The following is a 72,089-nucleotide window of genomic DNA, read 5'->3' as shown; positions in this document are numbered from 1 at the left end:
TAGTAAACGAGTCGAGTTCGAGCCAGATTTCGAACTCGAGATTTTTATCGAGTCGAGCTCGAGCCCTGACAGTACTCGGCTCGTTGAGCTCGCGAACATGTTCGGATTCAATTATTCACGGACATGTTTGCGAGCCTATTCATGAACCTTCAGTCGAACCTTCAATCGAGTTAGTGCATGAGTATTAAACGAGTCAAACTCGAGCTCGAGTAATATATTAGTTAAAAAAATTAATTTATAATGAATTCGAGCTCGAACATCACATATACAAACATCTAACGAGCCGACCTCGAGATCAAGCTCGAATTTGACATTATCAAGCATCACTCGAGCCGAGCTCAAGCTTGGTAAGTGGGTGATGAGCCGAGCACGATCAACAAGATACAATTTCGAATCGAACTCGAGCCGAGCTCGAACACCTGAATATTTAAACGAGCCAAGCTCGAGCCTACTAGTATTCAGCTAGGCTTGGCTCGTTTACAGCCTAAGCATAACTATTAATTTTGTTTTCGCAATTTAATTAATAATGGATTAATATAAATGTTATTATATGAAAACTACTAACTGATTATCGAAATTAAATTATACGCGACATGTCCCAGTAGCAATAAATAAAATAATAGGTTGTGCAGTCCTACTAATCTTTATATATAATCAGGGGCGGCACTAGTTACAGTTTTAAAACTAGCGTGGCATATCTCACTAAAATAACATTATTTTAGTAAAATATACCACGTTATTTTTCATTTACAAATAAAAAATTTAATTTGTTATTGAGAAAAATTTTATTTGCATCTAAAGAAAGTCTTATTTAATTTATAAAAAAAGTTATTATATTTATTTACAAATAAAAATTCTTAAAATCTTATTTGTTCTTAAATTTTTTATTTGATTTACATTTAAATAAAGTCTAGTTTACGAATAAAATTTCAAATCTTATTTGATTTTACAAAAAGTTTTACTTATGTTTAAGCAAAGTCTCATTTATAAATAAAATATCTTAAAGTCTTATTTGCTTTAAATAAAAGTCTTATTTAATTTTATGAAAAAATTTATTTACGTTTAAACATTTTATTTAATGTTAATAAAATCTTATTTGCTTTTATGAAAAGTATCATAATTTTTTGTAAAAAAATTAAAACAATTAAATAAAAACACATTAATTTAGAATTGAACTTATTATCTCTAGGTCTAAAAAACAACATTTTATCCATTGGGCCACAAATCCTTTATTGATTATTATTATAAATTTTATTTATAAAGTAAAAGAGATAAATTATAAAAAAAAATGTACACCCTACATTTTAATGAAAAGTTGTTTAAAGTATTGATAGTAGAGAAAAAAAAAATTCACATTAAGGGTATTATTAAGTAAATTGTTGGTAAATAGTGTAAGTTACAAGGCTAAAATTATGAAACTTGTGTATGGGGTAATATCTAAAAATAGAATGTGCATAAATTTGAGAGACATACAAAAAATGAAAGATATGCATAAATATAAGGATATATGGGGTACTGAAAAGTACAAAAAGCTTTTATTGATTATTATTGTTATTATTGACTTTATTTATAAAGTGAAAAGATAAATTGTAAAAAAAAAATACACACGCACTGAAATAGCACGAATAGGGTTCGAACCCAAATTCAATGGAAAATAGACATCACAACGTATTTATTGCACCACAACTCCATTCGTCCCGTGAAGCTTAAGCAGTATTCTTTTTTGGGTTGTCCCGTGAAGCTTGAACATTTTTCTTATATGACAAAAGTTTTTTCCTTTATTCACTTTTTTTACTTTTTTACCACCACAGTTAATACACAAAATACTAACTCCTTAAAACCCGTATCGAAAAGAAATTGCTCAAGTTTTGCGGGACGGATGGGGTATTATTGTTCTATCTGTTGTTTCACGCGATCGATCTCAGGTATGAGGCCAGATACATGCAAGAATTTGTGTTTTTTCAATTATACCTCCTCCGTCTCACTTATCTTGACACATTTGCTTTGGACACGGAAATTAAGAAAAAAAGGGTTAAGAATGTAAAGTGGGTAGAGATCACTTATTTTATGTGTGTGGAGATGAGTATGACCTCATACTATTTTTAAAAATTATCAATATAAATGGGACAAATTAAAAATGAAAGTATGTCAATCTAAATGGGACGGAGCGAGTAATATTTGAAAATGAATACATAATAAACTCATTTAATCAATATAATAATAATTATCCCTCTGCATCACTGTAAATGATATGACAGTATTTCGGGAAAAATGTAGTAAGACTTATGGGACAAATTATGATGTCAATCTAAATGGGACGGAGCGAGTAATATTTGAAAACGAATACATAATAAACTCATTTAATCAATATAATAATAATTATCCCTCTGCATCACTGTAAATGATATGACAGTATTTCGGGAAAAATGTAGTAAGACTTATGGGACAAATTATGATGTCAATCTAAATGGGACGGAGCGAGTAATATTTGAAAACGAATACATAATAAACTCATTTAATCAATATAATACTCCCTCCGTCCGCCAAGATTATGGCAAATTGCTTGGGCACGGTATTTAATAAAATTAATGATGATTTTGATGTAGTGGAGGAAGGGTCCCACCACTTTATAAGATGTGTGGTTGTGATTGAATTTAGAGTGGGTTTTTTGTAAATAAATAGTGTTTGTAAGGATAAAATATAAAAGTAAATGGTGGGACCATTGCCATAAAAGGAAAGTGACATAATCTTGGCGGACGCCCGATATAGTAATTGTGTCATAATCTTGGCGGACGGAGGGAGTAATAATTATCCCTCTGCATCACTGTAAATGATATGACAGTATTTCGGGAAAAATGTAGTAAGACTTATGGGACAAATTATGCCCCTGAACTATTAAACATTTGTTTCTTAACTTTTGGGTTATTTCCTGCAATAACTCTTTTTCACATGTACTTTTAACCAATTAGGTACGTTTTCACTCAAACTAGTACTCATTTTGCACTTTTAAATATTCTGGTTAGGCTATGAATATCAGTATATGGCATATGCTAAGCAATTTACAATATTGATAGTATATTTTTTCCTTTTGGTTCTGCGCGATATCTCATATTGAAAAGTAAGGTACAATATATAGACCACTCTATAGACTACTCTCTCCGTCCCATAGAGCATGACTCAATTTTTTTCGACACAAAAATTAAGAAATTGATATTTTATGTGTTAAGTGTGGTAGGTGAAAAAGTAAAAATGTGAATAAGAGATAAATTTTTTGTCATTTTTAGAAACGTGTCATGCTTCGTGGAACAGACCAAAAAGAAAACTGTGTCATGATTCGTGACGGAGGGAGTATAATATATCACTACTATTGTTTAGATCATTTATCAATTATTGCGCGAAATTAAGCTCAATTTTCATTGTTTATACGATTTTTGGAAACATAGCAATATTAACATCATCATCTATTAATTTCTTGTAAAGTTAACACTTTAAAACTTTGTCAATGAAGCATAGTTAAGTGACAAATCTAAGGCATCCAAAAACTCTCATTTGTGAGAGGTTTTGGGTTCAATTTCGTCTGCGTGCGTGTAGTTTTTTGACTTTTTTGTGGTAGTATTCCCACTTTTGCGTGGATAGTGGTTCTGCTTGCGTGTTTTGTGTGAATAATGTTTCCACCTTTGTGTGGGTAGTGGTTCCGCTTGCGTGCAATTATTTTTTTCACCTTTATGTGATGTAGAGGTTCTCTTACATACGAATTATTTATTTAATTATATATTAAATATTTTTTTAAATTCTAAACAAAAAATCTTTGATTATAAAAAAATAACGTGGCATATCTCACTAAAATCGATATCTCCAAAGTATGGATATACGGTCTCGATGTTTTTGGTTCAGGGTTAGCTAGTATTATTGCAACAAATTGAATGATTATGATATTATTAAAATATTGTTATTGTCCAAGCCCTGAACACATTTTGACGATTGTTGGAAGATTTTCCTATTTATATTTTGATTAAATTTTATAATTTTTTTATGTATTTTTAATATAAAAATATAATTTCATTCGTCTATTCTTAAAACTGTAACTAATTTTATTTGTAAATGCATGAGACTATTGTTTAAATGTAAATATGTTTTATAAAATTAAATAAGAATATTCTTAAGAGGCAAATAAGATTTTTCTCAATAGCAAATAATATCTTTTATTCTTTTTTCTTTTTGAATGAAACCGATATATGTTATTAGGAAAGGTCTCTGCAAAACAGCTCCATGAGCCAACCTGAGAAGACAGACTCCCAGCACATAGCACCATTATAAGAAATAGCAAACTTAGCTAAAGAATGAGCTACAATACTAGCTTCTCTTCGAACATGGCGAAAGTCGGCCACGCAGTACACCCTCGCATGCGCAAACACCTCACAAAGATCTGCACACAGCGTCTCCGAGCTGATCTTATCATTATGAGCTACGTGAATCGCTAGGAGCGAGTCGGAATATAACAAAATTGGACTCAACTCCCGCTGAAGACAGTGACCAATGCCCAGCAGCATAGCTTGAAGCTCACTCATGAGGGAGGTAGCAGTATGCCCGATTGGTTGAATATCTTTTATTCGTATATGAGACTTTTGTTTGAATATAAATAATACTCCATCCGTCCTTGAAATAAGTTCCTCTTTGGGGACGGCACGGGTTTTAAGGAAAAGTGATAAAGTATATTGATAGTGGAGAAAAATGTGTTATAATTAGTATTGAGAGTGGTGAAAAGCTGGCACGGGTTTTAAGGAAAAGTGATAAAGTATATTGATAGTGGAGAAAAATGTGTTATAATTAGTATTGAGAGTGGTGAAAAGCTGAAAAAATGTTATAATTAGTATTGAGAGTGGTGAAAAAGTGAAAAGTAAGAATAAATAAAGTACTAGTGGTGGGGCCGGTACTTGTCCAAAAATGGAAAAAAAGAAAGAGGACCTTGTTTGGGGGACGTTCCAAAAAGAAAAAAGATGAACTTATTTCAGGGACGGAGGGAGTAGTATTTTTTATAAAATCAAATAAGACTTTTGTTAGGAGCAAATAAGATTTTTCTTTATAGTAAATAAGACTTTAAAACTTTTTATTTGTAAATAAGATTTTTGCTTGAAAGCCAATAATATTTTTCTTAAGAGCAAATAAGACTTTTTTTAATAGGAAACACGACTTTATGAGTTTTTATTCGAAAATGAGATTTTTGTTGTTAAATACAAATAAACACTTCTTATAAAATGAAATAAGACTTTTATATTAGTAGCAAAAAAGACTTTAAGTCTTTTTATTCGTAAAGGATACATTTTTATGTTAAGATTTAAAAATCTTATTGTAGACCAGAAAGAATAAATTAAATGATATTATTGTGTTCGATCAACCTAAAATAATAATATCAAATTAACAGGCAAAAAATATTTACTATTGAAATTTCACTGAGAAAATTAATTAATTCACATCTAATCATGCTTCCAGAAATGTGACAAGAGTCTAACTAATGTGGCAATATCCACAAACTATATTATGTGGATTCCTTGTGATATTCCAATTCCATCTGAAAATGACTCCCGTCACTAATATAAAGAAATTAATATAATGGCAAGAGGAAATAAAATATTAAATAGCCCTATTATATGTAGGTTTATTAATCCCATTACCATCACACTAGTCAAATCAGAAATGTAGTAGTATTAAATTTTTCCTACAATGAACTAATACATTTTTAAATTGATCGTGGTTTATGTGATGTGATTGGCATGCATGATATACAAATTATTAAAATATTTCCTATAAGTTGAATTATTGACTCAAAATGATAGGATCCACGTACTATTTTTTATTTTAACCCATTACTAATCACAAAGCGGAAATCTTCAAGACGGGAAGTGATATCTTAGAATTATAATGTTAAATTTTTGTCTGGATACAGTCATTTTCATACATTTTTTTACGTGAAATAATATACGAACTATATATACATAATATATATACATACATATTAATATAACATAAATAATAGTTTAATTATTAAGTGCTCACCATCTCGTGAGCTCTCACAGCAACAGACTTCGAGCCACCCCGATGTTTGCTTATTCCAGTGCCAGGTCCATCTGGCTCAGACAATCTAGCCTTGCTTGCATCCCAATATGTGCATAATGTCTTCCATTGATCATCACATATGTAACCCGGCTTCCCTTGATCATCGAGTTTCCTACATGCCCTGATCTCATATAGAAAGTCAGAAAACTTGCTACCCGCCTTTTTTTCCCAAAGCCGGCATACCTCATCCACCCATCTCTCATCCCATGAGTAGTATTTCTATTAAAACATATATACGTCAAATTGAGCAATCATGCAATTTCTATTAAATGTAATATCATGTAGTGAATATATGCAAAAAGTGCTTACCCGAAACTACTCAAAATGTAGATTCTTGACTTCGTCTGGAGTAGCCTTCCAATTGATACCTGTCGAATTTGAAATCCTCTTAAAAGATTTGCCAATTACCTTGGAGAAGTCCTTGTGCAATGCTAACTCCCTGTTAATTAGAATTACAAATAAAACAACAAAATAATTTTCAACTTAATATATTAAAAATTATAAACAGTGACAAACCCTTCAGGCGTCCTCGAAAGAGGTATCCTTCCGTCATTGTTTGAGAGTGCATCAGATACTATCTGCTCTAACTCTACATCTGAAGTCGATGCTTGCAATGTCGATGATGCACGGGATGATGCTACACGGGATGATGCTGCACTGCTAGAATCTCCACGACGGCGACGATGGGATCTAGTACTCATATCTGTTCATAAACGATCATATACCCACTGCAGTTGCTAGAAAGGCATGATGAAGCCTCAGTTGTTATGTCATAAAAAGTCTCAGACGATGCAGAAAATGCAGGAGTTGCTACTGGCTTGCTGCTGGTTTTCAGTTTCTTGCCATTGGAGATGTAGATACTTTTTGAACGTTTCTTCTGCACTATCTGCAAAAAAGTAAAGAAGCATTGCCTGAGAGTTGAGATCCAAATTGAATGTGCTCTTTAGCTACCAGTGTTAAAGACTAGGGCTGGTAAATCGGTGTCGGTTTTTCGGTTAAAATCGTAACCGAACCGAGAAAAATCGGTTATCGATAATCGATTTTTCTCGGTTCGGTTTGATTATCGGTTAGTGTATATCTAGTTAATCGGTTTAACTGGTCGGTTAATGATAAACATGCATTTTTACCTCTTGGTGTGAGGATTTTTTATGCTTAGTTGTGAGGATTTTGTGTGTTTGATGGTCTATTTGAGCTTATATTCGTTTATGGTCAAGAACTTGTTACTTGCTTGTGTTTGAATGAATTTTCAGAAATAATGAAGCAGGATTTGGAAGAATTGGATGAAATACAAGTTGTAGTTCATCTCGAGAGGAGTTCGTGAGCGCAAACGGATCATAAATCAGAGTTTGGACGACAGAGAACGAGCCAAAACAAAATCGCTGCGCAAAGCTGTCAGGAGTTCTGTTTCGTCACGCGGGCCAGCCATGCGGCCGCGCGACGTGGCCGCGCGAGTCGCCGTATTTCCGCCCAAAAATCGTTTTTTTTAGCGATTTTGGGTATTTTTGAGAGCTACAAGACCTAGGCATATAAATACTCCCCAAGAACTTATTCTCTGAACCTTTTTTGGCGCCGTTGCCGGGGATGTTAATAAAAAACTTGTTCGCTATTTTATTAACACGCCGCAAGTGTACGGGTGCAATTGTGTACAGTAGCAAGCAAGGTCGTATTCCACAGAGACTGAATTAACCAATTCCTATCCTAAATTATTCTACTCTATCTGGACAAACGAAAATGAGAGTTTTTGTAGTAAAGAACAAAATAAATAAACAACAGGAAAGAAAATAAAGCAAGCTGTGAAACAGAGAAACAGATAAGAGAAGATTTCCCAAGGCAAATGTTTCAACAGATTCTCCTAGCTAACATGTTCAATTCAATTAATAAGACGATTCCTAAGACAATCTCTAAGCTAGTCCATACCCACTCCCGTGGCATACAAACCGTTGATTACATGCAAGGCTACCATCCCTGGATCGCACTTCTAACATGTAACTCCTAAAAGCTCATAGGATATTAACGCCCTCACAAATATCAATTCCCTTTAGAATTAAATATATGTGTTTTATGTTCTTAGTTCAGGTAATAATTATCATCTCCCGATCTCAAATTAAAACCTATGATTATGCTAAATTGGTGGTCAATCAATAAAGCAAACAATTATAACAAGAACATAGAAAGGAAAACAGTCTCAAATAATTGAATCAAACAGTTATAAATTCAAATCATGTCTACTCCCTAAACCCTGGGAAAAGGGATTCTAGCCACACATAGACATATGAACTAGAATACAATTCTCAATAAAACAAATAAACGTCCAACAAGAAAAACCGTAGTAAAATTGAGAATCTTCAGTTCTTGCTCTCGCTCCGTTCTCCGTCTCTCTCAGCTCTCAGGAAAAGTAAAATATGATAAAAGATGATAAAAGCTTGATAAAAAGGTTCAGAGAATAAGTTCTTGGGGAGTATTTATATGCCCTAGGTCTTGTAGCTCTCAAAAATACCCAAAATCGCTAAAAAAAACGATTTTTGGGCGGAAATACGGCGACTCGCGCGGCCACGTCGCGCGGCCGCATGGCTGGCCCGCGTGACGAAACAGAACTCCTGACAGCTTTGCGCAGCAATTTTGTTTTGGCTCGTTCTCTCTCGTCCAAACTCTGATTTATGATCCGTTTGCGCTCACGAACTCCTCTCGAGACGAACTACAACTTGTATTTCATCCAATTCTTCCAAATTCTGCTTCATTATTTCTGAAAATTCATTCAAACACAAGCAAGTAACAAGTTCTTGACCATAAACGAATATAAGCTCAAATAGACCATCAAACACACAAAATCCTCACAACTAAGCATCAAAAATGACACACCGAGAGGTAAAAATGCATGTTTATCAACCCCCGAAACTTGAACTATTGTCCGTCCTCGGACAAAACAAAGATGAACCAAGAATGAATCAACAAGAGCGCAGAGAAAAGTAGATAACATTGTGGCTTCAGATTTGTCAACAAAATTACCAACATGCATTTGTATCTCCAATCATCAAGATATCACACTCATGACAAACTTCAAATTGTGGTCTCAATGACTTGCAATCCTCACCAAAAAGATAAAGAAAATAAAAACTCTCAACTCTCAAGTGTATCAATCAAAGATATGGACGTGTTTACACTCAGTTCAAGCAAAACAAGTACTCAACCATAAGCTTGTCAATCGTCTCCACCACTTAATGTGTGCTCTTATAACCAAGATCAAAAAGGTCTTCATTAAGGGTTGTAATGTAGGCTCTTTGGTAAGGTGGGATATATTTGGCTGAGTGACTAAAAGATACTCCTCAATGTAGCTCGATCACCAACCTTATAACATTCTTAATCCATACCATCTTCCACCTCATAAAACCAGATTTTTCAATACGAGAAACCATCACAACACAACAATTATTTCTCATGATATTATGACTTTCTAAAGCATCCTATGTACCCATTTTTTTCAATTTTCTCACTTTTCTTTTCTTTTTTTCTTTTTTTCTTTTTTTTTTCTCTTTTTTTCAACGACTTGTAGGGTACTAAGATTTTTTCCAATCAAGAACAAAATTCATAATTCATAATCACACATCTCCACAACGCCAACTACCCCACATCAACAATCTCCAAGTTCCCACCTACGACTAAACCAAATAAAAAGGAAAAAAGGCTCAAAGGGGTGAACTAGGATCATATAAAGATATAGGACAAATATGGGATAAATAGGCTAGCAAAGATGGCCTTCTATCATCTCAAAGTTATTAAGCACACTATGTGACCTCGAGGGAGAAACCAAGACAAGTTCTAGTGAGAAACATGCATGCTCGAACAATCACTCAAGAATAAGAAATAAGACTGTAAAAATAATGACAGTTAAGGCTCAAATCTCACAGCTTATTTCATTGATTGCAAACACATAGAGACCATGCTTATCATTCATCATTCATGCTCAATCTCAACAATATTGACACAAACGCATGCAATTTCACAAGTTTTAAACAGAAATCATCATAAGCCAATTATCCAAACAATCTCTACACTACTCACATCATCATCAAGGTAACATCACAGAGAAACTACCAAGGCAAGACTAAAACAAACTCAACGACAAAACAAAAACAACCAAAATAAAAAGTGCACCCACAAAGACACATCCCCCCAAACTTATTCACCACCAAGGAGAATAAGTTTGAAAAGGAATTGTGGGGTACAAAAACAAACAAGCAAACAAAAAGAAACGAACTAACCAAGAATGGGTTGCCTCCCAATAAGCGCTATTTTTAACGTCGTTAGCTCGACGATCCAGTAGGTATAGGTGGCGGCCACTTTTCATCAAATTTGAGTACATCATCTGTTTCGAACCAATGATAAGGTGGTTTTCCAACCTTCAAAATATCTTGAAAACTATGGCCATCTTACGAACAATCAAAAGTACTACTACACTCCAAAAAGTGTTCATCAGATGAATCAAAATTAAAATCAAAAGATGGAGTTAGATAAAAGCTAAAGAGACAAGCCTTCAATGATTTCCCTTGGTCGATGCAAGTGTCGACTACATTTAGGACATTGCGCTCTTCAACACTTTTAAAATTTTCATCCTTCAAGCTCATCTCAACTTTCAGAACTTCTTGCTCTTCTTCCATCGCTTGAGGCTCTTCATATGATGTATCACTTTCGAGCTCAATGGTCATACACTGCTCTTTTGGACTCACCACGGTATTGCTTGAGAATTGGCCCGACTGTTGGAGTTTGTTGACGGCGGTGGCTATTTGTCCCAATTGGTTCTCGAATATCTTCATTTGAGTCCCCACAGCAACGGCATTGGACTCTAGCTTTTCCATCCTCTCGTCGGACTTGGAGATAAATTTCATCAGCAGCTCTTCCAAATTAGGCTTCTTCTCCTCATTGATGACTCTATTGGTGACAGAGAAGCCTGGTGGAGCCTGAAGCGCGTTATTCAAATTCCCATAAGCCAAATTGGGATGTGGACGCCCTCCATGATAAAACTGTTGTCCACTATTGTATCCACCATGTTGCCCATGCTGAAAGTTCCCATAGTTCCTGCCATTGATGTAGTTGGCGTCTTCTACACCTGTTGGGATCTCTACAGCCGGCTCAGGATTTCCAACAGTCATAGCATTGATCTTCGAGTTCATCTCTACCAGCTGAGTCAAAATCAACGCCATAGGGTCCGAACTGGATGTAGCAGCAACTTTCCTCAAGTGAACTCTCTCGGATGGCCATTGATAGCTCGTCGTCCCCATGCTATCAAAAATCTCCATAGCTGCTCATGCACTACCTGGAAAACTCCAGAACCAAAAATAAGAACTAAAAGAAAAATAAAGAACAAAAAATAAATAAATCCAGATTAGTCTCAAACAATCTACAGATAGTACTGATAAAAATCAGTCCCCGGCAACGGCGCCAAAAAACTTGTTCGCTATTTTATTAACACGCCGCAAGTGTACGGGTGCAATTGTGTACAGTAGCAAGTAAGGTCGTATTCCACAGAGACTGAATTAACCAATTCCTATCCTAAATTATTCTACTCTATCTGGACAAACGAAAATGAGAGTTTTTGTAGTAAAGAACAAAATAAATAAACAACAGGAAAGAAAATAAAGCAAGCTGTGAAACAGAGAAACAGATAAGAGAAGATTTCCCAAGGCAAAGGTTTCAACAGATTCTCCTAGCTAACATGTTCAATTCAATTAATAAGACGATTCCTAAGACAATCTCTAAGCTAGTCCATACCCACTCCCGTGGCATACAAACCATTGATTACATGCAAGGCTACCATCCCTGGATCGCACTTCTAACATGTAACTCCTAAAAGCTCATAGGATTAACGCCCTCACAAATATCAATTCCCTTTAGAATTAAATATATGTGTTCTATGTTCTTAGTTCAGGTAATAATTATCATCTCCCGATCTCAAATTAAAACCTATGATTATGCTAAATTGGTGGCCAATCAATAAAGCAAACAATTATAACAAGAACATAGAAAGGAAAACAGTCTCAAATAATTGAATCAAACAGTTATAAATTCAAATCATGTCTACTCCCTAAACCCTGGGAAAAGGGATTCTAGCCACACATAGACATATGAACTAGAATACAATTCTCAATAAAACAAATAAACGTCCAACAAGAAAAACCGTAGTAAAATTGAGAATCTTCAGTTCTTGCTCTCGCTCCGTTCTCCGTCTCTCTCAGCTCTCAGGAAAAGTAAAATATGATAAAAGATGATAAAAGCTTGATAAAAAGGTTCAGAGAATAAGTTCTTGGGGAGTATTTATATGCCCTAGGTCTTGTAGCTCTCAAAAATACCCAAAATCGCTAAAAAAAACGATTTTTGGGCGGAAATACGGCGACTCGCGCGGCCACGTCGCGCGGCCGCATGGCTGGCCCGCGTGACGAAACAGAACTCCTGACAGCTTTGCGCAGCGATTTTGTTTTGGCTCGTTCTCTCTCGTCCAAACTCCGATTTATGATCCGTTTGCGCTCACGAACTCCTCTCGAGACGAACTACAACTTGTAGTTCATCTAATTCTTCCAAATTCTGCTTCATTATTTCTGAAAATTCATTCAAACACAAGCAAGTAACAAGTTCTTGACCATAAACGAATATAAGCTCAAATAGACCATCAAACACACAAAATCCTCACAACTAAGCATCAAAAATGACACACCAAGAGGTAAAAATGCATGTTTATCAGTTAACCGGTTAAACCGATTAACCGGTTAAATATATTAAATTAATTAAATAATTTATATTTTATCTATAAATTTGATAAACCCCATTAATTTATCTATGAATCTGTGCGCCCCATTAATCTATTAACTAACCCTAAAAAGGCAAAAAGTAAGCCTTAAGAGTTGAGACCCATCAGATGGGTTTAATAGATGGATTCGTCCCCATTAATTTCTGGAAACAGCCCCTACCGTATCTCTCCCCTTCCTTTTCCGGCGGCCCTTGCCGGTTCTCGACGTCTCCGGTGCAGCGAGGATGGTGCCTCTCTTCCCCCCTCCTTTCTATATTCTCTATTTCCCCAATTCCTCAAATTAAAGCTACCTAGGGTTCTCTATAAATTTTCCCTTTCAATTCCACTTCTCCGGTGAACTCTGTCGCCGCCGCTGCTACCGCCTAAACGTCTTTGTGCCTCAGGTAAGCCTCTCAAGTTCTCAACCTCTCGCTGTCTCTCTTTTTCCCTCTCTGCCTCTCAACCTCTCTCTGTCTATCTATCTATCTATCTCTCTCTATCTCTCTCTCTCATTTTCCTCTATTGGCAGCCACCACAGACCGCCCTGGCGCGGGCCGTGCCGGCGGTCGCCGCCGTTGGACGTGCCCCACCGCTGTAGCTCGCGGCTGGTGCTGGTGCGCCCCATTAGATTTGTGGACGAATCCATGGCAGAGAAGAAAATGGGAACTGAATCGACAATGGTGGAAGGAATTGTTGAGATTGACAGGTTAATCGGTTAACCGAACCAAAAATTAGTTCGGTTTTCAATTATCATTTTGTCTGTTAATCGGTTCCGATTAACTGGTAAACCGGTTTGGTTATAACCGAACCGGACCGATTACCAGCCCTATTAAAGACTATCACCAAAGCTAGGCTATATATATTAATTATGTTACTATATATTCTTTATATCGTATTAAATGGATAAATGCAATATCCCCTACAATTAATGTAGTACTATGCCAAAGCTAGCTAGCTAATGCTGAAAAAATATATAAATATGCATCGTAATATGCATGTGATATTCCTGAAATCTAGATTCCGACTGCCTTTTACTAATTAATACTCTCTCCGTCTAACGAATCTTGACACGTTTGGTTTCGGCACAAAAATTAAGGAATTGTAGATTAGTGTTTTAAGTGTGTAGTTAATAAAGTATAAAAGTGATAAAGTAGGAGAGAGAAGTTACCTTATTTGGAAATGTGTCAAGATTCATGGGACGACCAAAAAAAGAAAACGTGTCAAGATTCGTGGGATCTTTTTTTTTTGGCACGGGAATTAAGAAATGTATATTTTGTGTGTAGATGAAAAAGGGAAAAAGTGTTTAAAGGGAAAAACTTTTACCCAAAAAGGAAAGAGTCTCATTTACAGTGGGACGTCCAAAATAAAAAGAGTTTCAGATACAGTGGGACGGAGAGAGTAATATTGTAACATGATAAAAAAAAAATGTATCATATTTACAGCAAGTAAATTCTTAATTTACTACAATTTGTTTTATTCTTTTTGCTTCTTTTTTTTGGTGTAAATGCATTAGGAAATCGAAGAGTTAATAGATCCAATGAGAAAAGAGGTGTCCAATGTATTAGGAACTCGAAGATCACAACTCACCACATCCCTTATGGACCAAAAGATTTCAAATGGAAATTGGACCAAAAGTAGCCCTAACTCTAAACTTTTACTTACTGGAAGAAATAAAGCAATCAATCCTATTTTTGTAATCTTATGCTATGAACACAGTTTCATATTCTATTCTAAAAATCGAACTGAAAAAATAAATACGATTTATTGAATCATATTTTCTGAGCTTACCTTTTTTTTTTTTTTGATCGGAAAAATTTCATTAAAGAAAAACAGTGGTACCAAGGGTACCTAAAAGTTAATACAAGAAGAGAGGAAAAAGGATTCAGAGCACCAAGAAAGGAAGCTCAAATCCTTTGCAACATTACCAAAAGACTTATTCCAACTCCAGATCCTTCCTTTAATTTCCAACACCAAATTCTGGATATCCCACGTCTGCCCTTCAAATCTGCTCTCATTACGTCGTTTCCAAAGGAGCCACACCGTGCAAATCCAAACCGCCTTAAGCATGTTCCCACTCTTTTTTCCTTTTCCAAGATGGGTGAACCAATTGTAATGCTGCTCGATCTTCCTGGGTCTCGCTGAAGAAATACCAATCCACTTCTGAATGTCGTCCCACACTTGCTGAACTTTCGGGCAAAGCAGGAACATGTGATCTGCAGTCTCTTCACTAGCCACACACCCATTACACCAAGACTCCTCAACAGTCACGGCCACGTTTCTCTTAATCAAATTATCACACGTTGCTAACCTGTTTCTCAAACATCTCCAAGCATGAACTTTCGCCTTGTGAGGAGCTGGCGAGACCCACACCGTTGCAAGGAGGTCAGCTGGGAAATCTGGTGTGGACACTTCAGTTCTGAGCTTACCTTCTTTTTCTCTGCTGACTTTTTTGGATAAAATTAAAACTACCAAGTACCGAGTGATAAATTCTCTCAGTAACTTTTTCACTCGGTATTCCCTCAGTAAATTGTCGGTATTCTTATAAATACATTATCCCTCAAAAAACTCTCGCCAAATACTCGGTGATTACCGAGGGATATTATTTTGTCAGAAATCCCTCGGTAAAAAAATATTTTTTTTGCAGTGAAGAACTTTTAGGAGTTATATGCTTAAGAGTGGTCCTGGGATGTTAGCCTTGCATGTCATCCACGGTTTGCATGCCATGCGAGTGAGTATAGACCAATTTTGAGATTGTCTTAGGAAGAACTTGTCATTAATTGATTGAATTGAATTTATCCGATTTCTTGAATCTGAAGCCCCTAGATATTTATTTTTCATAGTTTTCTCCCATCCTGCTTGTGTGATTTTATTTTCGTTTTCATTTACTTTAATTGTTCAAAATCAAAACATATTTTTCTATCATTCAGATAGAGGATAGTAGTTTAGGGTAGTAATCAATAGGATCAATCTTTGTGGATATGACCTTGTTTGCTATTATACTCAATTGCTCTCGTGCACTTGCGGCGTACTAAAAAATAAGCGAACAAGTTGTTAGCGCTATTATCAGGGATTAATTTACTTTTAATATTATTTCTGAACTGTTAAATACTTATCTAAATTTTTATTCATGTTATTCTTATTTCGTTCTTTTAATTTTTTCTTTTCTTTTCTGTTGGTTTTGATTTTAGCTCTGGAGTTTGTCACGTAGTCCATGAGCACATAATCTCAAAGTCTACTTCTTGAAGATTTTGACTCTAAGATTGAAACTTCGTGTTGGCAGATCAACAGCCAGACTACCAAAGATAAATTGAGATTCATGGCCACCCAAAAAGAAGTCTGTGTTCTGAAGGAGCAGATGCAGTGTTTATTGGATGCAAGGGTAAAATCAAAAATAAAATTTTTGGATATTACAAAAAAATCAATTTTTTTAAGCTGATATATTTTTCATGTATAAATTTGCAAACAATTTTTTTTAAGCTGATATATTTTTCATGTGTAAATTTGCAAACAAAAATTCATAATAGTATATACAAAATGCATGTATTTTTATGAAATCTATGCAGAACACGTCTAAATTTTTTGTGTAAATATATGATTGCGCAAAATAATTTTTTCGCTACCTACGAGATTCGAGCTCAAGACCATGAATTCATCCAATAAGATGATGAATCAGCCGCAAATCTTGATAATCTAAGAGCTGAAAATAGTTTCTATTTTATATTTTAAGAGATTTTTTTTGTTTTATCGCACTCCTATATATATATATATATATACATATTGATTCAACAACAATATAAATTTAGATGATTCTATCTCAAATCACAAATTTTTGTTTTATGACCTAGTTAAACAAATGAGTTTAATGTAACGACTCTAGTTTTAAAGTGGAAACGTAAGAATCACATGTATCCACAATTTTGCGCGCAAGTCAATCAAAGATGTATTCAAATTGTTTATTATGTACAATTTTGATCATTTCATTTCAAAAGTATATCATAACGTCAGAAATTATTTTTGATATAATCTCCGGACTAAATCGTCATAAGTTTGATTTATTGGCCTCTAATCATTGATGAACTCAACGATAATTTATTAGACTAAATTATTAAATAAGCGCATTTGATCACTACCATAACACCAACATGTTATTCATTAAAAAATATACCAACAAATTAAACTATGACGATAATCATGCATTTTTATTTGAGGCGATTTCTACACTAGTTATATAAAATAATAAAAATTAATAATTATTTTCAAATATAGTTTCAATAAATAATAGTCAAAATTAAGTGTTTTAAACGGAATTACCCTTGCCCTATACGTACTAAAAAACACCAGCTCTCTCTCTCTCTCTCTCTCTCTCTCTCTCTCTCTCTCTCTCTCTCTCTCTCTCTCCTCATTACTTTAGAACTTCCTCTTTCTCTTTCTTTAAAATCCTAGTTATGTCGCCGCGCCTCCTCCACTCTTAAGTATCTCTCTCCAAATATTTGTCTCTTTCGCTACTCTCTCTCTTTCTTTGTTGTCGCCGTCAATATTATCTCCTCATAGAATGCAGTGAAATACTCCCTCTGTCCACGAAAGAACTTCCTATCTTTTATTTTTGGGACGTCCACAAAAGAATTTCCTACCTATTTTTGGACTATACCCCACCACTTATAATCATCTTACATTTCACTTTTCACAACTCTCAATATTAATCATAACACCTTTTCACCACTCCCAATACACTCAACTACCTTTTATCCACTCTCAATAAACTCAACAATATTTTTTCTTAAAACCCGGGTCACTCCCTCCTAGGAAGTTCTTTCATGGACGGAGGGAGTATGAGTTTTACGAGTTCCAGCAATTCAAGGAGTTCCAGATTTATGAAAGTCATGAGATGCAAAACTAGATCTAAGAAGATCTGGAATAAAATGGTACGAAATCGTACCATCCATTCCATTATCTGTCGTATCAAACAGAGGAATGGAAGGGACCAACGTGCCTATTAGCCCCATTCATGTTGTCCATACAAAGATCTGTCAGGACTGATACGAATTATGCCAATGGATCAATTCGATCGTGCCAGCCACCCGAAGATCTAACTCGCATATGCGAGGAACGTAACTCGCATATGCGAGGAACGAGTGAAACGAAAAATAATTGTGGTCCAATCGTGAAGAGTGTGTAACCAGAGATGAATTTGTTCCATCTGTGCCAAGTACATAGGATTGAGGTGAGGAAGAACATTCTCTAGCCTTCTCCTATTCATCATTGTCACCCCCCCCCCCGCACGATGTCTTTCTTCAGTGCAAGAAAGTGAAGGAATGATGAAAAATGAAGATTTAGCTTAGGAATTTTAGTTCGATTTTGTGTTAGTTATAAGATTTTGCGTTGATTTTCTCATATGATTTGTAATTGTATGTTTGGAAAATGAAGAAAATATTGATTCGAATTGTGTTAATCAATTATAGTTGGATTTGTTAGAACAAACTGCAAGTGTATTATTTTTTATTGCGCCATTTTTGTGGGACAAATGTCATATTCGAACCATTCGTCCCAATGTCTTTCACACCAAGTGTTTGGTACGAATATGTTATTTCACTCAATTAGCCTCAAGGTCTTTCGCGCTAATGTTGACACGAGTAGGCCATTTTGCATTTCATACCATTCATTCCAACACTTTGTGCGACAGACTTTGGCACAAATGTTACGAAATGAAATATTGATACCATTCGTATCAAACCCTTGGCGAGAAAGATATTGGGACGATTGATGCGAAATAGAATATTCATCTCATTCTTTGTCGCGCCAAGTGTTTGACACGAATGGTGCGAAATAGCATATTCGAACCATTTGTCCTAATTTTAAGTGTTACTTTTATTGTGACAAAATGTTGGGACGAATGGTATGAAGTGTCAAAGGGCCTACTCGTATCAACACAAGCGCGAAAGACCTTATCATGAATGATGTGAATATATATGTCCTTTCGTACCATTCATCTCAATATTTTGCACGACATCAACTAGACCAATGGTTCGAATATGACATTTCATACCATTCGTTCCAACAATAGGCAATAACAGATCTTGGGACGAATGGTGCAAAATAAAATATTAGTACCATTCGTCCCATGTGCTTGCGCGACAAAAATGTGAAATAATAAGGAATAACACAAATTTATAAAAATAACACAAATTCAAAAATAATACCCTCTCCGTCCGCCAAAAGTATTCCACAATTACTATATTTGGCGTCCGCAAAAAGTATTCCACTTTCCTTTTTAAGCCATGGTCCCACTATCCACCTTTATATTTTATCCTTACAAACACTCTTTATTTACAAAAAATCCACCCCAAATTCAATCTCAACCACACATCTCATAAAGTGGTGGGACCCTTTCTCCACTACATCAACATCATCACACATTTTATTAAACTCTGTGCCCAGCCAAAGTGGAATACTTTTGGCAGACGGAGGGAGTATTTAATTCATATTCTTTATTTTACAATAATCCCAACTACAAAAACAAGTACAAATCTTACAGAATAATAACAACATAAACCCAAATCTCGCGAATCTAACTTATAGCCAGAACCGATTCTACAATAATTTGATATGGATACCACTAAGGATCTTCACCAATGATTCCTAACTATATGCTATAACTAATGGGTTACCATTGGAGAGCTTTCGCAAATGGATCCATGCTCTAGGCACAAGCACCTATTGTGCATGGTGCTAATTAATTGTTGTGTTGACCACCTGAGATGACAGGTCTTGAAACGGATGATATAAATTCATTCTGTTCATTTTAAATCCATCTTGCATCTCATAATTCTCATAGATCTCCATTAGAAGTATATCTGAATAAGATAATGTTGACGACTGCATACGTGTGACATTAAAGAGAGAGAGAGAGAGCAGCTCGGTGGCGCGGTGAAGAAAGTAGGATTTCAGAGAGAAACAAATAGCGAAGGTGAGAGAGAAAAAAAAAAGAGCAATAATTTTTGTAGAATAAATATATTAAAGGCGAAGATAATTTCATTCGAAACAGTTAAAATTAACTATATTTTATTATAATAATATTATACGAACAATTATTAATTTTCACTATCTCCAATAGATATATATATATAGGAAGAGGTTCTAATAAAAACCTCTGTTAAAATGAGAACTAGGAACCTAATCTTGACCTTTTAAATATTAGATCTAATGGTTAGGATTTAGTCAACAAAAGAAACTGTGTATCTATTATATTTTACTGTGCACTTAAAAAATATGCAATTTATGCAATTGAAACCAACAATGCAAAATACTCAAGCAAATCGGAATTGTGCATCTGTAGTTTAATCTCAGCCCTCTATTTTATTTAAATCAATGGCTTTAAATTGGTTCGTAGTTTTCATCTTAAGAGGGGTTTTTATATTAACCCTATACCCTATATATATATATATATATATATATATATATATATCACACTATTAACACTCTCTACTTCATCCACCTTCTCCAAAACTTAATTAATTGGTCATACATGGAAATATCTGTATTTCCACGTTTTCTTAAATTCTTTTCCCCCCATCAACATCTACTTATATATTTATCTGCCGTTTCCACGCTGTATTTATTTATAATTTTCTCCATAACGCCAATCTCGACAAAAATTGTCACATCCAAGCAATATTTCTTCTTGTCCTAAATAAATAAAGCCAGTGTTCAATGTCGCATGGTAATTGCATTTCAAAGCGTTGTGCGTAATAAATATGCAATAAATCCTTGTTTCACACATCTATAAAAGTTACAGATTCATATAAACATGAATTATAAGGTCACGAATCATAATTAAAAATAGTGACGTTGTAGCTGGAAACATAAGTTATCCATCGATATCATCATTTTTAACACTATTTAGCTATTGGCAGTCGCTGCCCTAGAGATACTAATGGAGATTACATTTTGTCAACTTATGAGAAATATTACAATTTTTTAAAAGCCATCGTACACTAGTGGGGAGATGGGGCTGATAATTTTGACATATTATTCCACAACAATTATTGCAACTTAAAACATAAAAAATGTGTAGATCCAATAGTTAGAGCCTTATTTTTTTTGATCGGGCAAAGTCATGTTAGATGTTAGTAATTAGTCACTTCACTTAAGTGAGGACCCGGTGGCCAGTGGGCTAAGCCTCTGGTTAATAGTTAGAGCCTTATAGTTACAACTTATATTTTTATTTATCACTTGTAATTTGGTTTTATATTATATGTATGTATAGCGAGCATGATTGTTCTTTTTTCCATTTATTTGGATTTACAAACTTTATTTATTATTTCTTTCCATCAGAAATCAAATTTCTGCGTCCGTCACCGTATATCGGATGGTAGATAAATGAAAATTTAAAGAGGAAAATGTAACAAATGCTATATCAAGTAGGGTTTAGCTGTAAAAAAGAATCATTATATAATAAGTAGAACACTTGTGACTCGATTAACAGAGTACACGTGACTCTTCTTCCGCTCTGACTTTGATTTAAAATTAAACACTCGTCTCATCATCCGTTTAATTATTGGATATGACTCTCATTTAATGCTTAATCGCTTCAAAAATAAAATAAAATAAAATAAAAGTAATTTAAAATTGTTGTAGGAAAAAGAAGGATTTTTTCAAAAAAAAAAAAAAAGAAAGAAAGATAGATAGAAAGCAACTGCATGTGGCCCATTGCATGTCAACTCAAGCCTCTATGATGTGAGTTTCTCTCATTATTCCAATAATCTTGCCTTATTTAGTCACAGCAAGAAGCAAAATTCTCCCCAACAAAATTTGAATGGTGTGTTGTCTATTGATTTAGAATGGACAGAGGCGCAGACGGTTCATCGTGGGGCGGCGGCGGCGATCCATCCGCCGCCGCTCCCCCGACTCCGAGCCGGTACGAGTCGCAGAAGCGGCGGGACTGGAACACCTTCGGGCAGTTCCTCCGGAACCAGCGGCCGCCGGTGGCGCTGCCCGAGTGCAACAGCAACCACGTGCTGGATTTCCTCCGTTACCTGGATCAGTTCGGGAAGACGAAGGTGCACCTCCAAGGCTGCATATTCTACGGGCAGCCGGAGCCGCCCGCCCCCTGCACCTGCCCGTTAAGGCAGGCGTGGGGCAGCCTCGATGCCCTAATCGGGCGGCTCCGTGCGGCCTACGAGGAGAACGGGGGGTCTCCCGAGACCAACCCGTTCGCCTCGGGGGCCATTAGGATCTACTTGAGGGAAGTCAAGGAGTGTCAAGCTAAAGCGAGGGGGATTCCCTACAAGAAGAAGAAGAAGCCCGCCAAAAACAACGATGATGATTCCAATTCTTCTTCCTCTTCATCAATGCCGTTTTCTTGAATCTCTATTTCCAACATCATTTACATGGGTAAATTTCTCTCTCTCTCTCTCTCTCTTTTCTTGAAATTCAAATGCTTTATTTACACGATTTCATGGATATCATTGAATTAGAAACCCTCTTTTTCATTTTACATGCTGTGATTTCATGTTGCACTTTTGTTTATTCAGAATTGTTGTGAATTTTTCTGATTCTGGAATCTGGTGAAGAACAGTAGATGAGAACCGTATTAGTAGATAATCACCTATTAGAATAATAAGATGAGAGATTAATTAAGTATAGTGTTTCTTGCAAGTATATATATAGTGATTAATTAGAGATCAGTTCAATTAAAGTACTAATTTTGTGGGATAGGAGACGTGATCCGTTGCCCTCCGTAAACCCTAATTTTCCAGCCCAAATAAAATTGGGAGTTCAAAATTTTTGACTTTTGATCCAAAAATTTCCTCCCAGTTTGAATCTACAGTGTTATTTGTACATAAATTTATTATAGTTTCGCAGATACTCCCATTATCCTTTCCTTCACTTCCAGATTCACTACTTCTATTTGTCACATATTAGAAGAATCCCGAATATCTTTTTACACTTATTCTAACATTAGTATCGTTACTGGTTCTAAAAAAAAAACATTTACTATCGTTACTGATTATCAGTAGTGAATATACTAAAAATGGTGACATTAAATATTCTTAATTTGTCTACAAAAAATGTACCCTTTTTTAGTGAATTAAGGTAGACTGATGGTGGTATATTTCCTTTTTGTGAAGCTATATTTTTTTTCTAGACAAAAAAAGCAATTGATCTGAGCCCAATATGTACTTCTCTATTGCATGTCAGCCTTCCATTTTAATGGGCATCATCTTTTTCGGATTCCCCATTGATATTTCATATGAGTTTTTGGAGGGTGGGGGATGGCTTTTTTGATTGTTTATGCTTAGAATTCGACAAAATATTCAATTATTTTGTTGAACCTCTCTCTCTATAATATCAGAATTCAATCATATCATGAGTGTGTGTGTGTGTGTTTTGTATACTTTCAAATCAACCCATTATATCCCAGTTGTGTTTGAATATGTGTGTTTTTCTTGTTTTACGAAATTAAAAGTTTTAATTTGTTTTGAGTATATATATTAGAGAGGTTCATCTTTTTCAGTTATAATTTAGATGGTGTATTTAAAACGATTAACAAGATGTTTTTCCATACAATAAATCTATGCAGCCACATTGTGGTCATCCATACACTAATATAATAAGAAAAATCTTGATTTATTTAATTTATTTTTTAAAATAAAAATAGGATTTAGTTATTTTATTATATTCTCTACATTGTACTTATTTTTTTTTTGCACTTTTTAATTTATTTTTTAATAAAAATAAAAAAAGTTACCAAAAAATTGCAGAAAATTAACTACAATGTAGAGAATATGATAAAATAACTAAATCTTATTTTTATTTTTAAAAATAAGTTAAATAAATTAAATTATTTTTTATTTAGGTAAATTGTGGGTGACCACAATGTGGTTGTTTAGCATTACTCAAGTATAAAGTGTTTGGCGATCATCATTTTCTCCAAAAATATAATGGTATAAGTTTATTAGCTTTCTTTTTTTTATTTTTATAAATTACATAAATAAATAAATAAATTCAAATACCGCGCGACGGAGGACTCGAACCCAAGATCTAAGGTCTTGGGTATTAACCTCCTATACCACTAGTCCAACACACGCACACAATTTTATTAGCTTTCTTGAGAAGGGGTTTCTTTGGTTACATTTTACTCATTATAGTTATAATATTTTCGTCGTTAGTTACATTTTATAAGTTTAGTTATCTAAATATTTGATCCAAAACGTTGTTGAAAAATACAATCTAACATTTTATAATTCTAAATTAAAGCATCCTAATTTCAATTTAAGCAACCCAACCTTCTTAAGATAAGTTTAGCCCCCTTCCGTTCATTTTACAAGTCGTTAGATTTTTCAATTATCTTCATTTTATAAGTCGTTTTGGGGTTTCAAACCAAATTTGCCCCTATCTATTCAACTCTTTCATTAACTAATCAAAGTAAATTGATTTCTAAATTGTCATTGATTATCATCAATTAAGGTTCATTTAGATAACTTTTTAGTTATTAATATGTGTGTAAAAGTTTAGGAAGACTTGTAATTTGAATGTGAGGGAGTACTTTATAAGTTGACTTTCAGTTGAGTTAAGTAGCTCCAGCACAAGTAAACAGCACATATTTGGATTATCAAAATAATTAATATTTAGATTTAATCAAAACTATTCAATCATATATATATATTAATCTTAGAATTATCTGAATATGAAAATATCAAATAATTACTTAGCACTTGGCTGATTGATTTCATTTTCAATAATTTCGACATCTGAAACCAATTAAAATCCCATATTTTGAAATTGAAGATATATTACTTTAATTTCTCCCTTGGATTAAGAGGACCGGAATTGGTGGTGGGATAATATTGGCATCTGATGTGATATCTAATCATTGTAATTATATATACGATAAACTGGAAATTATTTTTTTAATTGTTTTGGTGTATGCTAATGAAAGCGCCATTAGCATTAGTTTCCCACTAATTACATTATTTTTGTTAGTGCAACAATAAATTGTTGTGGGTGCATTCTAGAAAAATTGGTTTTTAAATAATTAAATGTCCTTTGCATATATCTTTACTAGATCGCCTTCTGTCTGCTAAGATTTTGTGGGACATCACAATGATGCAATTTTGTCCGAATGTTTAGTTTTTATTAATTTTTTTCCTTCAAATTTAATCAATGCCAATTTGATAATAATGCAACAAAGGACATGGGCTTCAAATGTTTAGTTTTTATTAATTATTATCATATTTAAAGTGAAATAGAAAATCAAATTAGATGATCCCAATTATGTGCATGCACTTCTATCTTACAAAAGACTAATTAAGTACGAGTATGTATTAAAAATAACAGTTGGTATGATTCTTCAATTTCTCGAATTTATTCCATTTTCTTCTACTTCCCATCTGTGTCAGAGAATCCAATGCTGGAATATGACTTTTGATTTTGTGATTTTGGGTATGTAAGAAATATAATTTGATTATATGTAACTTTATATATGTCATAAATAATTTTTGAATTCAATTAGGGCTCTTATATAGGAGTATGTATGCCCATCCTTATATCTATGTGCATATATAGAACCACATCCTTCTGAAGATAATTACTCCATTCGGGTTGTCCCGTGAAGCTTGAGCACTTTCCTTATATGGCAAAATATTTACTTTTTATTCACCTTTTCATTTTTTCACCTACCACACTTAACACACAAAATACCAACTTCTGAAAACCCGTGCCGAAAAGAAGTTGCTCAAGCTTTGTGGGACGAAGGGAGTATCGTCTTATGATATATTTATATACTTACTCCATTTTTTATTAAGTTTCCTATTTTAATATTTTTCTTGCTCCTTAATAAGTGTCCCATTTCAAAATTTGAAAGTACAATTATGATATTTTTTCTATTTCATCCTTATTTATACTACAGTAATTATTAAGCTCTTCATGCACACAATCTATTTGAAGGTGCCTCATATAATACTACTAGTTTACTAGGAGTAGAAAATCGATGGAAAAGTGGGTACATATTAATCGATGATATAGGAATTCAATTAGCTAGCCTACTAGCTTGGGGTATACACATTTAGCTTAGACTTTTAGGTTGATTATTTAAATCTTGTTATAGCAAATCCCGACACTCTATTTCGGATTATGAAGTGCATTCCAACCGTACTATATTTTGAAGTTAGTATATAGAGGTTGAAGCAAAGGATAATTGCATAACAAATCATTTCAGTTGTTCTATTTTGCAAGTTCAATTAAAGTTTCTACAAGTTAAAAGTTTGTGATATTATTGAAACGATTTAATATCATGTATAATTTTTATATTAGGGCAAAATTTATAATTGATTAAGCAGTGGTCTCTTTATGTAATATTGTACACAAGTATAATTAATTTTTATGCTGTCTTGCTATTTTATTTTGGCTTTATTTCTTTACCTTTTTTTATTTGAGTTTACAATTTTCACTTATGTCAACATATATAAATATAAAGAAAAATAGTTTAGGGATGGAGAACAATATATACATGACATATTTAATTTTTGTATCACTTAAGCATATAAAAAATTCACTACATATCATATGATCAATACATGATCATATTTTCGTCTGAGACAAACAAAACGAACCTGCATTTTATACAAGGAACATAGAAAAGTAGAGAGTAATCAACTACTATTATTATTTAGTTTGATTTTTGAGAGAATGTCTCTCTTCGTCTAAAAGAGATCAAGGAAAGAAACAAATTTTTAGCTACTTTAATAAAAGTAAGGGAACTTGAACCATTTTATAACTATTAAGGCTGACAAGTTTCCTGTCTGTGTGGCAGATATAAATAGTTAAGGGAAATTAATTAATGATACTAAATCAAGATTTTAGCTGTTTAAATTATAAAAAGAAGAAACAAGAGCATAAACCCTAATGCGTTGTCTCTCTGATCAACTTCTTACTCATAAATTTGCATTTTTCTGAAGAAAACAAAAACAAAAATTGAAGTTTATAATTACTTTTTTGTTGAAGGGTTTCCATCAGAATTTAATTAAGGGGACAATATCTGTGATCTTAATATGAAGCCTGAGTTATCAGTTTATCAGTAGCAGCTAACTTGTAAAAAAATTCTGACAGTAAATTGATGTATAGATTGTACTATGCTTGACTGCCTACAGTCAACCTCACAAACAACATTAAATAAAGGTTTTTGTCTGCTTCTGCTGAGAAAATGCCCATTTTCAATTTCAGCACGTGTGTTTTCTTTTCTTCCCACAAATATAGGACTACTAGTTTCTTGATTCTTCATCTTGAGTTGAGAATGTATATGTGGATCGAATGTAAGTACTTGAAAATAACACACATTTTTCTATTTTTACGACTCATCTAAAATGATAGGTAATTGATTTCAAGAATTATTAAGTAGGAGCGTGTGTCAAAGAAAAAGGTCATACAGTACATCTCAACAAATAATAAATTAATTAATTAAAAGAGAAGTATAATTAATTTTTTGTAGGACTAACTTTATGGAAGGATGATGAAGTACATGGCTTTTCTAGATTATAAAGGGTGATTTTGAATTCTGGTTTGATGTGGATTAATTGATTAATCCTAGTTTCTTTGATGATTGGTATTTTACTGATGTTAACAAATGGTAATTGTAAACGCGGTGGTTATAGATGATACGAGAATAGAAGATGAAACACGGGTTGGCAGCAGAGGATCTCATGTTTAGACTTTAGATATTCTTGCATATATATATGGAAAAATCGATGTTATATATATTGTGTGTGTGTGTGTGGATGTATGTTTGGGTGCAAGGAAACGCAATATTGGCCTTGTCTACATGTTAAATTTCATATATCTTTCTAAAAGTAGTCCAGCTTGATGTATAGTAAGAAATCATGGATCTGGTGATATATAGCTGGTGTGAGTGTGTGTATTAATATACATACATATAAAATAATTTGTCTAGTATATATAAAGTTTGATATATATGTTGATGAATTACTTATTCATCTTGTACATGGGCACAAATTCCAGCTGCGCTTGAGTCGAGATATGTCGTGCATATCCACGGGTAACGATTGTAAATATCTCGAAGAAAATAGCATATATATATGGAAATTAAATTGATGTTGGTGTTTTTTTGGAACAGGAGTAGATGTGGTAGAAGGCATGCAGAGATGTAAATGCATGCAGCAGGTAAGCTAATGAAGCTGCGTTCTTCCTTTAAATCTACCAACATTTTGCCCTCATATTTCTCGCTCTTCTCTCTCTCATGTTTTGCAGCGTTTGCAAATTTTCTTAAGCCCTTTGTAAGATTCATCATGAAAAACTTTGATGTTTACTTTAATCAATCTATTCGATCGTGTAAATTTTATGTTGCTGTCTGTGTTATTCTTTTATCTTTTTTCTATTCTTGATGTTGTTTTTGTTTCTTCTTTTGACATGCATATATATGTTTGGAGACTTGTAAATACCAGAATGGTGTGGACTTCTATCGAATCTCATATTGTTACGAGCGTTATATGTTTTCATTCAGAGGGAATTATATTGGACTATATTGCAATATTTTTTATAAAATTTATCGTGTTTATGATATAGATTTATATTCAGGATAAGGTTTAAAATCGGCAATTTTGATCTTACTTTTTTTTTAGGCGAATTTTGATCTTACTTTTACAGAAAGAGAAAATGATATAATAGTACTAAATTTTTTCCATGCGATTGGAATATTGATGACTGATGAAGATTAGGCTTCTCAGTGAGTAGCCTTTACGAATTGTAAATTGAATGGAAAATTATGTGACATATATGGCATATATGATCATGTGAAAATCATACAGGTACGCATGTGGGATATACAGGTTGCGATAAGATTTTATATATATATACGAAGATTATTTTTTTACGAAGATATATATATACACGAAGATTATTGTGTCCTCTATTCAAAGGTATTTCATTTGTGCAATCCGTTACTAATAAAGGGTTGGTAATGATATTCAAACTAAAGTTTTTTTTTTTTTTTTTTGGTAACGGTATTAAAATTAGAGTTAATGGTGTGAAATATTTAGATAGTGAATATTAATAGTTACTTGTTCATCAGTTTAATTTTAAATTTTTAAATTAATTTATATATTATATAAAAGATCATGACAACGATAACTTTTTACCGCTAAATTTTCTCTCTCTCATTATTCTATCTATTTAGCCCATTAATATTTTCTCCCTATTTAAATACCTAGCCGCCATCTCTCTCTATTTTTCTTTTTTCTTTTTTTTCTTTGCGTGTTTTCAATTTTTGTTTCCTTTTCTTTAATTTTTTTTTTTACTTTTAGAATTTTTGTTTTTCTAAAATTTATACAATTTGGTTAATAAAAAAACTCAATACGCGTATCAAATTAAATATCATGACAATAGCTTTAATTTGATTTATAATATATAAAAAATAAATTTAAAATAAAAATATATTCAAATTAAATTTTTTAAAAGTAATTTCTTTCTCTCTCTTATTTTATAAAGGAAGTTAGTTTATCACTTTTTTGTTATTTGCATAAAATACTTTGTGAAATCATGAAAATTATGTAAAACATTTTATTACTCTTTTCTTTTGAGTTTTTATTTTATAATATATAAAAAAGGAGTTTTCTCGCTTCATTTTTTCTCTCTATTTTTTCTCTTTCTTCTCCCGTCAATTTTTTTTACTATTTTTTTTTCTCTTTTCTTTTTATAATTTTAATTCTATTCTAAACATTGTCAAATTTAATTTATAAAAAAAAATATTCAATGTGCATCTTAAGTTTAAGTTCGTCATAAGATCTTTAAGATGATATAAAAATTATAAAAAATGAATAGGTTATTAAAATATTTTATTTTCTTTCTCTTTGTTAAAATTTTACAACTTTTTATTTATGTTTGTGTATGGAAATATTTATTTATTATTATTATGAGAAATACTCTATAATAATAATGTGTAATGTGTAATTTTCATTATCAAATACTTTAAAATAATTTAATAATTTTAATTATCATTACACTTTATACATAATTGAAAATTACATTTTTAAATTCGAAATTTTATTGAGTAATTTATTTTTAAACCATATTTTGTATTTATTATATTTTTTCTGTTTAATTACGTTTTCGATTTCGCCGTGCATCGCACAGATGGTCGTGCTAGTTTTACATTAAATAGATGGAATACTCACTTACTACTACTACCCAACTTTATATTACAACTTTTCTCTCCCTCTCTCTCAATGTTGTGTCCTTTCTATTTTCTCTTTTTTTTTTCTATTACCTTTCAGTCTCCCGCTCTCTCTCTCTCTCTCTCTCTTTTTATTTGAGATTATTTTTTTCTCTCTCAGCTATTTTATCCGGCGGCAGTAAAAGTGATTTTCCAATAAATGCGGTGTTCATTATATCACATGCTTATTCGTCTTTGTTCTTTTCTCTGTATTTATTTTTTCGGTCATGTTCTCCATTTAAATTTGGCAATGTGGTTCTCATGACATGGATTCATTTCCCTTTGTTCTCTTCTCTGTATTTATTTTTGTCGGTCATCTTCTCTGTTCAAACATTTGTTAATCAATTATTTTTTGTGTTTCCATTAAAATACTCAATTTTTTTTTAATTTAGTCATGATATTTCGTTCAGTTATATTTTGAATACTTATTTTTCAACTGTATTTGAAATTAAGTACAAACGGGGGTTATTTGTACCAGTCCTTGGCACAAATGATACGAAAGAACTCAGTCGTACCATTTGTTCCAATAAACATCATATTTCTTGGGATTGTTATTTTCTTCTTGATCACCTCAAGGAATGCCCAATGGCTTATTTCAATTATCATCCTTGCCTCATTGATCTTGAGAATGTTGTCATTCGCCTCTTTGTCATCCCAATTCAATCCGGATAGTTGATCATTTTCACCCTAATAAGTCTCTGTCTATGCAAGCTACGCCATTTGCGCCAAATGTTGCATGCTACACTTCCAACGGATGGTATGAATGGGTGTCCATTCGTATCATTCGTGCCAAGTGTTGGAGAGACAAATATTGGAACAAATGATACTCCTGAACCTATTCACATCATTTATGCTAAGATTTGTCGCGCCAACTCATGGCACAAATGGTACAAATGAACTCATTCGTATCATTTTGTTCCAACAAAAAAACTCTGCGCCTTTAACTTGTTCCAACCATAATTCATGAACAAAATTCTAATCAAATGATCAAAATAATACAAAATCTCACAGATCTTAGTCATATCTAACTAAATGCTTCACCTGAATCTTTGTTATTTTCATTTTCTTAATTTGTTCATCTGGAACTAAATTTCCACTTTCTTCTTTTTCTTCATTTTCTTCTGAAGAGGAAGATAGTGTTTTCACAGGTTAGATGAATGCGTCAGTCGTCGATAGCGGTGAATGGGGAAAGATGATGATTTGGCTCATGTGATGACGACAGCGTCGTTGGATTTTCAAAGAATGATGGAAAGATTTTCAGAATAAACGAGAAAAAGAGTGATGAAGATAGAGAGAAATTAGAAATGAGTTGCAGGAGATTTAAATTTGGCGGAGGAATAGTTTTATACAAAATCCTAGAAATTGACTATAATTTATAGAAACTAAGTTGATGGACAACTATTGATTTCTACTCTCTATATTGAATAGATCAAATTTTGCCTCTTAAAGTTACCTTGTTCTTCCCTCTTCAAGTACTACATCTGTCCCACTTCAAATTACTCAATTTTTATTTTGGGTTGTCCCACTTCAAATAATCCAACCCAAATTTAGAAATAAAATTGGGCATTTAACACTACTTTACACGGTTCGTATCCTCTAAGCACCTTCATGATGCCTTCCCACCACCACTTTACACCTTTATCACACATTTCTTAGTCTTCGTGCCCAATTTTTTTGGGTCATTTAAAGCGGAACGGAGGGAGTAACTTTAAAATAAAAAATGCCCTTTTGTTTTCCTTTTTCTTTTTTCAACAAAACGGCTATCTATGCAAAGTCCAACTTACACATTATTAATTTTATTTTATTTATTTCTTTAATTTTAATTTATTACTCCCTCCGTCCCCCAAATAAGTTCCTAGGAGGGAAAGACATGTGTTTTAAGATAAAATTGTTGAGTGTATTATAAGTTTTGAAAAGATGTTATATTAATAAGTATTGAGAGTGGTGAAAAGATGAAAAATAAGAATAAATTGTATTACTAGTGGAGAGGTAGTGTTCCAAAATAGATAAGAAGTTTTTTTGGGAACGACTCAAAAAGGAAGAGATTAAGTTATTTGGGGGACGGAGGGAGTATATTTTAGTATAATTTTAAGATTCTTAATTAGGGTTCACTCAACTAATTATGTTTTATATTTATTTGAATTAATAATTATTATCGGGGTCAATTAATTCAAAGTTACATTATATAATTTTTAATTTTTTTTACTTAATACTCCATTAATTAAGGTTCATTATATAATAATATTATTTATTTTTATATTAAAAAAATATAAAATAATGAGACTAGGAATGAAACATAATAAATTATGTGACAGATGATCTCATTCATCATTTTTCATGAATTAACTAATTTTTCCCGATTCTAATTTATTTTGCAGCTTATTAACTTTTAGAAACAATTAACGTTGTATATATATATAAAAATTGTCTTCCGTCGGTGATTTACCGTCGACAGTATTGAAAAAATTTTTGTCGGTGGTTCATTCACGTCGCTGGCATTGTATTCAACTCTGGACGACGTGGTCGACAGATATCATTGTCGCCCTTTACCTACGAACACTTTTTCATTGCTATTTCTTCGGCGAAGATTGACAATCTTATCAACAGACTCTATTACATTGGTATTTTTTAGAAAAAAAAATGTAATTTCAATTTATCCAGTTATCGACAACCCGCTTTCATAATAGCCACTATCACAATCCATCAATACAACAAAACACCATATCAACATCATACAATACAATTTTAAAAATCATCAAACAAGTATTCAAGTATCCAAATTTCATAAAACCATAATACAACAAACAAACAAACAAACAAGTATTCAAATAACATAACACTCACATCGAGAAGGTGGAGGTGGTGAAAGCTGTGGAATTCTCGACATAATCAACTCGATTATGCATTGTTGCGCTGCTAGTTGAGGTTGCACGGTCTCAGTCAGTTGTTGTCGCTTATCTCTCAATCTATGGCCTCTTGTTGAGCCTCAAATCGAGCCATGAAGGCATTTGTCTGTCTCTCGGCCTCCTGAAACTATTGTTCCATCTTCGCGAGGCATTGTGGATCGATAGAAGGGTCGTAGAAGTGTGATGTTCCACTTGAATCCTCACTCCTAAAGTTGGCTGCAAGTCCACCAACTCCAAGCATCCTCTTCCTACAACCTTCATGTACAACTTGGTCATATCGACCTCTAATGGATCAAACTCACAATCTACAGATTGGCTCACCGAGCAACTATTTCCCACACCTTCTCCTACAATGATATATATATATATATATATTGTGATTAATATTTAAATATTAAAGTACTTAAATAAAGACTACATGACTATGTACCCTAATAATTCTAGATCTTTCGTTAGGATAAGTATTAGGGATGTCAAAAAAGCCCGAAACCGACGGGTCGACCCGAATAGACCGATAAAAAATGTGGGTTAGGGCTGAAAATTTTTAGCTCGAAAAAAATTTAGCCCGAATGGCCCGAACCGAAAATAGCCCGAGCCCGATAGGGTTGGCCCAAAAACCGAGTGGGTTGACCCGATTAACCGAACACTTTCTTAATAACTTATTTCAAAACTTTAATACTTTACTATTTAATTTGATAATAACATTTTGATGCTTGTATAATATGATTTGATTTTTTCTAACGATTAATAATAAATATTTATGATATAAAAGACAAAGAAAGATAGTGATTTATGTTATATCTATATACAATTTTTATCGAAAACAAAGTTAAAATTAGATATGATGTAAATTTACATTAAAATAATACTAATTTTTGTATCTAAAATAAGGCGAAATGTTTTGATTTAAAAAGCACGACATATTTTTATTACAATAATATGATTATCCATACAAAAAAATTATAGATATAAAAAATCATAAATTTGTGGGCCCGAACGGGCTAGCCCGAAACTGAGTGGGTTAGGGTCGAAAATTTTTAGCCTGAAAAATAAAAAAAAATCGACTAGCCCGAATCGAAAATAATCCGAAACCGAATGGGTTGGCCCGAAACCGAGTGGGTTGGCCCGATTGACATCCCTAATAAGTATCATCCTTAAACACATGAAGGATAGAATAAGTATCGAAAAGGAACTGAGTCGAGTCAACTCCTTTATGTTTACCCTTTTAAACATATAATATATATATATGAATATTATTAATATACATGTTAATGAAAACAAAACAATAAGGAATACAATTTCAACATACCAATTCATCATCATAATGGAAAATAAGCTTGGAGCCTCACTTGTGCTTCACTTGTCCAGATCCGAGACCTTCAGGCTCAGACGTCCCACAATTCTTCACTTTCACTTATTTGGCTTTGACTTTGACTTCATTAGAGTCCCAATAGGCAAGCCAAGCGTGACACTCACCCTTGTAAATAGAAGGGGGCCTTGCTTTTTCTGAATCGTCTCTTCTTTGCTTGATGTTATATATGTAATTTATGTACCTCTCTGCGGCATCCTGTAACCACACCCTGTAGACATCTTCCTCGATCGCCTCATCCCATATGAAATGCTTATGTTTAAACAACAAAATAAAATACATTTGGAAACAATAAAGCAAATGTGAAGCTTAATTCAACTTAAACAAAAAATGCATTCTACCTTGAATTCTTGAAAGCATGCATGCTTCACTGTCTCTATTGTGAGTTTCCAATTGAATTGGATTTCTAAATATCTTGAATAGATCACGCTAACCATTCCAAAGGGATTTAATGCACTACAATTAAATCCAACAACATTAGTAAAAAAAATACTATTATACTTAAGTCCACCGTAATAGGCGAGACTGATGCCTCCATTTGATCCTATGGATGATGCGAGGATAATTAAGCGCCCCGACCTATAGAACGTCATGTTCGACTTGTATACTGGAAGCAAGAACGTTTATGTTTGTATACAATTATTCCTAAGTTCACTATCTTATCTCGTATCCGAATTGTCCATAATTGTATATGTATGTCCAACTATCTTTATATAAGTAGATTATATAGTGTGTTGTAGATCACAGAAGATCATATAGTTGGAATAACCTTATGAGATATAAAATTTATCATCGCCGAGACGACTCTAGGACGAGTTGTTGGTTTAGGCTCCATTATAGATGAAAGTAGTTTGTCTTAGCTACTTGTCTATACTGGTACGTGTAAACGTATTGATACGATCACAGTGAGATGTATTCTTTTATCTGACCTAAGTGAAAAATCAAGATCTCGGTGACTTAACGGGACCTAAATCCTAATAAGATTTAAGGTATATATATAAATTTATGTATCACTTTGGTTTATTATGGGTGAGAGTTACATATTAACTTGACTACTCTGTATCTTGAGTGATGGTAATTTATAAATGATATTTGGTAATCTGTATTAGGTGATCGTATCCGGTATAGGATGATGACATCCCCTTAAGGAGCTCAAAATGTTTATTGCACTAAACCCTGCAAGTTGATTAAGTTCAGGTGCAATAATAAGGTTGAGTGGTACTACTTAAGATTAATAAGAAATTAATTAATATATGTTGTCAGAAGCATTAATTAATTAATGGATGTTGGATATTTTAAAGGGTTAATTGCCTGTAAATCCATAATGTATACACGGAATTGGTTTTTGCACCTAATTTAAAAATTTCGCTTCTAAATACATAACCTTTCATTTTTGTCTGGTTTTTGTCCGATGACCGGTTTTTTTTCACGCCGGCGCCGAAATTAACTATGTGGCAGCCGAAAATTGACATCTAAGCTAATTTATGACATGTGGAATAAAAAAAAAACAAAAAAAAAACAAAATCCCCATCGTGACACCATCTTCTTCCCCCTTCCTCCCCTCCCCCCACCCGCTGCCCGTCTGTGTGTGTGCGTTGGGAGATGAGAGAGGAGAGAGAGCAGAGGCGAGGAGAGAAGGGATGACGAGGCGGCGGCCGTGGCTGATAGCGGCGACAGTCGCAGGGAGAAGACCCCTAGTTTCTATTTGTTAAATCGCCGCGCCGCCGCCCTAAAATTTCCGGTGGATTCGGCAACTTCTGTTAAATAGTCGCCGCGGGGGAGAAAAGCCCTGGAATATCTGTTAAATCGTCCCGCCGCCGCCGCGTTCTTTAATTCTGCACACCGCCGCGTTCTTTAATGTCGCTGCACTTTCTTTCTGCGTGTGTTCTTGGTGTGTACTTGATTCTTGGGGATGTCTGAAAAGAAATTTGAGATTGTGTTTAGGCTGACGTCGCCGCCGAGCCCTGGAGCTCGTCCGCCGCGCTGTCGAGGTGAGGAAGAGGAGGGGCGCCGAGGTGGGGAAGGGGAGGGAGGCAGCGAGGTGGGGAGGGGGAGGGGGTGCCGAGGTGGGAAAGGGGAGGGGGGCGGTGGGCGCCGGCGGCTGAGGGTGGCGGCGGTGGGTGGGGGAGGGGAGATTAGGGTTTGGGGGTGGGGGAGATTGGGGAAGATGATGATGTGTATTTTTTTTTATTATTTTTTTTCCACATGTCAATGATAAGCTTAGGTGTCAATTTCCGGCTGCCACAGTGTTAATTCCGGCTGCCACATAGTCAATTCCGGCGCCGGCGTGAAAAAAAACCGGTCATCGGACAAAAACCAGACAAAAAGGAAAGGTTATGTATTTAGAAGCGGATTTTTTAAATTAGGTGCAAAAATCAATTCCGTGTATACGTTATGGATTTACAGGCAATTAACCATATTTTAAATACTGAAGTTTGATAAGACTAAATACAAGCCCCAGACTCATCATCGACAATAAAAGGATAAGTCAATATTGATTCTCTAGTGTAATCAATTACTCCCTCCGTCCGCCAAAATTATGTAAAATTGCTTGGGCACGGGATTTAATAAAATTGGTGATGATTTTGATGTTGTGGAGAAAGGGTCCCACCACTTTATGAGATGTGTGGTTAAGATTGAATTTTGAGTGGGTTTTTTGTAAATAAAGAGTGTTAGTAAGGATAAAATATTAAAGAGGATGGTGGGACCATTGCCATAAAAGGAAAGTGACATAATCTTGGCGGACGCCAAATCTTGGCTGATCATAAGAATTAATTTATTTAAGACTCATGTTTATTCCTTGTATTTAATCCCTGGACGAGCCCAAAGTCTCATGAGCCCAGTAGGACAAAATAGCTCAACTCATAAGTCAGACCCATATCCTATATTTATAATTATAAATAAATATCAGCTCTCGACATAGAATTCATGTATCACGTAGTTTCATATTATAGAGAATTAGGTTTCTGTGAGACCTAAGCGGCGCCCATTGACTGGTGTTTTCTGCAAGGAATCTGTGAAGATCGTCGTCCATCCGATGTCGGAGATTAAGCGGGATGCATTCCAAAAGATCAGGGCTGGAGTTAGTTTTTCGCAGGAAATTAGTTTCAGGCAGTCTCCGTAGATAACGTCCTCTATAGAACTCCAATTGGGAAGAAATAGGCGGCCACAAAAAGCTCTTTCGAAAACGAAGAAGTCATTCTTAGAAAAACACAATAAGAGATTGTTTGAAGAGCCAAACAGGGAGTTGCTATTGTATTATAACCATCTGCAATGAATAAGATTTAAAATTTAATAATTGTATACACAAAATATTTAATTCAATTAATAAATCAATTGGCACACACACAAATAATCATAACTCTAATCATTCATGTCTCTATAATCATTATTGTTCTTTTATTTCTCACTGATTGATGTATCTTTCTCTTCTTCTTCATCATCTTCATTCATATCTATCAAGCCACCACGATAATGCACTATTGTGGTGTCATCATCTATAATTGGAGCTAATGATATAAATTTATCTTTTTGTGCACCATTATATTGTAAAATTGTTAACAAAGGATGATGAGAAAAAAAAAATCCTCAGATTATCAAATATCGTAAAAGGGAATATTGATGTTTCTGATAATCAAATGAATATGTAGGATTTATCTATAGATTTGTATGATTATTTAATGGTATAAAATTTATCTACAAATTTGTGTGATTATCTAATAGTTTGTGTGAAAATTAATTAATGATTTATAAATAAATAAGACTGAATGAGAATTGAGGAAAAATTGGGATGGAGTAATTATACGACGCCACATACGTTATAGTACATTTTCTTTATATATATATATATAGAGAGAGAGAGAAAGAGAAAGGTTAAACAGAGAATGCTAAATATTTAGAGAATAGAGAATTCGTGAAACAAAAACGAACAAATCTACAATTTTTACGAACAAATCAATGTACCGCATGAACAGCAATTTGCCTTGGGTTCGAATCCTGTTGGTGGCGAGTTTTTCTATTTTTTTACTAAATACGTCTGTTAGTTTGTGATGTTGATCTGTTCGTAACATGTATAGACTTGTTCAAAATGAAATATATAATAATTCTCCATTTAACTTGCCCTATATATATATATATATATATATATATGCAAATTATATATATAAGTATACCTTTATTATGTATATATAATATAATATAAATTTAATTCAATTTTAGATTTTGTTTTATTTTTAAAGAAATCAAACCAAACTGAACTCAAAAATCAATTTTTTTTGAAAAAATAAAACAGACTGATCAAAATCAAAAAAATCAAACCATATTTTAGTATTTCGATTATAATTGATTTGGTCATTCGACTTCAGTTATTTTGCTCACTTGTAACCCAAATGTTTGGGCTCCTTAATTAAACGAGATTAAGTCCATGGCCTATTTATTAAGTCCATGGGTCCGAAATAGGCCATGGACTTGGATTTACTGTTGGAAAATAAATGAAATATCATGTCCTAGTTTTGATGATACCAAAACCTTTTGTAAAGCTTCTCTTGTTTATTTCTCTCTTATACACTCAAGTGTTTTTGGCCTCAAGTCGTGACTGAAGCTACAATGACTAAAGGTCTGTTGATTGAAGACTGAAGACTGAAGACAGCCTGACTGTTAGGTCCGGAGGGTCTCGAATAGGTGTATGGGGAGGGGTGAATACACCTACGGGCTATTTTTCTTTCCTCTAAAAACAGAGGGATCTCAAGATAGAGATCAAAATGAAACTTTACACGCAAACTATGACACCTGTTAACTTAAATGAGTTTTGACCAAACAGGGTTGACGACTGATACTGAAAACTCTTCAGTATGCACGTAAGGACTTCAGCCGAGTTTGCTAAAACAGAGATGATATAAATCTTCCTGACTATCAGATGATAGATCAGTCAGACTGATATCATACGCAGCGAAAATAACTTTGTTTCGTAATAGTCTCGGTTGAGCACGTTGTTAGTCTTAGGTTTCTCTTTGCAGTTATTTAGTATTCAGTTTATCAAAAGTAAGAATACAAGTAAGTATATAAAAACTGAAAGCTGTAAATAACACAAAGACTTTTACGTGGTTCGGAAAACACTTTCCTACATCCACGATCGATTGATCAGACCAACAATCCACTCCGCAAGTGCTTAACTGGTGCACTGTAAACCGAACTGTGTGCTTGCCGGGTGCACACAATCGTTCCACTGAAGATTCCACTCTTCAGTACCCACACTTCACTCATGTCGGATTTCTCACTCCTAGCACGACCTTGCACTAGGATCTCACGGGAGTCAGAGTACCTTCATGAACTCCTTTACCACTCAAACACTCTATTTCTTTCTCTCGAAAGGAGGTTTGAAAAACTTGCCAACTATACTTCAAAGAACAAGTTCTTTGGAGCAAGTTTGACCTAGGCTTCTGGGTAAACAGAGGTTTGCCTAAGGTCTAAGAGAATGTGTGTAGTCAGCAGTGACTGATTTTTTGCTTTGGAATTCTCTTCTTCGATTCAAGCTTTGGGGAGGTTAAGCTTTGAGCTGAGTAGCAATTTTGGCAGAGCTTCAGCTTAAGCGTTGAATCGGTGAAGATTGAAGTGATCCTCGAGCGCTACTTATAGGAGAGATCCTGAATAGATCCGTTGGTGGAGAACGTCTTCAAGATTTCTTTCGTTGGAGAGCTTTTTGAATTTAGGCTGAGGCTTCAATCTTCGAGGTTCCTTGTTTGGTGGGAACGGCTATCTTTATGGGCAGGAGATGCGACGTCTCTAATAAAGTAGCCACCAAATAGGAATGACCTCTGCAGAGAGGGATGGTCCTGAGATCTCTGCATTTAATGCGGCTGTACTATGTGAGCACGTGGCTTCCTTTGAACGTTGGAAGTTCAGTCCGAGGAAGAATGTTTAACGGATACTTGTCTTTAGTATCAGTTCGCTGAGTCCACGGAGCACGCATTAAGTAATCAGTTCAGAACTGATACTTTAGTTGGTAACTTCAGTCTTCACTCTTCAGTCTTCAGTCCTTCGTTCTTCAGTCTTCAGAACCACAAACTAAACTAAAAACGAACTCTAACACTTGAGTTCAAAATGTTCTAGTCTATTACAAATTAAACCTAAAGATTTTGGTATCATCAAAACAAGACACGATATTCCATGGGGTTCCCAACACTGACTGAAGCCTCTTGCAAAGGATCACTGAAGAACGCGCCTACTGAAAGACATCAGTCATCAGTCGAAGATATTCTTGCAATGCAGTATCAGCATTGAACTGAAGCTTGAATCAAGCACCCGTCAATATTCTGCATCTGACTGAAGTGAAGAGTATCAGACACGCCGCATTAAATGCTCAAGTACAACAGCATTAATTGCCGAAGATTTGAAGATCGTCCTTGCAAGTACTAGAGCCTCCATTTTCGTGTAAAGATGCAAAAACAGTACCATACTCCAAGGACAAGACATTTCAAATATTTTTCAAAATGAGTATCTGAACATTGCTACCTCAACCCAAGAACCTACATCCTCTCACAACGGCAGAAATTCTGAAGACCATCTCTCCAACGGATCTATTCAAGACTTCGCCTATAAATAGAGCTTGAGGAACGCCAGCAATTTTCACCGATTCGAAGACATACGCTGAAGCTCTGTCAAATTTGAGAGCTAGTATTTTCATAGATAGATAGATTTCGAATCGAAGAAGAGAGTAATTCAACGTTGTAAAATCAGTCTAGCTGATTACCTAAACTCTCTTAGTAAACTCGGCACCTCTTGTTTTATCTTAAGCCTAAGATGGATTACTTGAGAGCCTGTTCTCAGTAGTCTTAGTTGGAAGAGTCCAAACCCTTTTCAACCAAGAGAAAAGTGTGTTTGAGTGGTTGTTTAGTACCAAGAAACTAAACAGAAGGTTCCTTGACACCAGTTAAGCCGAGTGGTTGTTGTTTAGTACGAGCAAACTAAACAGTTCGGTTACCTTGGCACCCAGAAAGCCAAGAGGGAGTTCAGACCAAAGGTTCTGTCTCCAAAGTCCTTAGCAACTATGTTGATTGGACACGAGAGTATCAGGGCGTGCTAAGTGAAAATCCAATTCAGAGTGGATTGATGGGTTTGTTGTGCACCTTGAAGCATTAGCCCAGAGTGTTTGTCAGACTAATCATCTGGCCGTGGAGTAGGAAGTTGTCACGACCGACCCTAATTAAGGATAATTAAGCCGGGGAAACCGTGACTAATGGAGGAAGATTAGAAACGGGGTAGAAAGGGGAATAATCGAACAAGGAAGGATCGCATTTCATCATTGTTAACAAAAGAGATATTTATAATATAACGGAGGTTTAGTCGTATAGACTCAAATAACTAGTAAGTTCGGATAATTCCGACTTAGCCAAAATAACATAAAACTTCTGAGTACGCAGCGGAATAAGGTTCTGATCACATGTATGAAGACATGTATCCCTAGAGTTCATTAATACATAATAAGACAAAAGAGTCCCGCTCGTCACCTCATCACCATCGGCAGCTACTCAACCTGCACATTTAGAAATATATGCAGGGCTGAGTACAAAAGTACTCAGTGGGCACGTATGCCTAAGTATAAAAATACATGCTTCAAAACTGTAAATTGTCATGCCATCATAAACAGTACAGCAAGGGAGTTTTTCGCTAAAAAGGCCCAAGCTTACTAAGTTCATTTGTGATTCTTAAAGTTCGTCTGCAGACTAAGTTCTCTTGTAATCTATCATATCTGGAACTTTGTGCCGGAGAGGTGGCCACCTCTCACGGTCACTTGACCGGCCAACCCGCTAGATGACTCACGGTCACTGGTGTACACTAGCCCTGGCAGGATAGCTATCAACTGCTCAAGACCCGAATTCGATTACATAACTGGCAAAGCCACATCAGATAGATATCATACTAAAATTTAAACATTTATGGCAAGACAACAGTTGTAATATTTTCCAGTTCAAAGATTTGTAACGAAATAACTTGTTCAAAGGTAGCATTAAACTCGTTTGATATATATATAAAACTGAAATTAACAGTTAAATCATCTCATGCATTCATTCGTATAAGAGGCCTGCGACACGCAGGGGATCTCTATATACGTATAGTAAAAGTAATGCCCACCTGGTATGCTTAATGAAGTAGAGATCCTTGCTTGTTTACTTTATAAAGCCACTCGAACCTTCATTATAATGAGGTTCCCAAGGTAAGATTGTATAGATAGACAAGAAATAAATAGAAAAGAATTTCTAATTGAAACTTATATCTCTTGAAACTTTAGGGTTGCTTCCTCTAATCTAAGTAATCTACTTATATGGACTTCACTAACTAAAAGCAAACAATAACATCATATCTCTTGGGATATCTCAAGTTGAAAAAAACTTAAGAGTAGACTAATCCATTCTATATAGATTAGCTTACAATTAATAACTAAAACATCAATCACTTAGCATAATTCTATTCATAACTATCCCAAGTAAGAAATCTCAAACATGTATTTATATATGAATCTCAACTTTGAAATATCATATAAAATCAACCTCTTTAAAGAAAAATACAAGCTTTACATTTTTAGAAATCTCTCAAAGTCTATTTTTATTAGAAAGTTACAAAAATACAATACATTAAGTGTATGAGAAGTTATATCACAAAAGGCAAAATCTGCCACCGAACTTCGCTGCTTCGCGCAGTACATTTCAGAAAATAAGTTAGCATATCTAATGGTCTCGGATTTAGCTGAAATTTTGCAGAGAACGACTACACATGATGAAGTTATTACAATAAAAATTTCAAGTTATTTGGACTACGAAAACATCATCAAAAGTACCCCGAAACATACTGTTCTGTCCAACCCGAAAACTGACAGCAATGCTCATTGACATATCACTCATATTTTTCTCAAATAAAAGCTATAGGATCTCAAATACATCATCCTAATACACATTAGCATGCTTTAGCTTAAACTTAATTCATGTTTAACACATCAACATATAGTAGCATGCTTGATATCCCCCAATTACTATCGTATGATCTCATTTTACAACTCAAAGAGTACAGTTACACAAGCATCAAACATGTAGCTATCTTATATCAAGAATTCCCACATCCATTGAAACTAAACTATTAGAAAATTATGATTTCTTGCAAATAAAAACTCAAATAAATTTCAATGATTCCCTCACAAACATATAAATATATATACGCAGCCAATTGATGGAAATTAAGAAGATGGAATTCTAGGGTTCTTGAGGGAATCGATAATTGGGGGTTTTATCTAGCTTTGATTGTTTTCATCCTATCACTAAATTCTAATCAGTCTCTAATTGAAAGCATAGAGAAATTAAGATAAAATATGAATATGAAGCCTATCCTTCCAGCCCCCACTTTCGAAACAAAACAAACAGAGTAGATAAGAGAATTATTGTTTTCTCTAATTTCTATTGTGAATAGAATACTTGACTATAAAAATTCTTACCTGTACTCTTGGATGATTATAAGAGGATTCAATTGTTCCGAAAGCTTGGTGAGGAAACAACAAAAGAAATGAAAGAACAAGTGGGAGAAAATAGCGTCTGTGTAGTAGCCCGCTCTTTTAATTATGATTAAAACTAGTAAATGCAAAAATTTTTATAAATGAATCCAGTTTATGGTCCTGATTTTTTTTTTATCAGAAACGAAGTTATTATTTTAGCTTTATACTTTATAACGTATGAGAAAAACGCGACGAGGATTATTCAGTCATTCAAAAATTTATTACCCAGTTTAATAACTGACTTAGCAAAGTCAAGTTATTAATTTATATGCGATAGAAATATTATTTCTATTATCTACTAGAAGTTGATGAATTATTCCGACTGCAACGCAGATTAAATCTACGGATTTAATTTAAGTTATATTACAGTTTATTAAGTTAGCAGGCAAGGAAAAAGATATCAAGCAAGATACAGAAATGCGATGATTGAAAATCGAAGCCAGTATTTATTTACAGTTCACAGATTACAGGCTAGTTCCCAGCTTGGGGAAAATCGTTTAGTATATTACAAAAACAAAAGCTCTTCAATCAATTAGAGTTTAAATACAGTTATTATTTCAATCTTTTGCTAATGATGTACACGTCTTTACTCCCCACTTCTCCACTCCACCAATTTCCCCACCACACTCAAAGTATCAGCACCAACACCAACCCCACCTCACCAAACATCCCACTCCACCAACTCCATTATCTTTTGCTCCCCACCAAATCCTTCTCCCTTCTTACTCAATAGATCGCCAGTGGAGCTGTTTAAGAAAATCCAATTCGTATATTCCAACAGAATGTTTACAGCAAGCTCATGCCAACATCAAAACCAAGTTTCACACAGAAAAAAAAAAAAACCCCGAAATAACATCTATAATCTCCGAGATCTCCTTATTCAAACAGTATATGCCAACAAATTTTCACCAAGAAGAAGAAAACAGATCAGCCAATCAAGCACAAATAGACAAGGTAAACACTAGGCTCAGCTCATTCAATCCATTCGTTTTTCATCCAACAAGCATGATCGATTAAAGGATACTAAGCATACAATGAGTATATTCATAAAGAGACTTAGCAAACTCATATGATCTTTAGGCAGAAATCAGTTTATGCTATATTTTCTTATCACACGAGGCAAGCAAGGAAATTTCTTGATACATTAGTAAACCACGAACTTAGTTTTATCTCTTGCATAATCAATTATAGAAATACCATAATTCAATAGAAAAAGGGAGAGAGTGAGGCTTGAGCCGGTTCTTGAGCAGAGGACAGATTTCAGCGGCATCTCCTGCTGCCTCGGCGGAAATTGCGTGACAACAGCAGCAGCGTCACGAACGAAACAACGGCGCTGAATCGCTGATCTTCCACAAACGGTGGAGATGGCGGCAGAACCATGGCGGCAGAGGCGGAAAAGAAACAAGGCTCGACTCCCCGCCTGCTTTGACATCTGAATCGGGACCGGAACGGAGGAAGAAGGCGGCGTGACGCAACTCGAACCTCATCGGGACCCCAAACAGCAACAACGATCCAAGGACAGCAGCGGATCGGCGAGCCTTTCACCTGCCGCCGGGAGGAACAGCGGCACCATTCCAAGGGCAGCAGCGGCGCGATGAGGGCGTCGGACACTCCCCTGCTCGCCGGCCTTCACAAGGCGGCGGCGGAACTTCAGCGTGAGGGAGAGAGACCGGAACCGATGGCCGCTGAACAACCGAGGAAGAGGGCCGATCAGATCTTGGCCGAGAAAGAGAGAGAGCGGCCGGAAGGAGAGGAGGCCGACGGGCTCCAGGCCGGAGCAACGCCGCTCCCAGACGGCGACCGGCCGCCCAATTTCGAAAGGGTAGAAGCAGCAGCAGCAATGATTCCTTGAGAATCAGGGCTCGATGTTGGGGGAGGAAAGAGGACGGCGCCGGGGATTTGACGCGTCGACAGATGACGACGACCGGAGCAGGCGGCTGGATGGCCGGAGAAGAAGACGTCGAGCGAGCTGGGAAGGGCCGATCGACTGGTTTTTGAATCAAGAAGAAGAGCAGATTTTGGGGAGGAAAGAGAGAGAGATCCGACTGATAGGAAAAAAGGGAGGAGGCACGACCTTGCCGGGCTTAGGCGGCGGCGACGCCGACAACCTCGTCGGAGCCGAGGTCGAGAGAGCTCGACTGGATTTTGAGTTTTTCAGTGAGAGAGAAAAGAGAGAAGCGTGCGTCTGAGAGAGAGAGAGACCGAGTGGGAGAGATAAGGAAGGATTTGGGCCATTTTATGTGGGCCGAATTTTGGGCTTCTTTTTATTTTAAGTTGGGCCGAAATTTTTAAAGATTTGGGTTTTTTTTTTTTTTTTTATGTTGGGCTTGATTTTAATTTAATTGAGTTGGGCCGAAAATTTGGGCCTCCTATTTATTTTTGGGCCTTGTTGTATTTATTATAATTGGGCCTTTATTTTATTTTCTTTGGGCTTCATTATTTCTTTATTTTGGGCCGAGTCTTGGGCCGATTTTTAATAAGTGATGGGCCGATTTTTAAATGGAATTTGGCCCTCTTCATTTATTTTAATTGGGCCTTTATCTTTTAAAAGATTGGGCTGGTGTTTAAATGGTATTGGGCTTTGGCTATGGGCCGATTTTATTAAAGTCTTTGGGCCCTGATTTAAATTGAAACATTGGGCTTATGTTTTTTTTAAAGAAATGGACTACCTTATTATTTAATTGGGCTGCAGTTCAAAGAAAAATGGATACTTATTAATTAGACTATTTATTTAGTTTAATTAATTATTTTTTCTCTCAAGATGATTTACATAATAATAATATTGTATTATTATTATGTGCATATTTTAAGTAAATTACTTATTATATGCTAAGCATGACATGAAATTGCATTTTTACTTGCAATAAAAGTATTTAATTGGTTTTAATTATAAATCCAATTATTAAAGAAAGACGAGTAAGAATATTGTTGGTGTTCTTAACTCAAGAGAAATGTTTTCAATTATTTATTAAATTTTGAAAAGCCGATAATTTTTACGAGGTCACACCTCGTTTAAAGCTGAGTTAGTCATTTTTCAATCAAGTACAAATACGAGGTTTATTTCACGACTAGAATATTCCGATGAGGAAGGAAGAATCACAGTTTTATTCGACCGCGCTAGACGAGAATTAGCTAAATCTATTAACGAGGATTAATAGTAGAATTCCCGATTATCGCTCAGAAGATTAGTTCATGCATACCAGATTCATGCATAGTTAAATTACGCTTTCTCATTAATTAAGAATTTTCCTCGAGGCAATGTCTTATTTTATATTCTCGTGATTAAGGTCAAGCGCGAGAGTAAGAACTACACAAGGAGTTAGAGTACCTTAGCAAAACTTTGCTATCAGGTGGGCAATTTCTTACGCGTAAATAAAATGCTATGCATGTGTTATGCTTTAAAATGCAAATTGGATCTTCAAGTGTGGTATGCTTTATTATGCTTTACGCTAAATGATTTACGCTTGATTACGCTTGAATGCTTTACGCTGATAAGTTTATGCTTATGTTTGATGCTTGCGTCTGTTGGGGGAGGCCTCCCTCAACAGTACGATGCCGTGTCCGCTGAGGAGGGCCTTCCTCACGGCGCGACGCCCGTGTCCGCTGAGAGAGGCCTCTCTCGCGGCGCGATGCCAGTATGCCAGTATGCCAGTGTTACAGCGTCTATTGGGGGAGGCCTCCCTCAATAGTACGATGCCGTGACCGCTGAGGGAGGCTCCCCCTCACGGCGCGATGCCCGTGTTCGTTGGGGAAGGCCTTCTCCACGACACGATGTTTGTTAATGAAGATTGATGATGAAGAATGCCCTTATGCTATTTATGAATTTGGAAATGTTTAATGAGCAAAGGATATGAAAGAAACTCATGCCTCTTATGCGATATTGTGAAATTGTTAATGATGTTATGTTATATGCTTGGCAACTGCCCACTAAGTACTCTTGTACTTAGCCCTTCGATGTTTATGTTTGTGCAGGTTGAGCTGTGATGGGCGATGAAGTGTTGTTGCTGAGTGGAGTTTTTGTCGAACTTAAAGTAGGCTCAGAAAGGATACATGTCTTCATACATGTATCTCAGTTATGCATTCCGCTATAAACACTGATTATTTCAGTTACATCTTCCGTTGCAAACTCTGATAATGTTTTAGCCAAGCCCCTAACGATGCCTTTTTCCTTTTAAGGAATATAACGCGTATACAAGTTCTTTGAGTACCCTTTTTATACGACCTATGCCTTTTTCCTTTTTAAGGAATATTTCACGCGTATTCAAGTCCTTTGAGTATTCTTTTATACGCCCCTTTCTCAACCCGCTTCTTAATTTCCCTTCCCCAGTCATGGTTTTCCCGGATTAATTATCCTTAATTAAGGCCGGTCGTGACAGAGTGGTATCAGAGCAGTTCGTTTGCTCTGAGCCTAAGAGTTCATTTAAGCCAAACTTAGAATGGATCACTAAAGTGTCTAGAGTTCAATCGACAAAGCTCAGCACTTCATCGCATCACACTCAACGAAGCAGAATGGTAAGCTCTTCCAAGTTTTGAGTTAATGTTTACAAAAAGTGAGAATTATCGTAATAGCAAAGTGAGTAACTGTTAATAGCTATGTTATGTTGTTATTGAATGAAATGATTTACGCAAGCGCGATTAAGTATGCCTATGGAATGAATCTCTATGAACATAGAGCTATTAAGATATGAGATCACCACTACTACAGAACATAGAAGAAAACATAGAAGAAATTAGATTGTATCTTTTGGTGGCTATAGTGAAGGCAGCAAGATAAGTGATACGTATAGAATAATTCTTAAGCTCATGATTTTATAGCCGCTATAAATCTCCATGACTTATGCTTAAGTATCCAATTTAGATAATGAGATATTATATGCTTAAGAATTGATATGACTCATGGATATGAGATGCTAAGAACCCTTAGAGCTTACTACATCAATATTGTCATTGGAGTTATGACTTGTTTACAAGTTAGAATAAGTTAACCTGTACAAGAATTCTTTAGAGGCTTGTATTAGATTATGCTAGAGTGTACTAATTGGCACATCTTTGCTACCAGAATGCCGCCTAAGAGAGGACGCCCTGCGAGAAACAATAACAATCGCAGAAACCGTAACGCTGTACCCGAAGAACCACAAGATGCTCGAGGACATAACCCATCCCCTCCGCCCCCAACTAGGAGAGTCGAAGAACTCTTTTTAAGGCAAAATCCACCTACGTTTGACGGAACGAGTGAACCGGCTGAAGCTGAGATTTGGGTGCGTGCAATGGAACGCATTTTCAACTTCCTACGTTGTACTGATGAGGAGCGCCTATCTTGCGTCTCATTCCAGCTAACAGGATCAGCGGATTTCTGGTGGGAAGCACGTCGAAAATTCTGACACCTGAACAATGGGCAAGTTATACTTGGGAAGATTTTAAGACAGGATTATATGATAAATATATTCCGAAAAGCTATAGGAAGAAGAAAGAAGCTGAGTTCTACGAGTTAAAGCAAGGAAAGAAATCTGTGGTTGAATACGACAAGGAATTCTGCAACCTGTCTAGGTTTGCTCCGCAACAAGTGGACACAGATGAGAAGATGGCAGAGAAATTTTGTGCCGGTCTGCGACACGAGATCAGGATGGCTCTAGCAAGTCACGGAGGACTCTCATACACGGAGTCTCTGAACAGGGCACTTGACATTGAAGCTGCAATGCCGTCGGACAAGTCAGCCCCATTGTTGATCTCGACGCAAAAAGACTTACCAATAGCCTCACATACTCTCAAAGGGAAGCGCAAGTGGGACAACAACGAAAACAATATCAATCAGACTAGTAAGAAAGTGTGGCAAGAAAAGGAACGGGCCGAACAGTTTATTCAACCAAGGCACGAGGCACAGACTAACCTCGAGCCAACTGGGGATAGCCAAGGTCAGAGAGGAATTTCACCTTGCCCAAATTGTGGTAAGATGCATAGGGGTATCTGTCGGGCTGGAACTAACGGTTGTTACAATTGTGGCCAAAAAGGTCACTACTCCACGCAATGCCCCCACAAATAACGAGGTTCAGCAATTGAGAACACCCACACCCCCTTGCCAGCAATACGCGGACACTTGCGTAATCAGCCTCAATCACATCAGTGAAAATCTTATGGAGACATCGCAGACAAGAGAAGTTACGCGGGAACTTGAAGACAAGATGAAGGAAAAATATCCCGAACTGTTTTAGCAGAGATATGCAAATTTCGGGACGAAATTTTTGTTAAGAGGGGTAGTATGTAGTAGCCCGCTCTTTTAATTATGATTAAAACTAGTAAATGCAAAAATTTTTATAAATGAATCCAGTTTATGGTCCTGATTTTTTTTTTATCAGAAACGAAGTTATTATTTTAGCTTTATACTTTATAACGTATGAGAAAAACGCGACGAGGATTATTCAGTCATTCAAAAATTTATTACCCAGTTTAATAACTGACTTAGCAAAGTCAAGTTATTAATTTATATGCGATAGAAATATTATTTCTATTATCTACTAGAAGTTGATGAATTATTCCGACTGCAACGCAGATTAAATCTACGGATTTAATTTAAGTTATATTACAGTTTATTAAGTTAGCAGGCAAGGAAAAAGATATCAAGCAAGATACAGAAATGCGATGATTGAAAATCGAAGCCAGTATTTATTTACAGTTCACAGATTACAGGCTAGTTCCCAGCTTGGGGAAAATCGTTTAGTATATTACAAAAACAAAAGCTCTTCAATCAATTAGAGTTTAAATACAGTTATTATTTCAATCTTTTGCTAATGATGTACACGTCTTTACTCCCCACTTCTCCACTCCACCAATTTCCCCACCACACTCAAAGTATCAGCACCAACACCAACCCCACCTCACCAAACATCCCACTCCACCAACTCCATTATCTTTTGCTCCCCACCAAATCCTTCTCCCTTCTTACTCAATAGATCGCCAGTGGAGCTGTTTAAGAAAATCCAATTCGTATATTCCAACAGAATGTTTACAGCAAGCTCATGCCAACATCAAAACCAAGTTTCACACAGAAAAAAAAAAAAACCCCGAAATAACATCTATAATCTCCGAGATCTCCTTATTCAAACAGTATATGCCAACAAATTTTCACCAAGAAGAAGAAAACAGATCAGCCAATCAAGCACAAATAGACAAGGTAAACACTAGGCTCAGCTCATTCAATCCATTCGTTTTTCATCCAACAAGCATGATCGATTAAAGGATACTAAGCATACAATGAGTATATTCATAAAGAGACTTAGCAAACTCATATGATCTTTAGGCAGAAATCAGTTTATGCTATATTTTCTTATCACACGAGGCAAGCAAGGAAATTTCTTGATACATTAGTAAACCACGAACTTAGTTTTATCTCTTGCATAATCAATTATAGAAATACCATAATTCAATAGAAAAAGGGAGAGAGTGAGGCTTGAGCCGGTTCTTGAGCAGAGGACAGATTTCAGCGGCATCTCCTGCTGCCTCGGCGGAAATTGCGTGACAACAGCAGCAGCGTCACGAACGAAACAACGGCGCTGAATCGCTGATCTTCCACAAACGGTGGAGATGGCGGCAGAACCATGGCGGCAGAGGCGGAAAAGAAACAAGGCTCGACTCCCCGCCTGCTTTGACATCTGAATCGGGACCGGAACGGAGGAAGAAGGCGGCGTGACGCAACTCGAACCTCATCGGGACCCCAAACAGCAACAACGATCCAAGGACAGCAGCGGATCGGCGAGCCTTTCACCTGCCGCCGGGAGGAACAGCGGCACCATTCCAAGGGCAGCAGCGGCGCGATGAGGGCGTCGGACACTCCCCTGCTCGCCGGCCTTCACAAGGCGGCGGCGGAACTTCAGCGTGAGGGAGAGAGACCGGAACCGATGGCCGCTGAACAACCGAGGAAGAGGGCCGATCAGATCTTGGCCGAGAAAGAGAGAGAGCGGCCGGAAGGAGAGGAGGCCGACGGGCTCCAGGCCGGAGCAACGCCGCTCCCAGACGGCGACCGGCCGCCCAATTTCGAAAGGGTAGAAGCAGCAGCAGCAATGATTCCTTGAGAATCAGGGCTCGATGTTGGGGGAGGAAAGAGGACGGCGCCGGGGATTTGACGCGTCGACAGATGACGACGACCGGAGCAGGCGGCTGGATGGCCGGAGAAGAAGACGTCGAGCGAGCTGGGAAGGGCCGATCGACTGGTTTTTGAATCAAGAAGAAGAGCAGATTTTGGGGAGGAAAGAGAGAGAGATCCGACTGATAGGAAAAAAGGGAGGAGGCACGACCTTGCCGGGCTTAGGCGGCGGCGACGCCGACAACCTCGTCGGAGCCGAGGTCGAGAGAGCTCGACTGGATTTTGAGTTTTTCAGTGAGAGAGAAAAGAGAGAAGCGTGCGTCTGAGAGAGAGAGAGACCGAGTGGGAGAGATAAGGAAGGATTTGGGCCATTTTATGTGGGCCGAATTTTGGGCTTCTTTTTATTTTAAGTTGGGCCGAAATTTTTAAAGATTTGGGTTTTTTTTTTTTTTTATGTTGGGCTTGATTTTAATTTAATTGAGTTGGGCCGAAAATTTGGGCCTCCTATTTATTTTTGGGCCTTGTTGTATTTATTATAATTGGGCCTTTATTTTATTTTCTTTGGGCTTCATTATTTCTTTATTTTGGGCCGAGTCTTGGGCCGATTTTTAATAAGTGATGGGCCGATTTTTAAATGGAATTTGGCCCTCTTCATTTATTTTAATTGGGCCTTTATCTTTTAAAAGATTGGGCTGGTGTTTAAATGGTATTGGGCTTTGGCTATGGGCCGATTTTATTAAAGTCTTTGGGCCCTGATTTAAATTGAAACATTGGGCTTATGTTTTTTTTAAAGAAATGGACTACCTTATTATTTAATTGGGCTGCAGTTCAAAGAAAAATGGATACTTATTAATTAGACTATTTATTTAGTTTAATTAATTATTTTTTCTCTCAAGATGATTTACATAATAATAATATTGTATTATTATTATGTGCATATTTTAAGTAAATTACTTATTATATGCTAAGCATGACATGAAATTGCATTTTTACTTGCAATAAAAGTATTTAATTGGTTTTAATTATAAATCCAATTATTAAAGAAAGACGAGTAAGAATATTGTTGGTGTTCTTAACTCAAGAGAAATGTTTTCAATTATTTATTAAATTTTGAAAAGCCGATAATTTTTACGAGGTCACACCTCGTTTAAAGCTGAGTTAGTCATTTTTCAATCAAGTACAAATACGAGGTTTATTTCACGACTAGAATATTCCGATGAGGAAGGAAGAATCACAGTTTTATTCGACCGCGCTAGACGAGAATTAGCTAAATCTATTAACGAGGATTAATAGTAGAATTCCCGATTATCGCTCAGAAGATTAGTTCATGCATACCAGATTCATGCATAGTTAAATTACGCTTTCTCATTAATTAAGAATTTTCCTCGAGGCAATGTCTTATTTTATATTCTCGTGATTAAGGTCAAGCGCGAGAGTAAGAACTACACAAGGAGTTAGAGTACCTTAGCAAAACTTTGCTATCAGGTGGGCAATTTCTTACGCGTAAATAAAATGCTATGCATGTGTTATGCTTTAAAATGCAAATTGGATCTTCAAGTGTGGTATGCTTTATTATGCTTTACGCTAAATGATTTACGCTTGATTACGCTTGAATGCTTTACGCTGATAAGTTTATGCTTATGTTTGATGCTTGCGTCTGTTGGGGGAGGCCTCCCTCAACAGTACGATGCCGTGTCCGCTGAGGAGGGCCTTCCTCACGGCGCGACGCCCGTGTCCGCTGAGAGAGGCCTCTCTCGCGGCGCGATGCCAGTATGCCAGTATGCCAGTGTTACAGCGTCTATTGGGGGAGGCCTCCCTCAATAGTACGATGCCGTGACCGCTGAGGGAGGCTCCCCCTCACGGCGCGATGCCCGTGTTCGTTGGGGAAGGCCTTCTCCACGACACGATGTTTGTTAATGAAGATTGATGATGAAGAATGCCCTTATGCTATTTATGAATTTGGAAATGTTTAATGAGCAAAGGATATGAAAGAAACTCATGCCTCTTATGCGATATTGTGAAATTGTTAATGATGTTATGTTATATGCTTGGCAACTGCCCACTAAGTACTCTTGTACTTAGCCCTTCGATGTTTATGTTTGTGCAGGTTGAGCTGTGATGGGCGATGAAGTGTTGTTGCTGAGTGGAGTTTTTGTCGAACTTAAAGTAGGCTCAGAAAGGATACATGTCTTCATACATGTATCTCAGTTATGCATTCCGCTATAAACACTGATTATTTCAGTTACATCTTCCGTTGCAAACTCTGATAATGTTTTAGCCAAGCCCCTAACGATGCCTTTTTCCTTTTAAGGAATATAACGCGTATACAAGTTCTTTGAGTACCCTTTTTATACGACCTATGCCTTTTTCCTTTTTAAGGAATATTTCACGCGTATTCAAGTCCTTTGAGTATTCTTTTATACGCCCCTTTCTCAACCCGCTTCTTAATTTCCCTTCCCCAGTCATGGTTTTCCCGGATTAATTATCCTTAATTAAGGCCGGTCGTGACAGAGTGGTATCAGAGCAGTTCGTTTGCTCTGAGCCTAAGAGTTCATTTAAGCCAAACTTAGAATGGATCACTAAAGTGTCTAGAGTTCAATCGACAAAGCTCAGCACTTCATCGCATCACACTCAACGAAGCAGAATGGTAAGCTCTTCCAAGTTTTGAGTTAATGTTTACAAAAAGTGAGAATTATCGTAATAGCAAAGTGAGTAACTGTTAATAGCTATGTTATGTTGTTATTGAATGAAATGATTTACGCAAGCGCGATTAAGTATGCCTATGGAATGAATCTCTATGAACATAGAGCTATTAAGATATGAGATCACCACTACTACAGAACATAGAAGAAAACATAGAAGAAATTAGATTGTATCTTTTGGTGGCTATAGTGAAGGCAGCAAGATAAGTGATACGTATAGAATAATTCTTAAGCTCATGATTTTATAGCCGCTATAAATCTCCATGACTTATGCTTAAGTATCCAATTTAGATAATGAGATATTATATGCTTAAGAATTGATATGACTCATGGATATGAGATGCTAAGAACCCTTAGAGCTTACTACATCAATATTGTCATTGGAGTTATGACTTGTTTACAAGTTAGAATAAGTTAACCTGTACAAGAATTCTTTAGAGGCTTGTATTAGATTATGCTAGAGTGTACTAATTGGCACATCTTTGCTACCAGAATGCCGCCTAAGAGAGGACGCCCTGCGAGAAACAATAACAATCGCAGAAACCGTAACGCTGTACCCGAAGAACCACAAGATGCTCGAGGACATAACCCATCCCCTCCGCCCCCAACTAGGAGAGTCGAAGAACTCTTTTTAAGGCAAAATCCACCTACGTTTGACGGAACGAGTGAACCGGCTGAAGCTGAGATTTGGGTGCGTGCAATGGAACGCATTTTCAACTTCCTACGTTGTACTGATGAGGAGCGCCTATCTTGCGTCTCATTCCAGCTAACAGGATCAGCGGATTTCTGGTGGGAAGCACGTCGAAAAATTCTGACACCTGAACAATGGGCAAGTTATACTTGGGAAGATTTTAAGACAGGATTATATGATAAATATATTCCGAAAAGCTATAGGAAGAAGAAAGAAGCTGAGTTCTACGAGTTAAAGCAAGGAAAGAAATCTGTGGTTGAATACGACAAGGAATTCTGCAACCTGTCTAGGTTTGCTCCGCAACAAGTGGACACAGATGAGAAGATGGCAGAGAAATTTTGTGCCGGTCTGCGACACGAGATCAGGATGGCTCTAGCAAGTCACGGAGGACTCTCATACACGGAGTCTCTGAACAGGGCACTTGACATTGAAGCTGCAATGCCGTCGGACAAGTCAGCCCCATTGTTGATCTCGACGCAAAAAGACTTACCAATAGCCTCACATACTCTCAAAGGGAAGCGCAAGTGGGACAACAACGAAAACAATATCAATCAGACTAGTAAGAAAGTGTGGCAAGAAAAGGAACGGGCCGAACAGTTTATTCAACCAAGGCACGAGGCACAGACTAACCTCGAGCCAACTGGGGATAGCCAAGGTCAGAGAGGAATTTCACCTTGCCCAAATTGTGGTAAGATGCATAGGGGTATCTGTCGGGCTGGAACTAACGGTTGTTACAATTGTGGCCAAAAAGGTCACTACTCCACGCAATGCCCCCACAAATAACGAGGTTCAGCAATTGAGAACACCCACACCCCCTTGCCAGCAATACGCGGACACTTGCGTAATCAGCCTCAATCACATCAGTGAAAATCTTATGGAGACATCGCAGACAAGAGAAGTTACGCGGGAACTTGAAGACAAGATGAAGGAAAAATATCCCGAACTGTTTTAGCAGAGATATGCAAATTTCGGGACGAAATTTTTGTTAAGAGGGGTAGTATGTAGTAGCCCGCTCTTTTAATTATGATTAAAACTAGTAAATGCAAAAATTTTTATAAATGAATCCAGTTTATGGTCCTGATTTTTTTTTTATCAGAAACGAAGTTATTATTTTAGCTTTATACTTTATAACGTATGAGAAAAACGCGACGAGGATTATTCAGTCATTCAAAAATTTATTACCCAGTTTAATAACTGACTTAGCAAAGTCAAGTTATTAATTTATATGCGATAGAAATATTATTTCTATTATCTACTAGAAGTTGATGAATTATTCCGACTGCAACGCAGATTAAATCTACGGATTTAATTTAAGTTATATTACAGTTTATTAAGTTAGCAGGCAAGGAAAAAGATATCAAGCAAGATACAGAAATGCGATGATTGAAAATCGAAGCCAGTATTTATTTACAGTTCACAGATTACAGGCTAGTTCCCAGCTTGGGGAAAATCGTTTAGTATATTACAAAAACAAAAGCTCTTCAATCAATTAGAGTTTAAATACAGTTATTATTTCAATCTTTTGCTAATGATGTACACGTCTTTACTCCCCACTTCTCCACTCCACCAATTTCCCCACCACACTCAAAGTATCAGCACCAACACCAACCCCACCTCACCAAACATCCCACTCCACCAACTCCATTATCTTTTGCTCCCCACCAAATCCTTCTCCCTTCTTACTCAATAGATCGCCAGTGGAGCTGTTTAAGAAAATCCAATTCGTATATTCCAACAGAATGTTTACAGCAAGCTCATGCCAACATCAAAACCAAGTTTCACACAGAAAAAAAAAAAAACCCCGAAATAACATCTATAATCTCCGAGATCTCCTTATTCAAACAGTATATGCCAACAAATTTTCACCAAGAAGAAGAAAACAGATCAGCCAATCAAGCACAAATAGACAAGGTAAACACTAGGCTCAGCTCATTCAATCCATTCGTTTTTCATCCAACAAGCATGATCGATTAAAGGATACTAAGCATACAATGAGTATATTCATAAAGAGACTTAGCAAACTCATATGATCTTTAGGCAGAAATCAGTTTATGCTATATTTTCTTATCACACGAGGCAAGCAAGGAAATTTCTTGATACATTAGTAAACCACGAACTTAGTTTTATCTCTTGCATAATCAATTATAGAAATACCATAATTCAATAGAAAAAGGGAGAGAGTGAGGCTTGAGCCGGTTCTTGAGCAGAGGACAGATTTCAGCGGCATCTCCTGCTGCCTCGGCGGAAATTGCGTGACAACAGCAGCAGCGTCACGAACGAAACAACGGCGCTGAATCGCTGATCTTCCACAAACGGTGGAGATGGCGGCAGAACCATGGCGGCAGAGGCGGAAAAGAAACAAGGCTCGACTCCCCGCCTGCTTTGACATCTGAATCGGGACCGGAACGGAGGAAGAAGGCGGCGTGACGCAACTCGAACCTCATCGGGACCCCAAACAGCAACAACGATCCAAGGACAGCAGCGGATCGGCGAGCCTTTCACCTGCCGCCGGGAGGAACAGCGGCACCATTCCAAGGGCAGCAGCGGCGCGATGAGGGCGTCGGACACTCCCCTGCTCGCCGGCCTTCACAAGGCGGCGGCGGAACTTCAGCGTGAGGGAGAGAGACCGGAACCGATGGCCGCTGAACAACCGAGGAAGAGGGCCGATCAGATCTTGGCCGAGAAAGAGAGAGAGCGGCCGGAAGGAGAGGAGGCCGACGGGCTCCAGGCCGGAGCAACGCCGCTCCCAGACGGCGACCGGCCGCCCAATTTCGAAAGGGTAGAAGCAGCAGCAGCAATGATTCCTTGAGAATCAGGGCTCGATGTTGGGGGAGGAAAGAGGACGGCGCCGGGGATTTGACGCGTCGACAGATGACGACGACCGGAGCAGGCGGCTGGATGGCCGGAGAAGAAGACGTCGAGCGAGCTGGGAAGGGCCGATCGACTGGTTTTTGAATCAAGAAGAAGAGCAGATTTTGGGGAGGAAAGAGAGAGAGATCCGACTGATAGGAAAAAAGGGAGGAGGCACGACCTTGCCGGGCTTAGGCGGCGGCGACGCCGACAACCTCGTCGGAGCCGAGGTCGAGAGAGCTCGACTGGATTTTGAGTTTTTCAGTGAGAGAGAAAAGAGAGAAGCGTGCGTCTGAGAGAGAGAGAGACCGAGTGGGAGAGATAAGGAAGGATTTGGGCCATTTTATGTGGGCCGAATTTTGGGCTTCTTTTTATTTTAAGTTGGGCCGAAATTTTTAAAGATTTGGGTTTTTTTTTTTTTATGTTGGGCTTGATTTTAATTTAATTGAGTTGGGCCGAAAATTTGGGCCTCCTATTTATTTTTGGGCCTTGTTGTATTTATTATAATTGGGCCTTTATTTTATTTTCTTTGGGCTTCATTATTTCTTTATTTTGGGCCGAGTCTTGGGCCGATTTTTAATAAGTGATGGGCCGATTTTTAAATGGAATTTGGCCCTCTTCATTTATTTTAATTGGGCCTTTATCTTTTAAAAGATTGGGCTGGTGTTTAAATGGTATTGGGCTTTGGCTATGGGCCGATTTTATTAAAGTCTTTGGGCCCTGATTTAAATTGAAACATTGGGCTTATGTTTTTTTTAAAGAAATGGACTACCTTATTATTTAATTGGGCTGCAGTTCAAAGAAAAATGGATACTTATTAATTAGACTATTTATTTAGTTTAATTAATTATTTTTTCTCTCAAGATGATTTACATAATAATAATATTGTATTATTATTATGTGCATATTTTAAGTAAATTACTTATTATATGCTAAGCATGACATGAAATTGCATTTTTACTTGCAATAAAAGTATTTAATTGGTTTTAATTATAAATCCAATTATTAAAGAAAGACGAGTAAGAATATTGTTGGTGTTCTTAACTCAAGAGAAATGTTTTCAATTATTTATTAAATTTTGAAAAGCCGATAATTTTTACGAGGTCACACCTCGTTTAAAGCTGAGTTAGTCATTTTTCAATCAAGTACAAATACGAGGTTTATTTCACGACTAGAATATTCCGATGAGGAAGGAAGAATCACAGTTTTATTCGACCGCGCTAGACGAGAATTAGCTAAATCTATTAACGAGGATTAATAGTAGAATTCCCGATTATCGCTCAGAAGATTAGTTCATGCATACCAGATTCATGCATAGTTAAATTACGCTTTCTCATTAATTAAGAATTTTCCTCGAGGCAATGTCTTATTTTATATTCTCGTGATTAAGGTCAAGCGCGAGAGTAAGAACTACACAAGGAGTTAGAGTACCTTAGCAAAACTTTGCTATCAGGTGGGCAATTTCTTACGCGTAAATAAAATGCTATGCATGTGTTATGCTTTAAAATGCAAATTGGATCTTCAAGTGTGGTATGCTTTATTATGCTTTACGCTAAATGATTTACGCTTGATTACGCTTGAATGCTTTACGCTGATAAGTTTATGCTTATGTTTGATGCTTGCGTCTGTTGGGGGAGGCCTCCCTCAACAGTACGATGCCGTGTCCGCTGAGGAGGGCCTTCCTCACGGCGCGACGCCCGTGTCCGCTGAGAGAGGCCTCTCTCGCGGCGCGATGCCAGTATGCCAGTATGCCAGTGTTACAGCGTCTATTGGGGGAGGCCTCCCTCAATAGTACGATGCCGTGACCGCTGAGGGAGGCTCCCCCTCACGGCGCGATGCCCGTGTTCGTTGGGGAAGGCCTTCTCCACGACACGATGTTTGTTAATGAAGATTGATGATGAAGAATGCCCTTATGCTATTTATGAATTTGGAAATGTTTAATGAGCAAAGGATATGAAAGAAACTCATGCCTCTTATGCGATATTGTGAAATTGTTAATGATGTTATGTTATATGCTTGGCAACTGCCCACTAAGTACTCTTGTACTTAGCCCTTCGATGTTTATGTTTGTGCAGGTTGAGCTGTGATGGGCGATGAAGTGTTGTTGCTGAGTGGAGTTTTTGTCGAACTTAAAGTAGGCTCAGAAAGGATACATGTCTTCATACATGTATCTCAGTTATGCATTCCGCTATAAACACTGATTATTTCAGTTACATCTTCCGTTGCAAACTCTGATAATGTTTTAGCCAAGCCCCTAACGATGCCTTTTTCCTTTTAAGGAATATAACGCGTATACAAGTTCTTTGAGTACCCTTTTTATACGACCTATGCCTTTTTCCTTTTTAAGGAATATTTCACGCGTATTCAAGTCCTTTGAGTATTCTTTTATACGCCCCTTTCTCAACCCGCTTCTTAATTTCCCTTCCCCAGTCATGGTTTTCCCGGATTAATTATCCTTAATTAAGGCCGGTCGTGACAGTCTGAGCAAGGAACTAAAATGAAAAGTAGGTTTTCATGTTTTCTTGAAGTAAAAGAAGAATGGAGATTATACGCATGAAAGGGAAAGTCGTAGGGAAGATAAGGATAAAGAAAGTAATGACTTCTCCCATAAGCTTTTTCTTGTTCTAATCCAAAAACTAGATATACATGCTATTTTATTAATAAAGTTTTAAGGAAAATGTTATAAAATCCACTCCATATTACTCCTTGTGCATATATCAAACCAAAATCCATAGACACAAGTGAAATAGAAAATTTTAAAATAAATAAATAAAACTTCAAAGGTTACTTTAACTCAAATTTCTTGTGAGATAAAATCCCAAATAAATTCATTCCTAAAATTAGGAAATGAATTTGCTAAAATAAAATTCTTGCTATCTCAAATATGATCTCAAATTCATGACTTAATATTAAATCATCACTATTAAAATAAAAAGCTCATAGATAAATAATTAAATAACATCCGTCACTTCGATTAGTCGAGCGATAAGTCGACTAATAATATTTCTTATTTATCACCAATCTCATCTCTGAAAATAATAAAATAATCCCTTTAACTAGGAATTATAAACTTGCTTCAAAGAATAAAATTAATAAAGGATGCAAATTAAAAGCTCAGGATATTTTAATAATATCTCATCTCATCTCTGTGATTCTACTTCTCTTTCTTCTTTTAGATAATAGAAAATAGGAAATAATATTAATAATATATACTGTAGTGAAAAAGCCGGGTGTTACATCCTTTCCCCCTTAAAGAAATTTCGTCCTCGAAATTTGACTACGTTAGAAAATAATTCTAGATACTTGTTTTTCACATCGATCTTGTGCACTCTTGGAATGCGGAACATTGAGAAAAACTTCATCCTCTACAAAAAGTTTATGTTGCTCTTGAGGTTCCTTGAGCAGTTGTCGATTTTGTCGGATAAGCGTAATCATTTATTCAACCGCATCAGGTCCTGTCACTTTTCTTTCACTTACCTCATGTCAATAGAGTGGAGATCAATATTTCTTTCCACAATAAGCTCCACATGGTGTCATATTAATTGTTGCCCAAAAATTATTATTGTAGGCAAATTCAATGAGTAGCAAAAGCTTTTTCCCAATTCATCCTTCGATCTAGTGCATAATGCGGCTTCTGAGTACGCATGATGCACCTTGAGATGGTCGTCTCCTGCCCTCTGTAGGCGGGGAATTCACTCCTACCGTGCTAGGGAAAAGACAAATCATTTTTGAAAAGAGAGTTTTGGAACCCGGATTCACCCACGATTGCCAGCGTCCCTTCTGCTAAAGCCGCCGCTTCTTCGCTCTAGTACAATAATCTATATCACATCTTCCAAGGTTTAAAGATTTCTCTCAAATTGCTCATCTATTGTTGGATGAAAGGCTATTTTAAAATATGGCCAAATTCTCAAAGTTGAAAGACCATATAAAATCGGTCCTCTGTATCAAAGATGGACTTGGTTATGCATTGTTGCAAAGTGAAAGAGTTATTGTTAATGGGTCATGAAAATTTAGACCGCAAGAACTGAATTGCTCAACATAACTTGGAGCTAGCAACAATAGTATTATGAAACGAAATGTGGAATTGATACACCTCATAAAAGTTTAAAATACTTATTCGAGCATTAAGATCTAAGTATAAGGCAAAGAATATAGCTCGAATTAATAAGGGACTATGATTGTAGAATAATTTGTCACCCACGCAAAGCGAATATAGTAGTGGATGCCTTGAGTAGAAAAACTCAAGTTAACTAAGGATTTCTCCTTACCCATGAAGAAAATTGATCAAGGAATTCGAAAGGTTGAATTTAGATGTGGTTTTACCACCACAAACCATAGAAGCTGTAATTGCAATTTCAACAGTAACTCCTGATTTGAGAATCAGAATTGTTACAATACAAAGGAAATATGAAAAGTTAGAAAAATTACGGGTAAGGATTATGATAGAAGAGATCAATACTTGCCCAAAAGCTAGGGGTACTGCTATCATGTTTGAGAAAAGTTGTGTACCCAATACTGAACGGTTGAGAGTAAAGCTCATGATACGCTATATAGTGCCCACCAAAGAAGCACTAAATTATATCAAGATCTCAAACAAAAGTTTGGTGGGAAGAAATGGAAATGAGATATATCTTCATTAGTTGAAGGAATGTTTGGCTAGCCAACAAGCAAGGGCACTACATCAAAACTCTATGAGAAGTTACAACTACTATATGTGTCAACCTTCTAAGGCGCATATCGAGATATGTCACATAATTCTCAATCATATTCAACCATGGTCTTCTTTCCTTGCTTTAAATTGTTAAATTACGTCTCCTTTTTGCTGACGACGACTTATGAAAACATATTCTTCATAAAAATTTCTGTGAACTGGCCCCAAATAAGATTCTCTAATCGCTCGAGGGTATATATCTTCTGCTTCGTCTCCCACTAATAAGTCGATCCTTGTAGTTGAAATAACATACAAGAAGGCGCTCTTGATCATTGTATCTAAGCAAGCGAAACTCGCAAAACTCTACTGCTTCTTTGAAACTCTACCGCTTAACTCGCAATAAAGGGATTTTGACAATGAAAAACTTCTGCTATTCTTCTTTCAAGTTGATGGGGACGAGTAGTTCTTTAAATTATTCACATGGCGGATAGCAGATTTTCATTGCTTCTTTGAGACATCATGCCGAGTAAATATACAAAATTCTCAAAATCGAGCTTTCATCCCATCAGTAAAGCAATCGCTGCTAATTAGCTATAAATCAACTAAGTTATAAAACTTATACACAAAAATTCAACCATCTAAGCAATTAAAGCTCAACGGCCTAGTAAATGACTACTTTGATCATTTCATAGCATGGGAAAATTTGCCTCATTGATTTCTCATACAAAAGATGAGAATATACGTTGCAAAAATGATCTTAGTACGTACTAATTGTGATGCAGTAACTGTATAACGTCACTTACTAGTACTAGGTTACAGTGCCACTGACATAACTCGCTACTGTATCATCAAACTGTCTATATCTACATCCATCCAATGTATAGATATACGTACACACCATCATCTAAAAGATTTTCATTGCTATGCAACAAATGAAAATCCCCCACATATCAAGATACAAGTATTAAAATATGAACAACACTTTATCCGTTCAAGAAGTTCATATTAGTAGAGGATACTCATAAATAGACCATGTTATTCATATTCACCCACTTGTAAACATGTAAACTTCTCCAAATACTAGTTTCTTGCAAAATTGCAATATTAATAACTTTCTTGCAAAGTTGCAATATAAATTTGTTGCAGTGGTTAGTAGGCGATCACTATTTGTGTAGAACTTGTTGTTGTCAGGACCCACTCTGATCCCTTCTCATGAGATAATATGTCCCAAAAATGTGACTTCATTGAGCCAAAATTCGCATTCGTTGGACTTGGCATAGAGACGCTATGTTTACAACGTTTTTAAGACAATTCTCAAGTGTTTCTCATGGTCTTTCTTGTTTTTCGAGTAGATCAAAACATCATCTCTGAAAATTATGTCAAATTTGTCTAAGGATAGATGAAACACTCGGTTTATGAGATCCATGAACACGACTGGTGCATTAGTCAATCCGAATGACAGCACTACGAACTCATAATGGCTATATCTAATTCGGAAGGCCATCTTAGGTACATCCTTTGACCAAAACTTTAGTTGATGATACCCAATCCTTAGGTCTATCTTTAAGAATACAGTCACTCCTCTGACCTGATCGAAAAGGTCATTTATCCTCGACAAGGGTACTTGTTCTTGAATGTCTCCTTGTTCAACTCTTTATAGTTTATACACATTCTCAATGTGCCAATTTTCCTCTTTCGAAAAGAATGGTTGCACATCGGCGAGATATTAAGGAAACATCAAGAAATTCTCATTCGATGGTCACATCTCTGATGCTTTTCTCGGTTCTTTGTTCTCCATGAAAAATACACAAGGTAGTCCGAATATTCTTTCCTTATCATCTTTATTGCGTCGAGGGTGGAGATGATTGCCTTCCTCTTGCTCATGCTAATTCCATGGAAAAGTGTCAGTTCATTTCCAAGGGTCGAAAAGAAATTTGTCTTTTGTTGCAAATGATGGTAGTTTGGTTCACAGTTAGCTAATCCACTCCTAAGATTACATCAATGTCTCCCATCGGTATAACATACGAGTTATTCACCATGACTTTGAGTGAATTTATGCTTAGCTTTAAGCTCAAGCACACATGTGTTATTGTTGTTGTTGTTGTTGGCGTGGTACTACTCTTGGTGTGGTGGGGCAAAACATGGATTGCTTGCAGATACGGAGCCTGGACAAGCAAGTTCAGCATAGACCCGTCCCTTGTTCCTTATTTAAACAACGGTTTGCATAATGCCCTTCTGGCTACTGTGTAACAACCTTCACTTCCACTCTTCCATTATTGCAGCATCTACCATGGTTCTTGTTACAATTTGGGCAGGGCAAGATTCTTTGTTGGTTATCTCCTATCTGTCTAGGAGTACCCTTTTGGCTTTTGTAGCCTTATTGCTGGGATGATTGCCCCTGCCATGGTGTCTTTTTCGCTTGACAACTGTTACTGTTGTCCTCTTTTCTTCTTCCTCAAATGTTCTGAGTTTGTGCCTGTGGAGGTGTTGGCATAGGCGTCGTTACTGGTCTTTCTCTCGACATATCACAGAACATCCTATCGTATTGAGTAACGGTCATTATTCCCTACTTTAGATTGTAAAATCCACTTTTCTTCTTCTTGCGATAGCTTTGGGGTATATACTTATCATATATTTCTGTTTAGAATGATCCCGCGTAAAATTTTCTAATTGTTCAACTGTCATCATTTTTCTCTGTGCTTTCCTTCCTGGTCTGTAAAACGCAAATGAAATTGAAAATGCACTCAATAGCTCTTACCCAAGTCTCAGCTTTTGCTGGATCTCATGTCCTACTGAAGGCAGGTGAGTTTTGTCGTGAAATAGTTCATCTATTCTATGTTCTAGTTATATGGGTGATGGGGCTATGTTTTTTTTTTTTTTTTTTTCCTAGCCCTAGTACCTTCATTACCTTAGGGAATTCTTCTCCCTCTTCTTGGATGCCCTTGTTTTGGTGGCATACTAATGAGTCGACATACAATCATCAAAACATACAGTTGTATATCATCACTTCTGTAAACCATTTCTTGATTCTCAAATCTTGCTCACACTCTTTCTCATGAAAGTATATAAATAACATAGCGGAAGTGACTTGCCGCAAAAGACTGATAGGGTTGCTACATAGACACGGGAAAATTAATATCAATGAGGACTATTTCATCAACATTTGAATATAGATATGGTGATCTATCCAAGCATTATACATGATGAACTGCTATCTTGCAAGGTCATCATGAAAGGGCTCAGTTCCGAAATGCCCTATGAACCAGCGTTTCCGTACTAATACTAGTCAAAATAACTAAGCCAACATAGGGCATACAAAAGCATCGAAATGATCGTCGTTTTCGAAATACACAAATAATGTCCTACTAAATGCACAAGAGATTGTCTGTATGCATTACGTGCTTGACCCTTGGGTTGAAGCATACGTGTTTGACTGATTTAATCTGATGAGTATCTGTTTATCCTTGGTCACAAAAAATCTACCAACAGTTAGTAGATCACAATGATTCAAATCACAAATGGCAATTAGACAAAGTGTTTCAATAATTTGCCAAACAATTGAAAATGAATAACCATAGGGTAGAAATGAATTGACTGAAAGGTCGAAGAAAAATGACCTAATAGTCTGAACCCGTTTGGCTTTTCAGATGAAGGTTTAAAATATATAGGTTTAAAGACCCATATATGACGACTACTGAGATTTTGGCCATGTGGACTGGCCAGGTCCGACACAACTACTTCTCAGTCACTCGGAAATACTTTTCCGAACTTGGTAACTCTTGTTCATTGGCTGCAAAAGGTATACTTGGTCTAAAATCACCACTTTCATTTAAACATCTTGAACATGTCCTTGACAATATTCTAGAGCTTCTCAAACTTAGAGTCTGTCTCCTAATTTAATGCAATCCCTAAACATCTTCTATAGGCGAAATAAGGTAGGCTCAACCTTACTCAACAATCTTCCACTACATGATTTTAAATGTAGTACTTCTAGTACTTAGTGTTCCTTCACATAGCGCTTGAAATGCAACCATATAATTTGAAGCACTCTTCCGTGTCATTGCAAAAGACCTTCTGAATCATCACGCCTTCAATAAGGAAATAGATTTTGCTCCTCTGAGCATCTTTACAGGGTATGCGTCACCATACGTAATCCTAAGTCATGGAATGACCTTAGTCAATGCTCTCACTCCGGCTACTAAACTAAATGCCTAATCCAAGACGTTCTAAGTGAGGCGATGTCCTTGATAGGTTAAGGTATGTATATTTATCTTGAGTATATCCTTAGGGTCTCATTAGAATCTTAATTCATTTATTTCAGCATTGATCCACTGTCGGCGCTTCTAGCTATTATTAAACTCTGAACCATCTTCGAGAACTTCTCTCGTCTTACACACTTGCGTAAACTTTTATGATCAATCATAATGGTTGGTAATTGCTAGTACTCATATCACATCTCGTCTTTCCAATTCGTAGTAGGTGATCGTAATCAATAGGGATTCTCAGTCATGTCCTCATCTATTGCGATAGGTACTGTAAGTAGAATGGTTCCGAATATCTGAAACTATAAGCTGATAGCTTTAATCGTAATATTATAACATTATATACAAAGCATTTTGACCCCTCGTAAGTCTAACTCTGAAGTTCATACATGAATCATGAAGGTTATCCTCAAGCCATAGCTAGTGATAATCGAGGCTAGAAGCGAGTCTCAACTTATTAGGGATTAGCTAACTGATTACATAAGTCGCACTCATCGCTATAAGCAATATCATACTTAAACTATCATCGAATAAGGCAATAGTCGATTAGGTGCTCCGTCTCGCGTGAACAACCTGAATGAAGAACTATGTCTGCGTCAGTGATTCGTGCGTGGCACTCCGCTTGCACTGCTTTCATTGGATTATCTTCCTCTTTCTTAGCTCTTCACCATGGCTATAGTGAAATATAACTGAGTTTCTAGCTTCTATTGTTCTTCTCGTAACAGTGATCATGCATTCTTAACGCATCTAAGTTCATTGAGATATCTAATCAATCAATAAAGAATAAAACTTGAATGTAAGCATCAGTACATTTATATAGAACGTGAACTTCTCAATGTTTTAAAATCATTACCACCTTCTTTCTTGCTGAGCATGACGATGTGATGAAGTGATGAGCTTTGGTTGACTGACTCATATATACTAGTGATCATACTAGAAAAATTGGTTAACTCTAGGGTTCAGAGCAAATAAACCTGCTCTGATACCACTCTGTCACGACCGACCCTAATTAAGGATAATTAAGCCGGGGAAACCGTGACTAATGGAGGAAGATTAGAAACGGGGTAGAAAGGGGAATAATCGAACAAGGAAGGATCGCATTTCATCATTGTTAACAAAAGAGATATTTATAATATAACGGAGGTTTAGTCGTATAGACTCAAATAACTAGTAAGTTCGGATAATTCCGACTTAGCCAAAATAACATAAAACTTCTGAGTACGCAGCGGAATAAGGTTCTGATCACATGTATGAAGACATGTATCCCTAGAGTTCATTAATACATAATAAGACAAAAGAGTCCCGCTCGTCACCTCATCACCATCGGCAGCTACTCAACCTGCACATTTAGAAATATATGCAGGGCTGAGTACAAAAGTACTCAGTGGGCACGTATGCCTAAGTATAAAAATACATGCTTCAAAACTGTAAATTGTCATGCCATCATAAACAGTACAGCAAGGGAGTTTTTCGCTAAAAAGGCCCAAGCTTACTAAGTTCATTTGTGATTCTTAAAGTTCGTCTGCAGACTAAGTTCTCTTGTAATCTATCATATCTGGAACTTTGTGCCGGAGAGGTGGCCACCTCTCACGGTCACTTGACCGGCCAACCCGCTAGATGACTCACGGTCACTGGTGTACACTAGCCCTGGCAGGATAGCTATCAACTGCTCAAGACCCGAATTCGATTACATAACTGGCAAAGCCACATCAGATAGATATCATACTAAAATTTAAACATTTATGGCAAGACAACAGTTGTAATATTTTCCAGTTCAAAGATTTGTAACGAAATAACTTGTTCAAAGGTAGCATTAAACTCGTTTGATATATATATAAAACTGAAATTAACAGTTAAATCATCTCATGCATTCATTCGTATAAGAGGCCTGCGACACGCAGGGGATCTCTATATACGTATAGTAAAAGTAATGCCCACCTGGTATGCTTAATGAAGTAGAGATCCTTGCTTGTTTACTTTATAAAGCCACTCGAACCTTCATTATAATGAGGTTCCCAAGGTAAGATTGTATAGATAGACAAGAAATAAATAGAAAAGAATTTCTAATTGAAACTTATATCTCTTGAAACTTTAGGGTTGCTTCCTCTAATCTAAGTAATCTACTTATATGGACTTCACTAACTAAAAGCAAACAATAACATCATATCTCTTGGGATATCTCAAGTTGAAAAAAACTTAAGAGTAGACTAATCCATTCTATATAGATTAGCTTACAATTAATAACTAAAACATCAATCACTTAGCATAATTCTATTCATAACTATCCCAAGTAAGAAATCTCAAACATGTATTTATATATGAATCTCAACTTTGAAATATCATATAAAATCAACCTCTTTAAAGAAAAATACAAGCTTTACATTTTTAGAAATCTCTCAAAGTCTATTTTTATTAGAAAGTTACAAAAATACAATACATTAAGTGTATGAGAAGTTATATCACAAAAGGCAAAATCTGCCACCGAACTTCGCTGCTTCGCGCAGTACATTTCAGAAAATAAGTTAGCATATCTAATGGTCTCGGATTTAGCTGAAATTTTGCAGAGAACGACTACACATGATGAAGTTATTACAATAAAAATTTCAAGTTATTTGGACTACGAAAACATCATCAAAAGTACCCCGAAACATACTGTTCTGTCCAACCCGAAAACTGACAGCAATGCTCATTGACATATCACTCATATTTTTCTCAAATAAAAGCTATAGGATCTCAAATACATCATCCTAATACACATTAGCATGCTTTAGCTTAAACTTAATTCATGTTTAACACATCAACATATAGTAGCATGCTTGATATCCCCCAATTACTATCGTATGATCTCATTTTACAACTCAAAGAGTACAATTACACAAGCATCAAACATGTAGCTATCTTATATCAAGAATTCCCACATCCATTGAAACTAAACTATTAGAAAATTATGATTTCTTGCAAATAAAAACTCAAATAAATCTCAATGATTCCCTCACAAACATATAAATATATATACGCAGCCAATTGATGGAAATTAAGAAGATGGAATTCTAGGGTTCTTGAGGGAATCGACAATTGGGGGTTTTATCTAGCTTTGATTGTTTTCATCCTATCACTAAATTCTAATCAGTCTCTAATTGAAAGCATAGAGAAATTAAGATAAAATATGAATATGAAGCCTATCCTTCCAGCCCCCACTTTCGAAACAAAACAAACAGAGTAGATAAGAGAATTATTGTTTTCTCTAATTTCTATTGTGAATAGAATACTTGACTATAAAAATTCTTACCTGTACTCTTGGATGATTATAAGAGGATTCAATTGTTCCGAAAGCTTGGTGAGGAAACAACAAAAGAAATGAAAGAACAAGTGGGAGAAAATAGCGTCTGAGCAAGGAACTAAAATGAAAAGTAGGTTTTCATGTTTTCTTGAAGTAAAAGAAGAATGGAGATTATACGCATGAAAGGGAAAGTCGTAGGGAAGATAAGGATAAAGAAAGTAATGACTTCTCCCATAAGCTTTTTCTTGTTCTAATCCAAAAACTAGATATACATGCTATTTTATTAATAAAGTTTTAAGGAAAATGTTATAAAATCCACTCCATATTACTCCTTGTGCATATATCAAACCAAAATCCATAGACACAAGTGAAATAGAAAATTTTAAAATAAATAAATAAAACTTCAAAGGTTACTTTAACTCAAATTTCTTGTGAGATAAAATCCCAAATAAATTCATTCCTAAAATTAGGAAATGAATTTGCTAAAATAAAATTCTTGCTATCTCAAATATGATCTCAAATTCATGACTTAATATTAAATCATCACTATTAAAATAAAAAGCTCATAGATAAATAATTAAATAACATCCGTCACTTCGATTAGTCGAGCGATAAGTCGACTAATAATATTTCTTATTTATCACCAATCTCATCTCTGAAAATAATAAAATAATCCCTTTAACTAGGAATTATAAACTTGCTTCAAAGAATAAAATTAATAAAGGATGCAAATTAAAAGCTCAGGATATTTTAATAATATCTCATCTCATCTCTGTGATTCTACTTCTCTTTCTTCTTTTAGATAATAGAAAATAGGAAATAATATTAATAATATATACTGTAGTGAAAAAGCCGGGTGTTACAGAAGTTATTTTCGAATCACCTGAAAATCCTTATGTTCTTTATCTGCTTTCAGTTATTCCTTTGCTTGTGCTTAAATTGTTTTCAACTGAACTGGACTAATTGAAAAGTGTAACCAAGGATTTTACAAGTGACAAACCTTTTCTAAAGGCTATTCGCATTAAGTTTAAATTTCGCTGCTGAGTTATTGATCTCACTGATGACTCAACTGATAGTCAGGGAGATTAATAACTCTACTCTGTTTTACAAACTATAGACTGAAGTTTTACGTGGATATCAGTTAAACCCAGTGCTCGACTGATATCATTTTACTAAAGACTTTTCAGTATCAGCCTTCAACCTATTTCCTAGTGAAATCTGGTTAAGGTTGTTTGATTTGCGAAAAATAGTCTACATGTGTATTTCTCCCCCCTCCCATACATCTGTCAGTCAACCCTCATGGACCCCAACATCTACCAAACGCAATCTGGGCCACGTGCGAAATAGTTGGTCAGATTATTCCATTATTAGAGCCATTAGCGTGACTACGTGTGCTGGTTCATCTCCTGTGATTATTAACGTTCATTGGTGGCCTCCAAGTTCTCATTGGATCAAGGTCAGCACAGATGGCTCTGTGATGGGTGCTCCGGGTAAAATTGCAACTAGAGGGATTTTTCGTTATAAATGGTGCTGTGTTAGGTCCGGAGGGTCTCGAATAGGTGTATGGGGGGGGAATACACCTATGGGCTATTTTTCGATTTCTCCTCTAAAAACAGAGGGATCTCAAGAATGAGATCAAAACGAAACTTT

General features: G+C 36.1%; 2 protein-coding genes and 6 long non-coding RNA genes across 15 annotated transcripts; 3 read left to right on the top strand and 5 right to left on the bottom strand.

Annotated features, from left to right (window-relative positions):
• The first annotated feature begins 21,564 nt into the window (after window positions 1-21,564).
• On the top strand, window positions 21,565-31,561 carry LOC131012306 (protein LIGHT-DEPENDENT SHORT HYPOCOTYLS 10-like). 6 transcript variants are annotated; one of them, XR_009097282.1, is made up of 4 exons: window positions 21,634-22,282; window positions 27,905-27,941; window positions 28,020-28,066; window positions 31,241-31,561. XR_009097282.1 is itself a non-coding variant. In XM_057940236.1 (2 exons), the coding sequence occupies exon 1, from the start codon at window positions 21,730-21,732 to the stop codon at window positions 22,252-22,254; it is 525 nt and encodes a 174-aa protein (XP_057796219.1). In that variant the 5' UTR covers window positions 21,569-21,729; the 3' UTR covers window positions 22,255-22,282; window positions 28,020-28,248. The 6 variants fall into 6 exon arrangements, 1 of the variants encoding a protein (XP_057796219.1); XR_009097281.1 differs by lacking the exon at window positions 31,241-31,561 and adding an exon at window positions 28,154-28,248; XR_009097279.1 differs by lacking the exon at window positions 31,241-31,561 and having other exon boundaries at window positions 21,565-22,282; window positions 28,020-28,248.
• A 10,119-nt stretch (window positions 31,562-41,680) lies between these two features.
• LOC131012301 (uncharacterized) lies at window positions 41,681-43,969 on the bottom strand. Its single transcript, XR_009097274.1, has 3 exons — window positions 43,870-43,969; window positions 42,519-42,576; window positions 41,681-41,919 (listed from the first exon to the last, which is right to left on the bottom strand). It is a non-coding gene; the product is annotated as an uncharacterized LOC131012301 (long non-coding RNA).
• A 367-nt stretch (window positions 43,970-44,336) lies between these two features.
• Window positions 44,337-45,972, bottom strand: LOC131012305 (uncharacterized). Its single transcript, XR_009097278.1, has 2 exons — window positions 45,124-45,972; window positions 44,337-44,672 (listed from the first exon to the last, which is right to left on the bottom strand). It is a non-coding gene; the product is annotated as an uncharacterized LOC131012305 (long non-coding RNA).
• Window positions 44,520-56,511, top strand: LOC131012299 (uncharacterized). 3 transcript variants are annotated; one of them, XM_057940235.1, is made up of 4 exons: window positions 44,520-44,880; window positions 47,214-47,276; window positions 53,426-53,488; window positions 54,111-56,511. In XM_057940235.1, the coding sequence occupies exon 4, from the start codon at window positions 55,160-55,162 to the stop codon at window positions 56,177-56,179; it is 1,020 nt and encodes a 339-aa protein (XP_057796218.1). In that variant the 5' UTR covers window positions 44,520-44,880; window positions 47,214-47,276; window positions 53,426-53,488; window positions 54,111-55,159; the 3' UTR covers window positions 56,180-56,511. The 3 variants fall into 3 exon arrangements, 2 of the variants coding, with proteins under 2 accessions (XP_057796218.1, XP_057796217.1); XR_009097272.1 differs by lacking the exons at window positions 53,426-53,488; window positions 54,111-56,511 and adding an exon at window positions 47,899-48,130; XM_057940234.1 differs by lacking the exons at window positions 44,520-44,880; window positions 47,214-47,276 and adding an exon at window positions 50,734-51,094.
• LOC131012303 (uncharacterized) lies at window positions 50,551-52,186 on the bottom strand. The gene is made up of 2 exons (XR_009097276.1): window positions 51,338-52,186; window positions 50,551-50,886 (listed from the first exon to the last, which is right to left on the bottom strand). It is a non-coding gene; the product is annotated as an uncharacterized LOC131012303 (long non-coding RNA).
• Window positions 56,512-56,776: 265 nt separating the features above from the next.
• Window positions 56,777-58,399, bottom strand: LOC131012304 (uncharacterized). Its single transcript, XR_009097277.1, has 2 exons — window positions 57,551-58,399; window positions 56,777-57,099 (listed from the first exon to the last, which is right to left on the bottom strand). It is a non-coding gene; the product is annotated as an uncharacterized LOC131012304 (long non-coding RNA).
• LOC131012302 (uncharacterized) lies at window positions 56,947-60,553 on the top strand. The gene is made up of 3 exons (XR_009097275.1): window positions 56,947-57,307; window positions 59,637-59,699; window positions 60,322-60,553. It is a non-coding gene; the product is annotated as an uncharacterized LOC131012302 (long non-coding RNA).
• A 7,706-nt stretch (window positions 60,554-68,259) lies between these two features.
• Window positions 68,260-71,262, bottom strand: LOC131012300 (uncharacterized). The gene is made up of 3 exons (XR_009097273.1): window positions 70,449-71,262; window positions 69,098-69,155; window positions 68,260-68,498 (listed from the first exon to the last, which is right to left on the bottom strand). It is a non-coding gene; the product is annotated as an uncharacterized LOC131012300 (long non-coding RNA).
• Between the last annotated feature and the right edge of the window lie 827 nt (window positions 71,263-72,089).

This window comes from Salvia miltiorrhiza, chromosome 2 (assembly GCF_028751815.1).
Source record: "Salvia miltiorrhiza cultivar Shanhuang (shh) chromosome 2, IMPLAD_Smil_shh, whole genome shotgun sequence".
Taxonomy (NCBI): Eukaryota; Viridiplantae; Streptophyta; class Magnoliopsida; order Lamiales; family Lamiaceae; genus Salvia; species Salvia miltiorrhiza.
This window is presented reverse-complemented; position numbering and strand designations above follow the sequence as displayed.

Bases quoted from the DNA above. Each gene is read 5' to 3' on its own strand.
- LOC131012306 (XM_057940236.1), top strand. From the start codon at position 21,730: ATGGACAGAGGCGCAGACGGTTCATCGTGGGGCGGCGGCGGCGATCCA.
- LOC131012299 (XM_057940235.1), top strand. From the start codon at position 55,160: ATGCTAGAGTGTACTAATTGGCACATCTTTGCTACCAGAATGCCGCCT.